Source organism: Astatotilapia calliptera, chromosome 22 (genome assembly GCF_964374335.1).
Source record: "Astatotilapia calliptera chromosome 22, fAstCal68.1, whole genome shotgun sequence".
Lineage (NCBI taxonomy): Eukaryota > Metazoa > Chordata > Actinopteri > Cichliformes > Cichlidae > Astatotilapia > Astatotilapia calliptera.
In genome coordinates this window covers 31,103,506-31,175,007 of record NC_137442.1, presented here as the reverse complement: position 1 = coordinate 31,175,007, position 71,502 = coordinate 31,103,506, and the positions used below count along the sequence as shown (strand labels likewise).

At 41.1% G+C, this 71,502-nt stretch overlaps 4 protein-coding genes across 4 annotated transcripts; 1 reads left to right on the top strand and 3 right to left on the bottom strand.

The window, feature by feature from the left end:
- The first annotated feature begins 1,806 nt into the window (after positions 1-1,806).
- Positions 1,807-9,339, top strand: hdac1 (histone deacetylase 1). Its single transcript, XM_026156708.2, has 12 exons — positions 1,807-2,089; positions 3,073-3,185; positions 4,780-4,897; positions 4,981-5,055; positions 5,315-5,453; positions 6,239-6,380; positions 6,471-6,563; positions 6,653-6,761; positions 6,848-7,228; positions 7,326-7,481; positions 7,565-7,610; positions 8,504-9,339. Exons 1-12 carry the CDS (start codon positions 2,041-2,043, stop codon positions 8,529-8,531), a joined length of 1,449 nt encoding a protein of 482 aa, XP_026012493.1. The 5' UTR covers positions 1,807-2,040; the 3' UTR covers positions 8,532-9,339.
- A 2,073-nt stretch (positions 9,340-11,412) lies between these two features.
- eif3i (eukaryotic translation initiation factor 3, subunit I) lies at positions 11,413-16,362 on the bottom strand. Its single transcript, XM_026156891.2, has 11 exons — positions 16,211-16,362; positions 15,735-15,827; positions 15,561-15,648; positions 15,211-15,276; positions 14,600-14,749; positions 13,194-13,321; positions 12,551-12,661; positions 12,341-12,430; positions 12,179-12,252; positions 11,987-12,079; positions 11,413-11,885 (listed from the first exon to the last, which is right to left on the bottom strand). Exons 1-11 carry the CDS (start codon positions 16,211-16,213, stop codon positions 11,804-11,806), a joined length of 978 nt encoding a protein of 325 aa, XP_026012676.1. The 5' UTR covers positions 16,214-16,362; the 3' UTR covers positions 11,413-11,803.
- A 3,635-nt stretch (positions 16,363-19,997) lies between these two features.
- On the bottom strand, positions 19,998-29,176 carry txlna (taxilin alpha). The gene is made up of 11 exons (XM_026156567.2): positions 29,054-29,176; positions 28,244-28,443; positions 26,228-26,485; positions 23,964-24,055; positions 23,481-23,651; positions 23,113-23,307; positions 22,892-23,011; positions 22,713-22,787; positions 22,533-22,625; positions 22,345-22,440; positions 19,998-20,953 (listed from the first exon to the last, which is right to left on the bottom strand). Exons 2-11 carry the CDS (start codon positions 28,431-28,433, stop codon positions 20,618-20,620), a joined length of 1,626 nt encoding a protein of 541 aa, XP_026012352.1. The 5' UTR covers positions 28,434-28,443; positions 29,054-29,176; the 3' UTR covers positions 19,998-20,617.
- A 12,137-nt stretch (positions 29,177-41,313) lies between these two features.
- On the bottom strand, positions 41,314-53,783 carry kpna6 (karyopherin alpha 6 (importin alpha 7)). Its single transcript, XM_026155810.2, has 14 exons — positions 53,629-53,783; positions 47,475-47,608; positions 47,253-47,345; positions 46,963-47,062; positions 46,752-46,846; positions 46,000-46,131; positions 45,820-45,908; positions 45,607-45,706; positions 44,632-44,795; positions 44,462-44,540; positions 44,113-44,238; positions 43,150-43,277; positions 42,527-42,711; positions 41,314-41,752 (listed from the first exon to the last, which is right to left on the bottom strand). Exons 1-14 carry the CDS (start codon positions 53,630-53,632, stop codon positions 41,565-41,567), a joined length of 1,617 nt encoding a protein of 538 aa, XP_026011595.1. The 5' UTR covers positions 53,633-53,783; the 3' UTR covers positions 41,314-41,564.
- Positions 53,784-71,502: the final 17,719 nt, after the last annotated feature.

The window sequence follows — 71,502 nt, the reverse complement described above, 5'->3', positions numbered from 1 at the left end:
GTTTATTCAAACACATCAAAACAACCACAAGTGTTTATTTTCTTCCTCTTGCTCCTCCTTGTCCTTGTCGTCCTCTTCATCCTACTTCTTCACCTCCACGTCCTCTTCCTCGGCCTCCTCTACTTCTCACTCTTTCTGCTCCCTCCATTGTACTCCGCACACACAGCTTACCTGTATTATAGTGCTTAGGCTGATTGCAAAGTGAACTAATTATCTAAAAAAGTTTTCACATGTGAAAGTGTGCCAGACAGTTGGCAAATTAGTGTTAATGATAGCCATACATGTGTATACTTTTGCTAGGAGTGTGTTGGAAATTTGGTAATTGAGTGTTGTGCAGTGAATTGTGCCTACAGTTTTGCAAAGTGTGTGTTACAAAATTGTTACTGCGTTTAAAACATAGACAAACATCAATAATCTCTGTCAAATTGAGTATATTCTCTGTATTATTGGAGGGTCCTGACCATACAACATAAAGCAACAGTTGTGGATTGGCGCCATATAAATGTTAAAAGGAGTCCAGGGATTTAGAAGTAAATGGGAAAATGATTCCCACTGCTCCCTTCACCTATGACCTCAGTAAACACATTCTTGATGACTTTATTGATGTATTTTCCATTTTTCCTGGTTTCAAGTCATATTGATTCCAACATTGTGTTCAGTTTGACTACAGTCACCGATTAGAGCCAAAAAGGATGGAAAAGGAGAGTTGTTTTTATTGTTGGCCTACCTAGCTATTGTTTCGCAGATTTCCACGCCTCACTTGTCACATCTGGTTTCACAACACCAAGATGGCAATGGCCAAAACACCCAGCTCAAGGCTTCAAGATTGGACTTCAAAAAGCAATGGGGTCCATGTACTTCATTTTATACAGTCTATGGTTTCACCCTGAAAGAAGTGGGTGATGACAAATTGATGTTGTTGAGTTTGTCTTTTGTCTTTCTTCTCTTTCCCCCTGACTCACAGGAAGGAAAGGAAAATGATGAAGGCCAATTTTATGATTATTGCCAATTATTTTGAAGACAGCTTGGTTTATGGTCATGGACCTCTGTAATACACATTTAATGTATTACAAAAAGTATTAAACAGAACCTTGCAACAACCTTGCAATAAGATAAAAGAGATTATTTAAAGAGATCAATAAAATGTTGGTGTAACTGGTGTGTTTATGTTAAAGGGTGGATCATACTGTGGAAAGTGAGAGCTGAGCACAGACACTACCGTTCCTATTCAGGTATTTCTTCCGTGAATATCAGAGGAGAGCCATCATCTCCTAGGAAATTTTAGGCATCACCTCATTTCCTGCCTTCACGTAGATTTTTATGTAACTATTTGTAGCTTTCTGTTTCAATTATTTATGCATAGAAAAGTACACAAATCAATGCAGTGAGGTTCCCATGCATTTGGCATTTTCCGTTTTTGGCTTTTCAAATAATTATTCTCAACTGAAACCATTTAATATCGTTCCCTGTGTATCAACACTCTTACATGTTTACTCATCTGCCTTCAGTATATTTTTTTCCTGTTTGTTCTGGTGACCTCATTTTGGCAGGCTAGGGGGATTGGGGGGAGTCCGTGGATTTTAAATATCGGGGGTTCATTTCAATCCCTTCTCGAATCTACAGTAAAGCTGTTTTTCCTTGGGCAAAACCTTGAAGTAAAAGGATTCTCGACACAGGGGAAGAAGAAAAGCTCATTCTTATTTTATCAGCTCACGGACTGGTTGTTGCTGGAGATTACAGTGACCAGTGACCACCCTCACATTGTAGAACTGACACGGGCTACTGTACGTGCAGAAACTTGCCTTCATTGCTTCTTGCAGCTTGAACCCAAATACCAAGTGCAACTGAAAACGAAAAGAAATCTTTGCCATAGAAAGCCCCGAAGGCAAACGGCCTACGGAGCGCACTAGGGCGCTCTTCGGTTTGTAATACCGGCGCCTCCCTGTAGGGCGGTTCAGCCTCTGTGATTGGTTGACAGGACCTCAACGAGTGCTCCCTGGAGCCACAGAGGAACCGGTGAGCACGGAACAGGGGGGTAAAATGGCGCTGTCTCAAGGAACAAAGAAGAAAGTTTGCTATTACTATGACGGTAAATATCGAACGTATGCATCTTGGTTTGCCTTGATATCGAAGTGGCATTGGAAGAGTAGGAAATATTACATGTATTTCATAAAGAATCGAAAAAGGTTGTTATACCATCAGGCTAGCTAGCCGGTGTGGTGAGCTAATGTTAGCTTGACTAACTAGCCTGCTTTAGCCACACGGAAAGCCTAGTTGGCTGTTAGCTTAAGCCTGCACGCAGCACACTGGGGGATCTTCATCGAACTTTCAAGTGCTTTAGTAAAGAGACCAGTTTCGTGAAATTGTTAAAGCATTTTAGTGGGTTTTAGATGCGTGTGGCTAATAAGGTCTTCCCTGCAGCGTGAAGGAGTCGTGAAGCGATCCGACGCTAATCACATCAGTGTTACTCGGGAATTGCTAACAACTTCCGAGAAGTGTGAACGATGTACCGGCTTCCTCTAGATTGGCGCTATCTAGCCCGGTGGTTTCATAGAAGTTAGAATGCGTTTGACTCCATTAAAAAAAAATGTGCAGAATCGCATACATAAGAAACTTCTATAACACTGAACTTATACATTCCCAGCCGAATGATTTGGATACATTAACGGGTGTATTGAGCGTGGTCCTTCTCTCAAGCCTTCTTGTGTGCTTTATAAAATGTTTGTCTGGCAAAATAATTCCGATAAAAACTCCCACAAGTCAGCCCAAGACGCCCACGGTGTATTCTGCAGTAGTCGTTTCGTGAATGTGTTACAAGTTTTAATTAAAAAAAAAAAGAGGTTTAGAGTTGGCCAAGTTCACAAAAAAGTCATCCTTACACGAAGCCTCGTAGGCTTTTTAACTTAAAGGTGTATTTGAAATGCAGATGAGCAGGTTTTGGGTTGAGCTGAGCTTGAATTTGGCATTTTTAGAAGAACTAAAATGCCTAAGGCAATGTGGCTTTTCTTTCTTTCTTTCTTTTTTTTTGCAATATCTAAAATAAACTTGTCTGGATGATGTTTTTGCCCACAGGTGATGTGGGGAATTACTACTATGGCCAGGGCCATCCCATGAAACCACACAGGATCCGTATGACGCACAACCTCCTCCTCAACTATGGACTGTACAGAAAAATGGAGATCTATGTGAGTCATACCACCAGACACATCAGACAGAGACACACACACACAGGGTTTCTGCCAGGACTGATAGTACTCAGAGGCAAACTGTTAATGCAACTGTACCTTGCAACAGTTTTTAAATGGTAAATGGCCTGTATTTGTATAGCGCTTTTTTACACACATAAAAATGGGTAGTTATTTGCTGTTTACTGCAGAACTGCGATGAAGTTTTATAAAAAAAAATTTAAAATAATGGTCATCGGTTGCTGTTTTAACTGTGTTAAGCTTTGAACGATGTCCATGTTGAGTAACATTTATAGAGCTTCATGCAGCTGTAATTGTGGTTTATGAGTCTGTGACTTGTTCCTGTGCAGCCACAGTGAGGGTTTGGTCTCCAGCAGTAAGTTAAACTCATTCCAAATTGGCATTGGACTTATCCAGGGATCCCCTTTGTTACTGAGTCCCTTTCTAACTTTTATGGACAGAATTTGTAGGCAGCAGGTTAAAATCTCTAGGTTTGGTGAGCTCAGCTTCACATCTTTGCTTTTTGCCAATGATGTGGTCCAGAGGGAAACACCTATCAGGTGAGACGAACCTTCTTGTTTGCAGTATTCCCAGAGTATTTGGTGTCCCTGTGTATCACCACCCAAAATATCATGACGCTGTGCTGAATCTTTTTTTTTCTGCCCCCTACCTCTACTGGTTTTAATTGAGTGATAGTGTCTGGCTCAAACTGGGGGAACTGGGCTGTCAAATGGGTTTTAGCTGGAAGTTCAGACTCATCAGGTTCTTGTTTGTGAGCATGAAGTCGTAAGGTTGTTTGTTTTTGTTCCTAATCTGATTTAAGGCCACAAACTTGGAGTAGTGACCAGAATCCTTTAATAATCCCTAAGGAAATTATGTAAAGAATATGGTCTTTGATACATTCAGTAGAGCTCAGAGCAGAGCTGCTACTCCTCAGCATCAAAACGAGCCAGTTGAGGTGGTACAGGTGTCTTACTGGGATGCCTCTTGGGTGCAACTTAGATGACATATTTGAGGTATGGTGAACCCAGAGGGGACTCGGAACATGCTGGAAAGATCGTGGCTCTCTGTTGCCGAATCCCTCAATATAATAATAATAATAATAATAATAATAATGGGTACTTTATTGATCCCCATGGGGAAATTACTTGTTTTTCTCTGCATTTGACCCATTCACTCAGTGAAGCAGTGGGCAGCCCACTAAGCAGGCGCCCGGGGAGCAGTGTGTACCTCAGGGTAGCCGTTAAGTGGATTCGAACCGCCGACCTTCCGATCATGGGGCGACCACTTTACCTACTGAGCTATCCCTTCTAGACTGGTCATGTGACTTTGACGTCAATAAGTGATAGACGATTGATAGATAAATGGATAGTTTGACTATGGAAGGTTTCCATATTTGTTTTATCTCAGAAAATTAAATAAAAATGATTTTTGAAATATATCTCAAGCTGCGTTACATAGGACTGTCAGTTATATAAGACAGGTAAATAGGGCTTGAATGATGGGTTAGCCCTGTCTGTATTCACACACTTGTACCAAACTGCACGAAATGTTAGTTACAACTAACAATTATTGACAATGTGTGTTATTTCAGAGACCACACAAAGCCAGTGGTGAAGAGATGACAAAGTACCACAGTGATGATTACATTAAGTTCCTGAGGTCCATCCGACCGGACAACATGTCTGAGTACAGCAAACAAATGCAGAGATGTGAGTGCGCTGTTTTCTTCTCATTAATCCTCGGCTTTTCCTTCTGTTCAGGCGTGTAAAAACTGGTTTTCTCTTTCTTACAGTCAATGTTGGAGAGGACTGTCCAGTCTTTGATGGTCTCTTCGAGTTTTGTCAGCTCTCAACAGGTGGCTCTGTGGGTATGTTTTCCAAACACACTTCACATAATCTCAGTCCTTTTGTTTACAAAGAGCAGCTAATCAGAAGAAATTTAAAAAGGAAGGTGGATGCTAAAATGACTTGTTTCAGACAGGGTGAACTGAGAGGCCCAGAATAACATACATGAGGAATATTTTGACTGTTCAAATGCAAACTTACAAGAATCAAAATACAGTTAAAACTCCCCTTAAAAGCTCCATCAGATTGTTTAATGTTGATTATTCTTTTTCATTCCTGTAGCTGGAGCAGTGAAGCTGAACAAGCAGCAGACAGACATCGCCATCAACTGGGCTGGTGGGCTCCATCACGCCAAGAAGTCAGAGGCCTCTGGTTTCTGCTATGTCAATGACATCGTGCTGGCGATCCTGGAGCTGCTTAAGTAAGCAGCACAGCTGTGCTCTGTTTTTACATGACTGTATATCCTTGTCCTCTGTCAAAGTCAAAGTCAACTTTATTGTCAATTCTGCCACATGTACAGGACATACAGAGAATAGAAACTACGTTACTCTCAATCCCTAGATAAAAAAGCAAATGAACATTTAAATATAAGAGTGATTAAAAAAATGCAGGTAAAATAATTAAAAAGTAAAAATTTAAATAAATAAATACAATACAATTTTACATATAACAAGAAAGCTATACAATATACAATATAATGGGTAAATGACATTGGGTGTAAACCAGGCAGAGTAGTGCAAATAGGCAAATAGTGCAAATGGAGATTTAGTAATGTACGGTAAGAGATAGTGTAACAACAAAGTCTTATGAGGTAATGGCAGTCCAATGCTCCACAAAGTGACTGGTAACTGGTGCAGGCCAGTGAGTGAGTCAGAGTGTGTGTGTGTGACAGAGTTCAGTGAGACCGTGGAGGAGAGAGGGGAGAGGGGGCAGAATCGGGAGGGAGTTAAGCTTCCTGACAGCCTGATGGATGAAGCTGTCCTTCAGTCTGCAGAGCGCATTTATGAAAGCATTCAGAAATGCTCTGTTAGGCTCCCTGTCTTTGTCCTGTGTCTTTCTGAGTGGTTGATTTTCATCAGCATTTATTTGCTTTTAAGTAGAAACACACACTGGGTGCACTTTTGGAGTGTTTTTTGTTTTGTTTATGTTATTATACAGTAGTAGAACTGTATAAGTTTATTAACTGAGTTCTATGCCATGTTTCAGATACCATCAGAGGGTGTTATACATTGACATTGACATCCACCACGGTGATGGAGTAGAGGAGGCCTTCTACACCACAGACAGGGTCATGACCGTGTCTTTCCACAAGTATGGGGAATACTTTCCTGGCACTGGAGACCTGAGGGTTAGTTTTCTTACTCTTACGTCTGACACGTGACCAGTGAAACTTGAACATGTGTGACCATGAATTCAACAATATTCCCAATGTGTGCAGGACATTGGAGCAGGAAAGGGCAAGTACTATGCAGTGAACTACCCCCTCAGAGATGGTATTGATGATGAGTCCTATGAAGCCATCTTCAAGCCTGTAAGTTTTCTTTGATAATGTTTCTGTAGCCAGCAGAGAGCATGTTCACTGTTCATGTTCTGACTTTATTATTACTGTGTATGTGTTAGGTCATGGCTAAAGTCATGGAGATGTACCAGCCCAGTGCTGTGGTGCTGCAGTGTGGAGCTGATTCTCTGTCTGGAGACAGACTGGGCTGCTTTAACCTCACCATCAAAGGTATAACCACACAGTCCAAAAGATAATGCTCAGATCTGCCTTTGTACCATCAGGAATTTCACGCCAATATGTGCTGACTCCTACAGGTCATGCCAAGTGTGTCGAGTACATCAAAACTTTCAACCTTCCTCTGCTGATGCTGGGCGGCGGAGGCTACACCATCCGCAATGTGGCCCGTTGCTGGACCTACGAAACCGCTGTCGCCTTGGACTGCTCCATCCCCAATGAGCTGCCGTACAATGATTACTTTGAGTATTTTGGGCCTGATTTTAAGCTGCACATCAGCCCCTCCAACATGACCAACCAGAACACCAACGAGTACCTGGAGAAGATCAAACAGCGCCTGTTTGAGAACCTGCGTATGCTGCCTCACGCCCCCGGTGTCCAGATGCAAGCGATCCCAGAGGATGCCCCTCACCCAGACAGCGGAGACGAGGAGGAGGAAGACCCAGACAAACGCATCTCTAGTAAGAGACTTCAGGAGGAATTATTTTTTTTAGGATTAAAGAAACAGTGGCATGAGGATTTGTACTGATGCCTTTTTGTGTGTGTTCTGTTTTTCAGTCCGAGCCCACGACAAGAGGATAGCCTGCGAGGAGGAGTTTTCTGATTCTGAAGATGAGGCGGAGGGGCAAGGCGGGGGACGCCGGAACGCAGCTAACCACAAGAAGGCTAAACGAGTGAAGAAGGAGGATGAGAAGGGAGGAGAGGAAAAGAAAGGTGAGGCTAGTGAGACAAACCTATCGTAGAACATGATTAAAGATAACAGGAACAGTATTTACCCATGTGTCTTTGCTTCCTAGAAGTCAAAGAGGAAGAGAAGGAGGAGGAGAAAATGGACACATCAGGGTAAGAAACATTCAGACTGGGACAGAGTGGTTCACTTTTACTTGTCTCGGTTGTTCACTGGATATGGAGTAGAGAATTTTGACACCAGGTTCCCAGCTTGAAGCAATTTCAGATTCATGACATTGTGGTTTGTAACTGGTTGGTGTAGTGGTTTCTTGCATTTATCATTTAGGGTTTTCAGTTAAGGCCATGTGTGTAGTAAGGCAATGCTGTCTACCTCTCTGCATACTGTGTGGCTCACACACAACAACAAAGCAGCTAATGAGACAACAAGAGGCATATAGTGGAGTTGCATTGCATGATTTGACCTACTTTTTAGTTGTTCTTTAGACTTGTAGTTGAAGTCGTTCAGTCGGTTTTTAAGTGTTTAAAAAAATGGCTTCATGCATACAGACAGGTGTATTAAGCTCCAATCAGAGGAGCTGCATACCACACACATTCATTTATAGAAAGAGGTGTGAGGCATGAACAAGCAAATGATCACCGTCCATCACCTCCCTAATCTGTTCTGCAGCTGGTAATGTTGCTGTATGAAAGTACTAATGATTATTCAGTGCTGTTGGTAACTTGCTATGGTTAGTAAAAGCACGAGGTTATTGGTGTGTCCTGGCACACTGCTGGCTAATCAGTTAATTAGTGATATGACCAAAGCTTCATCTGATTGGACAGTTGTTTTGATAAAGAGATACAGGAGTACAGTGTGGGTGTAATATGGTGCTTCACTACATGACGTTCATAGTTAGTGTTTGAGAAAAGGGCTGGTAACAGCAGATAAGTTACTGAAACTGCTAAAAGAAAGGGAACCCTCTTTGTCTTTGTGTTAGCTGTTTAGATGATGTTTTCTGAGTAAACTCAGTGTAACTGTAACTGTAGCAACTTCTAACCTGTTTCAGACCAAAAGAAGAGGTGAAGACGACCTGAAGACCGGCACACAGAGGAATGGATGGTTTTATTGTTATCCTCAAGCCCCTCTTGATTCCTGTATTCTCCCGCTCCAGTGATAGGGCCTTTTTCTATTCCTGTTTTTATTATGTGCTCTTAGAGGCAAGCCTGATTTACACTGTCACCTGTTTACAAGCCCAGTAATGCGCCGGTATAAACCGCACCCGCCTGGTGCTCCATGTAGAATAAAATCAATCCCTGTGAGCTGGTGTGTAAACCAGGTTTGCTCTAATAATATTTGAAAGCCACCCAGAGTGTTACTGTTCCTATCCTGGTATTTCACTCGGAAGTCCCTGCAGAGATGTAGATGATTTCCAAGTGCTCACATGCAAAAAGGCTTCGTTAGTTTTCAGACATCTATTTATGATACTGTGATACTGAATAACCAGCATGAGGCACTGTTTGCCTCTGTGTTGCTTCACTAGTGAATGCATGTTTAGATTGGTCTCGCCTTTAGCATGTACGTATTACTGCCTTTGCCCAAACAGTCCCCGATCTCTGCTCAGTAACTTATTTAAAATCACGAGTACAGTCCCCTCAGCCCATTTTCCTATGAATATCTGCTCTGTTTTTTTATTTTCTTCCTCCATTGTGTGTTTATGTAAGTATGAGTGTGAACCTCTTCTGGGGTTACTGTTGGGGTATGAGTGACTTATTTTAGATATTTTGTACCATTATACATGAAGGTGGAGTGAGCCTCTACACGTGCTTGTTTGGAGTTCTATCCTTGTGAAATGTGCATTATCAGAACTTTGTTATAAAAAAATAAATAAAAGATAAAACAGAATCTTATATTGTCCTGACTTGTTATTCGTACTGACACTGTAAATTAAAGATACAAAGGCAAGCCAGAATTTACAGTACAGTGCCACCTAACTTGTCATCAAGAGCAGCGGTCTCCAACCTTTTTTGCGCCACGGACCGGTTTATGCCCGACAATATTTTCACGGACCGGCCTTTAAGGTGTCGCGGATAAATACAACAAAATAAAACTAGTACTGGCACTGTAAAAAAGAAGATTTATTCATAACACACGTGAAAAGACCCAGGAAAACAGAGTTAACGATAAAAACGATAACAAAATAACGCTGGAAACTGATAAAAACCCTGAAAACTATACATTTCACACCTGAGCCTCAACTCTCGCGGCCCGGTACCGGTCTGAGGCCCGGGGGTTGGGGACCGCTGATCAAGAGTGTTTTAAGAAGACCCAGCTCCCCAAGTTTGCTCGATCACACTTCCACATGCAGTGTACTGAACCCCAAATTGTCCATGCACGTGGCTTTGAATGCTCAGAGAAAAAAATGGCTACAAGTACATTCGGTTCTGATGACGTTATTAGAGACAATTTCCTTACCACACCCAGACAGTCTTGGTGCCTGTGGAGGTTAAGGGCTCAGAGTAGGGAGTTGTTTGGTGTCAGCCAGCTTCTTGCAGAGCGTGAGATGAGGTTTTCTATTGTATAATCACAGGACGGTCTGAACTATCAACTTTTTCTGGTCCAGCCCACTTAAGATCAAAGTTTGACATCCCCGTCCTACAGTATTGGTCAACTGCTTGTAACCACTTGAAAATTTCACACCTCGTGGATATCGTGCAATTGTACAAAAATAAATCTTTCAAACTAAAAACTGCAACTTACTAATAAAAGTTCCCATTTTTTCTCACCCAATATGTGAATCAAGCATTAATGCAAAAACACTGAGTACACAGGCCAACAGGCATTTCATTAAATATGCAGATGACACAGTCATTGTAAGCCTCCTTCATGGTGAAGAGGATTCCCATGGGCCTGTTGTGGATGAGTTTGTTTCGTGGTGTGATCAGTCCTCCTTAATGATTAACACCTTGAAAACCAAGGACATGGTTATTGACTTCAGGAAGACATCCCCCCATCCTGCGCTAACAGTGGTAAATGGTGCAGCCATTGAACTGGTGGACAGTTACAAGTATTTGGGGGTTGTTCTTGATAAGACTCTGTCCTTTGAGTAACATCTTGCTGCTACAGTGAAAAAGGTTCAACAAAGACTGTACATTTTAAGGAGGTTGAGAGGTTTCAATGTTTCATCTGAAATGACTTTTTTTTTTATAAAAGTTTTATTGAATCTGTTTTAACTTTCTGTATCATTGCTGTACGGTAATATGTCCCTGAATAATAAGACCAGACTTAGCAACCTGGTTAAAGTGGCTGGTAAGATTTTAGGGAGGTCTCAGGTCCAGCTTGTGGACTTTTATAACAGGCAGGTGCTGAGGAAGGCCACCTCTGTCCTGTTGTGTTCAGATCATCTTCTCTTTAATGATTTTCAACTGCTTCCATCAGGTCACCGTTATAAAGTGCCTGCAGTGAAGACAGAGACATAGATTGTTTTTTGTACCTGCTGCTATTATTAAAGTTAATAACACTAAACCATAAGTGTTGTTGCCATTGCACATTGTACTTTTTTGATGAAAAATCTAGGTTGTTTTGTCAGGCTTATATTAGATTATTTTGGAGTGTGTATGTGATGTGTTGGTTGTCTGTACGGACATACTGCAAATCAATTTCCCGTTAGGGACAATAAAGGTACCAATACCAACACACTGTACTTCGATGTGTAAACGTTTTCTCACCCTGCTCTCCTCCTTGGATCAAGTGTCAGAGCTGCAAACCATGTCTGACTTGGTAAAAACTGTTTAAGGTTTTACAAAGAGCGATCGATTCGTTAGCAGATCACTGAGCTTAGTAGAGAGAATGGAAGAGGTATGTCCCACATGAGAGTATAAGAAACACAATCACCACTATAAACTTGTATCACTCCACACTGTTCAGGCTTATTTTTACTATCAAGTGCTATCAAAATGAGAGATGACAAACTGGAACAACTTTTTAAGGTATTTTATAGCGATTTTTGGCAGAATGGCTTCACAACAGAAAAATGATTGATAAGTCAAATTCTTGTCAAATTAAATACACTTCAGGAGAATGGGTTAAAGTCCAGTCACAAAATATGTAGAGATCCAGACGCCCCTGGAGTGTCAAAAGTGATGTTAGATAAAAAGCCTTACAATAAACACCACACTCTCGTCGGCTCTATTCCTTTATTGTGAAGTAATCTGGGAGAAGTGTACAGCGTAGACCTTTGTTGTACCCTGACTCCAGATCAGTTCAGATGAAGGGGAGGAGACAAAGTGCCGACTGTCCGTTATTCCTCTTTCCTGACTGGACTGAGTCTGATGTCAGCTGAAGCTGTGGGGTCAGACGGGCTGGCAGTTTACGCCTCCAATTCAAAGTCAAAGTACTGTGGGTCAAAGTAATGAATCCTTACGTATCCGTCTTCTCCTCCACTGCTGTAACTGCACAAAACGACAACAGCAGGAGAAAAGTGTTAACAACTGCTTCAACCACGCTGTCTGCATATTTGAAGATGATGGTCAGGAAGACGGTCGTCTTTTACCTCTTGCCGTCAGGGTGGAATGCCACACAGTTGATTGGGCCGAAGTGACCTTTGACCCTGCCAAACTCCTCTTCATAGGCAGCATGGAAGAACCTGAGTACAGCAAAGAAGGTGGTTACCACCACAACAGGTTCCTGAAAGGACTAAAATCAAGCATTAAAAGGGGAATCCACATCTGTCACGTTAGCTTACCTGGCCTCAAACTTCCCGATCCTGGTGGAGGTCGTAGTGACCTCCATGGCCTCCTGTCCACCTCCCATCACCACCTGAGTGACACAGCATTGAGTAAATATTAAATGTCAGACTGATTCTCTGTGCAAAGGACATGCAGCACCTGTGAGGGGCTTCTCTTACATGGTCCATTATCGGGGAGATGGCAGCAGAGTTAACAGGTCTCTCTGTCTTAAATGTCTTGATGTGATCCAGAGAAGTCGAGTCAAACAACTACAAGAACATGAGGAACATGACCAACACTCAGTAACAGCATCAGAGACATCTGCATGTGACGTTTAAAGCGAACGTACATCAGTGACCTGATCTCAGAGGTTGTGTTTAAAGGCTTACCTTAGCAGTGTTGTCCTTGGAGGCAGAGATGAACATCGTCAGATCCACAGATGTCTGGATGTCATTGATCTGCTTGGTGTGCTCCTTGGCCTTCTTCAGGATCTCTCCAGACTGTCCAAAACATGAAGCATGTTTCAACATGACGCTTTGAAGCGGGATTCATTTTTTTTCTTGTTTCAAGCTCCGCATTTTTATTCAGGCACTCAACAATTCAAAATAAGCCTTGTTCATTTCATGTTACAGTGGACCTCATCAGTTCATCCTGTCTGAAACAAGCCGTTTTGGCTCTGCTCCCTTTAAGCCATTTCTGTCCTGATAAGCTGCCTCTTGCATGTCTGAGATAACCATACAAGGACACCCTCTCTGACATCACACAGGGCCAGGGTAGGGAAAAAAAAAAGATGGTGTGAAACTGTTTTGAGCAGTCTGGCTTACAATGACTCCTTGTACATACTCTGGTGTCATATGAAATTCTGGTCATGTTTAATATGAGCAATCACCATGGTAACAGCATATACAGAAATCAAGGGAAAGGTGAAGAGGCTCCATTTTCGTAGCACTGTGGGCTGTGTGTAGATCGCACGTTGCTTTCTATGTTGCCTGTTTAATACATTCCCACATGTTCCCAGTGTGTGTGACAAACCTTGGCACTAAACTGGTTGATCTCTCCGTTCTCATGGCCGGCAATGACAAATTCTCCCAGAGGTCCCCACACAGCACTGGTGATCTTGTGGTCACTGCATGGTACGGTCAGGTAGGGCTGGTTGTCCTCTGCAGAGAGAAGAGAGAGAGAAATTACAACTTTATACCACTGACATGAGCCATAATCCGCATATACGGCAATAATTCCACCAATACAGTAAAAATCTCTAAATTAGAGCTGGGCGATATAAGATTTTTTCATATCACGATATGTTTTTTTCATTTCAGGCGATAACGATATATATCACGATATAAGCCAAATAACTATTTGTAAGATTTAAATGTGCCGTTGCTCACAAGTAAAATGTGAAATAATCAGCAGCTTGTTTTGATTTAAATATTTATTTCCCATAATAAATAAAATATTGCAAAATAAAATATAAGGCAAATATTGCAAACTACACAAAAGGCAGCCGCTAAAGCGTTTAAGTTTCAAAATAGAACAAACGAAACAGACTAAATCGTCAATTCCACTTAGAAACAAAATATTAATTCTAAAAATAAATGGTTTGTTTTACAGAAGAACAGACAAAATTGAGTAACTTTTGTCAATATCAAATAAACTGAGAACTAAAAGGAAATTCTCAATCGCTCCTTGTTGTATAGCTGAGCTTTTCAAACAGTTTTAACAGTTACTTTAGTCTGACAAAAGCCGAATGACGAATTAGCGCTTCCAGTCAGAGATTGAGCATGCACCGCTTCATTTCCAGACTTGCTTTTGGCACAATTTACAGTGCGCGCTACTCTGTTTTTTGTCAGAGTTGAAATAGCAGAAATACCTTCACACTACGGAACTTCTATGGCTCTTCCATTCAACAATCTCGCCGGCATTGGAACGGTCATCTGTTTTCTCTTCGGTAACCTTCGGTCACGCTCTCAGTTGATTTTTCTGTAGTCAGCACACTCATTTTCTCCATTACCCGGGCGGCACGGCGGCTGGCTGCTTCCCAAACAAATACACATGTGCGGCTTGGCACTTGTGCTGTACGTAACAAGTCACGTGACGTGACGCTGCGACTATGATTGGTTCGGCTCTGCGCTACTTAATTTGGATTGGCTGTTCTTTGTTTTCTTTTTTTTTTTTTAAGAGGACAAGAGTGGTGAGGCCTATCGCAATAGTTTAATTTTTCTATTGAGAAAAAGTTAGTTCGCAATATATATCGTTATATCGCCCAGCTCTACTCTAAATACATATAAAACTGAGACAAAGATGAGTTACTTCACACTGGTCTATGGAGGACAATGTGCCCAATGGTGGCTTCAAAGCACCTCTGATGTGTGACTCTTTAGTCTTGTAGCCCTTTTTCTTTAAAGATCAACATGACTGCTAACACTGTGTATATGCACCTATCTGCTGTGGATCCCGCAGGTCAAAGAAGTTCAGGAAACACTGGTAACCCATCTGCTTATCTGTGGAGAACATGATGATGTTGCCGCTGAAGTCGAAGCCGCACGTTCGAACAGCAGAGTTGGTGTTGAGCAGAGCCAGCTGTTTACCTGTGGACGACACACTGTGGGCTTTATGACACTGTAGAAGAAGCTACTTCCGGTTAGAGATTGTCTCATACCTGAGTGGTTCAGACGATGCTGCAAATATGGCATTAAAGTGGATACATTATGTTTTTCCCTTTTCTCTTATACACTGTTAAAATGGTCGATGCTTTTATTAAACTCAGACAAAATTTAAAATGACAAGTAATCCCCACAAAATCCTCAGTTTTTTTTTCTACCCATGGCTCTATATGTCATTGAAAACATAGGCTGTGAGCACAGAAGCCCCACCCACCAATCAGCCAATCAGAATATAGTTACACTTAACATGAAAGGAGCTAAAACAGCCAGACAGAGAGAAGATCAACTGAGGGAGCAGAGCAAAGCCCAGTATACCACACATGAAGATTAGTTTGAAATCATGCAAAGCTAGTGAAAGAAAAATGATTAACTTGTTTTCAACCTACCGGTCTCACAGTCCCACAACCGACAGCTGTTATCTGCTGATCCTGTTAGCACATTTTTAGTGTCCCCTGAGAGAAGACAAGTTAAGGATCCAAACATGCGTATCCTCAGCACAGACACTATCACAGGATTACAAACTCATCCCAGAAAGTTTGCTCTGTTCATCTCGATGTCACATATCTAAGACCACCTCAGCTCATGTTTTTACGATGAACATAATTACTTTAGTTGAATTTCCTTACCTGGATGATCGAGCATGCACGATCGATACATTACAATCTCAAACTACATCCGTTTGCTACAAAAAAAAAAAAAACTTTTCCAAGCATTTTTTCCAGAAAAATAAGGATACAGTCACAGTCCACACACCACACAGCTCCTGTGTGTCCGTTGTAGGTACCAAGCCTCTCGCCATTGACCGAGTACCATACGTTAGTTACCTGTAGAGAGAGATGATCAACGAGTTGGCCAGCTGCAAACAAACTAACAAACAATGGATGAGTGAGCTTGGCTATTATGAACCCACCGTGTCTTTAGCTACAGAGAACAACAAGTCTCCTTCTCTGTTGTACTTGATCTGAGTGATGGACCTCTCGTGGCCCTGGAGCAGGATCGGTTTCTGTGAACAACACAAACATTGATTTTAGATCAGCAGGTCGCCCTGTTTCAAAGGGGAAACAATGCGCAGGGCTCTACGATGACGAAACAACTATTAACGTTGAAATGCTTAGCAAAACAGCGAACGAGAGAAAATGGCAAAGAAGAAAACGGGAAAGCAGCTTTCCACTTGTAGCAACCACCACAGGCCGGCGAAACCTCTTTTAGCTACACCCAGCTAACACTAGCTCAAATATAAGCTGTCGCTGGCTAATTTTCGAGCTAAGCTAACGGTAGCGCCAGCAGTTACGCTAGCTAAGCTGGAGGCGATGCTGGTATCAACAAACCGCTTCATTCGAAAACAAATATTAGCATCAGGAACCATTTACCAAGGAGCACACTAACCATTTTTGTCAGCTAAGTGTCGGCGGCAAGTCCAGTATTGTCGCCGTTCCTCCCGTTGAAAGAGAAATGATGAACACTCGTGTTTCATGCACCGGAGCCGCGGCGGAAGAGGAAATGTTCTTCTTCTCTTGGCAGATGGGGAAATCGCATTCGAGCGCATTACCGCCACCTTCTGATTAGGAGAGTAGAGTAAGGCTTAATAGTTACTATAGTAGTTAAAAAGAAAATCCCCAAAATCTCTAGTCTTTTTATCTTTTTTGAACCCAATTATTCCAACATATTTGTTGAGGCTCCAGTCTGATTAAATTCGTTTTCACCAATAGTCAAAGGAGCTTGCAAAGAAAAGCGTCTGGACTTCTTTAAGTTGCTTGAAGACGTTTCACCTCTCATCCGAGAAGCTACGATGACCTGGATGACTGAGAACCTTCACAGACATATTTTCACCCATACTATAAACAGCGTATATATTGCTACAGATAATTGTAATTTATAACAGTATATCATTTTAACTTATTTCCACATGTATAATTTTCCCTTTGCCTTTTCCTCAATTTTACATTTATTTGAATGTAAAAACACATAAAACCAGTATCATATATATGTATCAGGTCACATTTCACTGCGTGTTATACCTGTATAACCATGCATGTGACAAATAAAGAATCTTGAATAATAATTCAATACCAAGTCCAATAATTTGTAGATGCAGGCGGGGGAAATGATCATTAGGTGAAAAATAATAAATTAATTAATTAATTAATAAACCTATCAGGGACTTATCAAAAAAGTGTAGGTGTGTTATTTTTTTGTAGTATCTACTATAGAAATTCATGTTATTGTTTTTTAACTTTGCAGCAAAAAACTCAGCAATTTTCTGAAAATAATATAAAAATCTCCTGTTTTATAATACAGGTCAGTCTCAGCAATGAGCTAACAGAACGTTTTTTTCTGCAGCGCGTTCATTTCTTACAGTTTAAACCCAAAGAGTTTTGTTGACAGATTACTTTACTACAGTAACATTTGTCTACCATGCAAGACCTGAGATGTACTATTTAGATTGCACATCATTTCCTTATAATTAGATAACTCTGGGATTAAACATTTAATTCAACCTCTTTTCCCGCTTATAGTATGGGGAGCTTTACTGGGCTGGCCCCTTAAAGCTCAAATTGGGCCATACATGGTCAATGACATAAAACATCTTTGACATCCCTGATCTTAAAGGTCTGAAAGTCCAGGGACTTCTGACACTCTAAAATTCGGCACAGTATCGAAAAATGTCTGGAATTCCTGAACAGTTAATGCGGCATTTTTGGAAAACCACCTCGACTTAAAATCCACCGTGGTGCTGTAACTGAGGCAAAATTACACACATACTCAAAACACAAGCATCACTGACCAAATATTTATAGAAGCATCAGATAAAAGCTTGAGTCTAGAAGGTCAAAGCTAAGTCAGTTCTTTTATTTAACAAGAAACAAAATATACAGAGCCAGAGAAAAGTACTGCAAAAGACCAAAAAAAACCAACAAAAACAGAAAGATCTTTGGTTCCTTCTTATGGTGAGTGAACCTCTCAGTCCACTGTGGGACAGGAATGAATCTGTCCTACGGGACAATGGAAGAGATTAGGTTTGTCATTGCGATATCAGATGAAAATGAGTCGTCACTCTGTTCCCAGTGCTACATATTATGTAGTACACAAGAATGTCAGAAGACACGTGTTCAATGGTCCATTAAGAGGCGGTCTAACTTTTCCATCTGTATTCACATCGGCTCAGTCGGTGCATCTTTCAAGAGATTCACAACATTACACTCAACATCGAAACAATCCGGTGTAGCTCAAGTGTGGGCCAAAAGGAAAAACAAATCTATATGTGTGTGTGTTCCTCTGTGAGATGTCATGTGTGGTACAGCACATCCATGCAGGACAGTGGATATAATAAAAATACATTCTCAGCTGAGTGCTTGTCAGATCAGACTGCCATAGAATAAAACCAAGACACGAGCGTTGCATAGAGGTCTTTGAACATTCAACTGGGAAAAACTGAAAGTACTTCTATCACACACACTCACCATACACACACCAGACAACCATGGAGTTTAAAGAGGTCATTACTGCAGAGTGACAAACCCGAACAAAATTAGCAAAAAGCAACTGACGTCATAAAACTAAAACTCTTTAGCAATGCTCTAAATTAATGGAGAGTATAGCGTGCGCTGCCAGATTTCCACATTTCAATGACAGATTCATCTTCCAACAATGCAGACGGACCAAAAGTTCAGGAATGCAAGATATCGGAATATTGACAAGTAAAATGATTGGTCGATCAGTGGCTGATATTTATCTGATGTCACATCAGTAATGTGCTGCCTTAATTTTCAAAAATAACATTCTTAAGTGCCATAAAATTGTCATTTTAAACATCAGTACGACGCTTTAATAAGTGGGACTCAAATTTCAGGACAGGCCTAAAAATGATTTTCTGTTTTTATGAATTGAACCTGCTAAAAATATTGTGCCTGATGCTGCTGTTAAGACTTCACTTGAAAGAAACACATAATGTGAGTTTTAGGATAAACACTGACAATCAGCGGGCAAACTGAAGCAGACTAACTGGACACACACACACACACACACACACACACACACACACACACACACACACACACACCCTCTGACTCTTTACACCATAAAGCAGGTTGGCTTCACCTTACAGCAGTGTTGCTGTTGTTGCCGGGCCGATTGGACCGGAGGTGTAGGAAAACAGCACAACACAGAGGCGGTCGGTGGAATTACATGCACACTAGTAATGAGGTTAATACGGACATATATTTTGGGATTGTCAGCTAATAAAATAATATTTATTAATTGTCAAAAAAACATGATGAGATCTGAAGATGATGCGACAAAAACCTCTGGGCCTGAAAAATGTGAACACACAAAGTGCCAGAAACTGCAATTCCTCCAGTGGCCACTTGAGGCCTGCTTCAAAAGTCCATCCCCAAAGCCTTAAACTTTAATAAAAACGTTTCCAGCCTGGGAAAACAAATCCCTTCATAACACCACCATGATAACCTGTTATCCATGTGAATCAATGCCTGCCCTGACCGACACAGGGAGCTAGAGTAGTTAATTGCTGTTTGCTAGGTCAGCTAATTCTGAGCTGGACAGCTCCACTATGTCTGTGCTGCTGGGACCTTCTGGAAGATTTTATTAAATGAAATTAGTTTGTAATCTAGCTTGAAATTCTACTATTTTATTCTGTTGCAGGCATGTGTGCCTTCGGTTCGCACCCCTACAATTTATGAATGCAACCAAGCTAATTAGCATTAGCTGTTAATTTAATATTTCCACATGCTTGTACAAAGATGAAAAGTCACTTCTGACTTTGAAAATCCAACACAGTCGTGGCAAAAACACTAAATTTGAGGCTTTTAAATGTGACTTAGAAACCAAAGGGTGATGCCACTGTGGCCACCGTTTACATACAGTCTAAGAGCAATATTAGGGCCCTGGAGGTTATTTCAAATACGTTATTATAATCAATATGTTAAATATGGATAATGCTTTTAAAAGAGATGTTTCTGGAACTCTCATGGTGTGATTTAAAGCAGGAAATAAATTTACTCAGAGTATTGAGTACAGGAGTACATGTGAGTTCAGAAACGGAAAGGAAGAATATGGCAAACTTCAAAACAAGGGGAACAAACTCGAGAGTTAGAAATGAAGAGTCAGAATAATAAACACTTGCTCTGGATCTTAGTAAATAGAATGAACAAAGTGATGTAGTTAATGTAAATTTATTCATACGAGCTTTATATATACTTTTACTTTGCTAAAAATGCTTTGATAATTTGTATATACACAAATTTAGATGTGTTAATATGACTACATGGCATAGTTTATGTTGTTATGGTGGTCCTTTATGTCATCCTTGGTTTCTGTTCTTTGATCATTTTTACACATGTTGACATTAATATGTAGATAATAACTTGTAAATATGATCACTATCCTTTCACTATAGTTATTTCTGAAAGTATTGTAATAATATTAACTTGCGTGGCTGATTAGTTGCTTCCTGTAGATGAACACACTCGATAGATGCTAATAAAAACCATGAAAACCAAATTATTGCAGAAAATTGCATTATACATTCACGGTAACTGTGTGATAGTGTGCATGTAATTACACCAGCAGACTGTTTTGCAGAAGATTCTGGGAGATTACAACTAAACCCTTCTGTCAAACGCTGATCTGGTATTCTGGTCTCGTACATAAAGGTGTGACTTTGCAGTTTGCTTCGGTCCCAGTGTTTAACATGGGCTCCATCCAGCAGAGGAGTAGTGGGTTGCAGGCTGGTGGCTTATCTGTGGGTGGTTTGAAGAACGTGTGAGCAGTGCTGCTTCATTCCTGTGCCTGGACAGGCTGAGTGTTTGCCTCTTCCAGCAGGGTGTCTGTGTCCAGCTGCGGCTCACAGGGGCAGGAGTGGGAGCAAGAAGAGGTGGAGGCGGTGGTGGTGTCAGGGGCAGGGCAGGTGCCAGGCTCCAGCAGAGAGTCTGTAGGTGGTGGAGAGGGGGAGTCAGTCCCTGGGTTGGAGGTGGGGGCTCCCTCTGTGCCGCCGCTGAGGCTCTGGACCTTCTTGTTCAGCTCATTCCGTTCGACTTTGAGCGCCCGCCGGAGCTTCTCCAGCCGCTGGACTTTTCCCTGAAGTGCCTCAAACTCACGATCCCGAACGGCTTTCTGTGAAAACACACACACACACACACACACACACACGCACACACACACACACACACACACACACACACACACACACACACACACAGTCAGCTTTTTAGCCATCTGTGCATTGAAAAACAGAAGATTCCACTTTCAGCTGTAAGGAAGCTGAAACATTGTCATGTTGTCACAGAAAAGATTCCCATTAGTGAGGTTTTTGGCTTCTTGTATCCATAAAACGAGTAAGCATGGATCTGTTTAACACCCTAAGAGAGACCCAAAGGCAGTGACATCGTTAGGACTCTGGACTGAGTCACCTGTGATGTCATAACCTTGCTGCAAAACAAGACTTGCAGGTTATTCTACTGTTCATGTGCAAAGTCACCAAACTTTTGGTTTGACTGGAGATTTGATGCATCCACTTCCTACACCCACACTTGCTTAAAAAAAAAAAATGAATAGAATCACAAATGAATATAAACACTGCAGCCATAATAAACTGTCTACGTAAGATTCTACTGTCTAGAACCGTGGCTTGAAAATTTAAGGTTAGGTTACAAATGTGATAGTCTGTGAACCAAATGTGATGTCAACGAAGCCTGTAACCATTTATACTGCAGCTTCATGCCAATTTCACTGCAGTCTTATCATAAAGTATGAAAAAAAACCCACTAGAATACAAATAAAGGAGGTAAATCGACAACAAAGCTAAGCTCAGCTATTGTAGCATCACTTTTAGCACACGCCTCTGTTCACAAGGGTAAACAGGTTGAGCATAGAAGGGCCAATAATCCTTGTTCTGCTCTGCAGCTCAAAATAGTGGCACATACTCCACTATTTATGTGGCATCCTAAAATAAACTAGCTGCAGGTTAATTTGGGGATTGCCCTTCATCTTGTTAGACAGTTAGCAGCGACTGCCCCTTCAAAATAAAAGCAAGGATGTTGTCCACTAGTATACTAGTGGGGCTGTTCTCTAAGACAGCTGAAAAGATATACAGATTTTTAAATAGCTACACCAGGGGTGTCAAACTCAAATACACAGTGGGCCAAAATTCAAAACTGGAACAAAGTCGCGGGCTAACATTAATATTTATTGAAAAAAAAAAAAAAAAATCTTCCTCCAGATTTAAGAATGAATCTCTTCTTATGAACTCAAAGAAGTTTTGCTGAAAAACTGAATATGGAACAAGCAAAGCTTAATACTAAACAATATATATATTAGCTGTATAATAACAGTAGGCCAGCTCTAATAATAATTTGGTATGGCTTCGCGGGCCAAATGTAATTAGGCTGCGGGCCAAATCTGGCCCGCGGGCCAGAGTTTGACACCTATGAGCTACACTATTCAAACACAGATCTTACAGCTTCTTAACAGCAGACGTGGACACAATAAGCTCAAACCAGCTTTACCTCCTCGGCCATCTCCAGCAAGGCCTTGTTGCTGCTCTCCCACCTGGAGCGATACATGGCCGTCTCCTTCTCGAGCTTTTTGATCTTTTTAGTCATCTGTAAGCACAAAGCGAACAAGACTGTCACCACAGCCAATAACCACGGAGACGTTTCATTCTTACACCTTCAAGTTAGTGGAGTCGCCTCACCTTCTCCATCTCCTGCTTGAAAGTGGTGAAGACCTCATTGCTCTTGGACAAGGTGGTCTGAAACTCTTCAAACTTCTCCGTGTACAGTGATAACTAGTGAGGGAAAACAACAACAACATTATTTAAATGTTAAAGTCATTCCCGAGTTCAGCTGGAAAATCTGAAAGGCTGATGGGAAACCTGCTGCTTGAGGTGAACTTCCTGCTGCTTCATGAGCTCACACATCCTCTGGGATTCTACTGCTTCTTTTAACAGCTGTGGAGGGAGAAAACAAAGCCGTTAGAGATTGATTGTTGCATGTGTAGATTCAGTCTTGTGCTTGGACTGTGTATTTATTTTAAAAAGAAAAGGATAATTACAAAGTCTTTCTCTCTGTCGTGGCGGTCCTCAGACTCCTTGAGCAGCTCCTGGGCCTGGTGCAGTTTTGCATCCACCAGCTGCTGCTGCAGGTCTTTGTGCTTCACCACTTTCTCTATGTGCTTTTGGGATTACAAAGTCAGACAGGCGAGAGTTTCAAATAACTGAGGACTCACTGGTGGCGCTTTAACCAAGCGGGTGAAGGAAAACACTGCCTACTCACTTCTTCGCGGAGTTTGTACTGTTCATACAGTTTCTTCAGCTTCTCGGCGAGCTCTGCGTTCTCCTGTCGAAGGCTGGCGTTCCTCTCGTCGTGCTGCTGCATCTGAGCCTGGATGTCGTTCAGCGTCACCTGGAAATGAGAAGTCACCTCCTTCCTTTTCTCCTCCTCCAGCCGGGTTCTTTGCATTCCTTCGTCCTGCGGAGACACGATGATGATAATGACAACGAGTGCTTTTTTTATGTGATCGTCAGCTTTACCCTCCAAACTGTTTTCGCTTCATCAGTAAAATAAGACTAAATTTAAGGAGTCTCTGTGCATGTGCGTTGTGTATACATGTAACAGATAGAGGACAGGGTCTGTTTTTGTACCTTGAGTGTGCGGTTGTGTCTCTGCAGTTCCCTGCACAGACTCTCCAGCTTGCTGCGAGCCAGGATGGCCTTGCTGTGTTCGTTCCTCAGGTTGTCTTTCTCCTGGACCAGCTGGTTCTGCTTCTTCTGCAGCGCCCTCATCTGCTTCTGGGTGTTTCGGTGCTCTTCCAACTGTAAAACACACACATGCTCTTTCAGGTGTGACACCGCCAAACTAACATTTATATCTTTTTATGCAGGACGCTGCCTTGCTTTCCTATAAGACACGACAGGACAAACTTGCCTTACACACTTTCAAATGTAAGAATAGTGCACGCAAACAATATGATGCTTGGGTTGTTTTTTTTTTGTCCTTAGAGGCAGACTGGAAATTTTACAGCAGTTAAAATGTTGCTGTTAATATGTTTTGAAGTATTTGTGATCGTTAACATAATAACAAAGACGTTTACAGCCAAAGCTACAAACTTCAGAAGAACTACTCACCAGTTCAGCATACTTCTTACAGAGGCCTGCGAGCTTCTCCTCGGGGGTGCTCAGTGTGTTTAGAGTCTGCATGAGAAGTGTGATCTCCTTCCCTGCTCACAACAAAGGCAAATAAAAACATCAGGATGGAACCTCGCCCACCTCACACAAATGTTAGCAGCTTTTTAAACTACTACAAACTGATGGATTTTGGATGGACATTTTTAAGAGATAGGCCAATTTACAGAAGGCAGTGTAAGATACTTATTTGTAGAGGTAGCAGTAGTGAGGCGGAATGCACATGTGCACACATGCATGAATGAAGAAGCAGCAGCAAATCCTGCATACGTTTGGTCTGCAGTAGGGGTGGGCGATAAACGATATACGATAGAAACGATATAAATTTGGCCAACGACAGAGATTTTGACTATACCGCTCTATCGCGATAGCGCATGTTGATGATGTCATCAAGCTGCGACTGTTTTGGTCGAAAGCATCGCAGCGGCTAAAACCATTATCATCTGCAAATTATGCCGGACGACAGTCATAGCAAAGAGATGAAGCACTTTTGAAATATGGGGAAATCCAAAAACTGCGCTTCCTCCACTTCCGTAACAATGATTCATTAATGTTGAATTCTCTCACAGCTGTTCTAGTCCCATGTTGTTGCAGTATATTAATAACTAACCTTGTATTGTGGATGAATGATCTCAGTTGTTCTCCTGACTGAAGTTTGGCCCGTGTATAGCATCCTGCTATGCGATTGCATTTGTCCCTGACCACCAGAATCCCTCACGTTAACTTTTATCGAGTGGAAAAAAAAAAGTTGGTGTTCATCCTCCAGCTTCACTGTGCTAATGTTATGCTAACATAGCTGTGTCGCTAGCAATCACATAGCACAACATTATATACCAGGTAGTCCAGTAATAACCCTGCAAACGCCACTGCTGTTTAGTTTTCTGTCTTCATTTATGTTGGAAGTGGTAGCAGAGCTGTACGTTTTAATTAGTTTAAATCTCTCGGTCAGAACTTGGTATGAAATGTTTAGGTGGAAACTAGCGAGCTAACTTCCTGTTAGCTTATAACTCTGTTAAATTTAATAAATTCTGTTTTCATGGATGTAAAACTTAATTGTTACACCCGATAAAGCAGCAACGTTGATGATTTAATTAAAGATGAAAGAATTTAGACCGTTTTTAACTCTTAGTGTTCGTTTGACTTTGGGACCTGAAGCGGACGGAGTTTTGGACCCAGATTACTCCGCGAAGCTCCTCACTACGGCAGCCGTAATGCTCTGACAATCCATCAAGCAGTGCGGCTTACCAAAGTTGTACTAAAACATATCGCCCAGCCCTAGTCTGCAGCACTGCTATTTTAAAAGAGTAGACAAGTAGGCCACAGATGTATTACAGGCAGCACTTTTACAGTGAGCCGAGCAGTTTGCGGTGTTTCATGGTTTTAGTCACATTTCAAAAAACTGCAGAGAGCACAAGCTCAGCAGTGAACACACACAGAGCTCTGTGCCACAAATCCACTTATTTTTCTAACTTTCCTTAGATATAGAATCTTTCACTTAACACACTGAAGCATCTTTAAAAATTAATCTTTTAATGTGACTCAGACAGACCTGACGCAAACGTGACAAACAAGAATGTCTGACTCCCACGTTATGTCGTTCAGGTACTACTAAGTGGAACTCGAGATTCTGCTACTCGCAGCTGTCTGAGAGTCACATTATTTTCTTTTATCTTTAATAAACACCTGCAGACACAAATGCAGGAAAAACAAGAGTCATGCACAAGTTTACACAAACATTAAGTCCAACAAGACATTAACAATATGGTATCTAATGTTTTGTGTCCTCCTTCTAAACATATCACATGAGCTGCCATATACAAACTTCAGGTTTGTCGAGCAGACAACAGCAGCCCTTCTCTGGATGAATACTGCTGCACTCCATTAGCGCTCTCAGAGAACAGCTGCCTCAGCCTGTAACATCTGTTACAGGCTGTATTTCAGATCATGTTGAGTCTGCTTCTCTTTGACCTGAAATGCTATGCCGTTATTGAAAAGATACACAAAATCTACTCGTTTTATATCGCCTGATTTGCATTTCTGGACTGTGCTGGTGATTACCGAAACAAAATGGTTTTGTGTGCAGTCATAAATTTGCATTTTCAGTAGATTACTCACAATCTTTCCACTTGTGCAGCGCGCTCACACTAATTTCTCCCACTTATTCCTATAAATCTGGCCAAAACACTGAACACACTTCCCCCTCTTACCTAGACCCTTCACTTTTTTCTTCTCGTGAGTTTTCTTCTGCTGCTTTCCCACACCGCTGTCACCACCGTTGACTTTGCTTTCCTCTGGCTTGTCATCTTCCCTCTCATTGGTCAGGCCATTGAGCTCTGGGCTGTGTGACTGGCCGTTAGCTAAGTCGCTGGCATCGTCTGAAATGCTTTCCCGACAGTAGGTGCTAAGGATGTCCTCCAGCTGCCGGCTCAGCTCCTCTGCCATGTCACACTGAGACAACGGAGCCTCTGCAATTACACAGAATGGAGGGGAAAAAATGACTAGCTGCTTTTCTTCTTCTGAAGTCAAATATGTTGCATTTTGGGTTTTCAGTTCATAATAATTAAAAAAACAAATAAATAATACAATGTAGAATTAAACAGTTACAGTGAGAGAAATATGAAGCTCACTTGCTACAAGACCGTGTTGGAAATGATACTCCTTAAAAAAAAACAAAAAACACCCAGATTATCAGATCAGCAACAGTTTAGAAGTTTTATTTACAATATCTTGAAAATAAATGAGAATCTTTAATTGATTTGTGACTTTGAGATGCTTTTAGGCACCGTCCTCAACCATGATGCACATCTGAAGGCCTGTGACTGGCGTTATCATCATCACAGATGATCACATGGTCAGCATTTCTACTTCCTAACTGTCACTTTGGCCGTGCTGGATCTCACTTAGCAAATTAAAGGCTTAAGAATAAGAAAAATGAAACAACAACAGAGAGCAAACTATTCTAAGCAGTGTAGAGTCAAACATTAGTGGTGCCAGCATTATAATATGGAGCTGGAACCTGCTATTAGTAAATTCTCCTAACACTGCTTATGATGCTTGCATGGCACTGAAACTGATGCAGACACTTCATAGCTGGAGTTTGACAACTGAGATGCAGAAAATGAAAGAGGCACTGAGCTTTTTGATTGTATACTTTATCATACTGCTGTTAAATGCTGAATGTTGTTGTTTTTCGCAGCAGTATTTTAATTTATCAGTGAGGGGATAACTTTCTCTCAGTATAAAAAATAATTATCCTAGCATCAATGTAAGGACAATATAAGACTGCTGAAACTATTGGAATGGACATGAAGGAATGTACAAAGAAGAGGGAAAACTTCCCTGAAAAAAAATTGACCACAGCAACAAGCGAGGACCCAGGAGGCACTGCATGTGAAACACTGGGACAAGGCCCTAATAATAATAATAATAATAATAATAATAATAATAATGTGTATGTGTTAGTCCCCATAGGGAAATAGTTCCTCTGCATTTAACCCATTCACCCAGTGAAGCAGTGGGCAGCCACCAATGCAGCGCCCGGGGGGCAGTGTGTAGGGACGGTACCTTGCTCAGGGGTACCTCAGGGTAGCCGTTCAATGGAGTTGAACCCCCGACCTTCCGATCATGGGGCCACCACTCTACCTACTGAGCTATCCCTGCCCTATGTTAATTAACAAATATTGCATCAGCACCAGCATAAATGCACTTACATAGGTTACATCTTGGGCTCTACAAAGTTTCCCCACAGAAGTCTACAGCAGGCTGTAGAGTACAACCCCCCCCACAGGTTGTAGTGGGAAGGACACACTAACTAAAGCACTGGATCACATGTTGCTATTAGCAAGCTTCCTTGCTTCAAATCAGAATAAGAACCATCACGACCAACTGCCAGGCCAATTAGGTAGACAGCAGATGAGTAATTTGCAAAAAAAGAAAGATTTTAGCGCAGGAATTTATAAACTATACCGGACAACTGAAAAAAATGTGTCCTCCTGCCTCCTCCTTTCACAGGGAATAAACAGGTACATGCACCCTTCGGGTTGGCAGGTTAATCAATGATATAGAGAAAAAAGCTCTACTCCTACATCTTGGTTGCTTGGTATACATACGCATGCACAACTGGGAAACAAGATGATAAACTTGAGTCACAATGACTGATGATAGGAAGGTTTTAGCCTACTATAATCTAGTAGCGCTGGGATTGACATGAATTCACAGTTTACCTCCCCCCGCCCCCTCCTCGCCCTGTGGAGGTGTATCCGTCTGTGGTGTCTGTGGTTCAGACTCTTTGGGGCTGTTGCTTTCCAAGCTGTCCTTTGCAGCTGCAGGTGACTCTGTCCCTGCTGCTGCTGCTGCGGGTGGAGCATTCTCCGCAGCCTGAGTGGTGGACTCTTCGGTATCTTGTTTTTTCATCTCTCGTTACCTGTTACAAGGAGAAAAACCTGCCATGGTTAGCTCAGAGGGATGGAAATAATAACAGCAAGTAGACTTATTTATTGAGCAACACTTAACCGTCAGCGCAAATGAGTCACAGAACATTAAACGTAATAAAGTTTATCTTTTCTAGCCTAATAAAGCCTCGGCTGTATGGGGACACAAACAAAGTGGCAGCAGCTGAACCACAAGCGAAATAAACCTATAGTTACTCCTGCTAAGCTATGCTCCTTCGCAGTGCAGTAACGTTTCCTGATGAACTTGTTTTTAAGTTTTGGTTTTAAGACAGGCTCCGCACGATTGGTTTGGTGAAACCTGAACTTTAGCCTGGAAATTCATATACATTTCTATCCTCCAAACATTAAAGAGTAACTTTTTCTAGCTGCTTTCTTTTCTATCGTGCCCTGTCCCCATTAGCTTTCACTTTGCGTTAGCTAGCACAAGCCGCCAGAAGCAGCTAAACTAGCTTACACAACTGCCAGGTAGCCGCTGTGAGCTCGTATATATCAGGCACAAACTACTGAAACAAAAAGACACACTACACGGCTACCTGCTTATAAATGATACATGTTGTTTGTAGGTAGTATACAACTGTTTACCTTTAGAGTCAAGGAGGAAATTGCTAATGTGTCTGTAGGTTTCCTTAACAGCGTGAGACAGAAAAAAAAAAAACTCACTTCCGGTAATAACTTTGGGGTCTTCTTCTTCTTTGAGGTTTATTGACGCTTGGCAAACAACTGGTTGGTGCTTTACCGCCACACGCTGATCGGGAGGTGGATTACAACGTTACAAAGCAGCCCGTCAGTCAAATTAACTAATGCTGAAATTAATGCTTTATATGTGGCGTGATAAAACACTTACTGATAACTTTTTAATTGTATCTTTTTGAGCTTTTCAATAAATTGAGTTATTTCTTCCTATTACTTATTGTTTTCTCCTATCCACAGTTGTAACTCTTGCCTGTTTTATGTTTCCCTATTTTAAAACGTGCACGTCAGGGGTGTCAAACATAAGGTGCAGGATTAGCCAGACAAAGACCCACTGGGTGCATTTGGAAAATGTGACAAAAGACGTGAATTTTTGGACTTATAAATATAAATTAAGATGTTTCGCAGCTTTACTTACTGATAAAGATCTTCCCCATGGCTATTCCAACTACAGCAAATGAGTTAAATAACAGGTAAACAATTACATAACAGAAAAGTTCGTTGTTGTTCTCACTATTGACTATAGAATTTTTTTTTTTTTTTACAAAGGGTCCACAAAAAGGGAAATATTCTGTGAATTACCAACTTTCTGGACCATCTGAGCTACAACTGATGTTTTTGTAATTTTATACATTTACCTGTTATAATTTAAGCCCAAAGAGTCATACTGAAAGATTGGTTACAGTAGCATCTCTTTATTGCGGAAAAACTAAATAGTAAACACTACACACTAAATAGTAGTTTTATATATAAAATAAAGAAATGAACTGTTTTAAAAGTATCTTTAAATTCATTATAACCAATCCAGACTTTTTTGGTCCCAGTGTTTGCCACTCTCTTTGGAAAATACATTTTAATGTATGAAGAGAAAATCTCCGTCCCGGTTTCCCTCCAAGGCGTGAGCACCGATAAGCAGAGTTTTGTCCTTTCCTTATAAGATTCCTAATTATTCAAAGTAACGCTCAAGTATGCCGTTCAGCTGGGTTAGTTACAGCGCCGGGAGTAGCTTGGGAGAACAAGGAAACACAGACTGCTTCAGGTTGCCTTCCCAAACCAACTCAAAGGTTTATTCAGTACAAAACAGCTTATATAGAGGAAAAAAAGGTTCGTGTGTCAGCAGGTTCTCAGTTCAAAACCGGTACAGACCAAATAAGGAAACGTCTTCCTGCCTTCTGAGCAAAGAAGTATCCTTTGTGTAGTTTATCAGTTCAGCTACAATTTATGATCATCCCAGCAAAATACACTCCTAGGCATAGAATACAGAGTTCTTTCATTAGTGAATTCTGAAACAAACCACCTGGCTTTTAACAAGCTCTTTTCTAAAAGATAAGGAAGGGAGGATGGGAGTAAGGAAGTGGTCTCGTCTCTGTGGTATTTTCGACCTTGGGGTACCAGCCAATTCTTGGGTCAGAGAGAAAGAGAAAAACAACTAGCAAATGGGCCTTATTGAGTAACTCTTTTCTGTATAATATCACTACAAAACAATATCCTGTAAATGCTACCATGGTATCAAAATATCACAACAATGTAACTTTGCCAAAAACTAATTGCAGCTTCTACCTGCCAATAGGAATGTCCTATCGGGCTCAAAATGACTTGATGTCATAAGCCAGCATATCATTGTAAACCAACTTTATTGAAAGTTGCTTGGGGATCAAACACCACTGTGTACTATTTGTGAGTAACAGACAGACTGAACTTAGATCAAAATTCACCATATATTAATAGATTTGTTTAATCATTTCCCACCCAGTTTTTATAATAAAACCCCAGCAGCTGGGGTCGACAACCTGCGGCTCCGGAGCGCACGCGGCTCTTTAGTCCGTATAGTGCGGCTCTGCGTGGTTTGGGAAAATAAATTATAAGTATTTAGCTGAAGTGTATTTTATTTATGTTAGTTCTTTTTTAACTTGTAGTTCTAAATTGGAAGATTATTGTGATATTGAAATATAAAAATAAAATTATATTCTATTATTTTTGTCATCGCTCAAAATAAGCATCACACTCGCGGAAGCTGGTGTACCCGCCGAACGCTGTAACAAACCTTTTGGGTTATAGCACCACTAGGGGGGGAGTCTCCTAGGGGGTGTGTGAGTATAGCGTGGCAGCCATTACATGCTGCTCGTGTTCTGTTCTCAGGATAGACCTCACCGTTGTAACGGCCTGGCACCGGCGACTACCGATCCCCGCACATGTATGTACGGACAATATAGAGCCGTGGAGACCTGGCTTGTATGGTCTTATGTTGCTGACAAGGAATAAAGGTCTGTTGTTTAATTTAACTGACTGGCTCCGTGTTATCCGGCTAACCTCCACACCACATGCCCGCTGGACCGGCTAGCCGCTCCTTCCTCGCCAGACTGCTGTTACAACGCTGTGCATTCGGATCCACATTATGTCAGCAGCTCCATCGTGAACTATGTTAAAAACAAACACCGCTCACGCCTCACAGCCAGTAGCGGTTTTAGATACGGGCGACACGGGCGGTTGCCCGGGGCAGCATCGTGGTGGTGGGCGGCATCATGGGCATCGGCAAAAAAAAATTAAATAAAATGCTCGTACTCATGCTGCCCCGACGTCAGCCAGCGCATATTGGGAATGGCATAGGCACCGATCGGTTTTCTATCGCCCATTTGCTGGGAGTAAGGGTGCCCTTCGTTTGCGAGGTGCGCCTGCTGCTTGCGGCGCAGAGAGGAGAGGGCGGGGCGGCGGGGGATTCTCTGACCGGCTGGAGCGGCATCTAAAAACCAACTCGCAAAATAAAACAAAATAAAAACAAACCAACAAACACGAAAACACCAGACATTATAATACAGACTTATAATTTGCACCGATGTTTGCCAGAGGGAGTGTTCGCCCAGGGCGCCAAACAGGCTAGGGCCGCCACTGCTCACAGATGACAGCTTACAGTCCTGCCTAAAGATGAAAGTGACTTCGTACAACCCCGATTTGCAGACGCTGTGCGCTGAGGTTCAGGAGCAGAAGTCCCATTGTAAACATACCACGGCAGACCCACTGCTTTTTAGCATCTCTTTATTGACCACTTTTTACACACAGTTGCTGTATGCATACAGTCGGCTGTAGCTTTTCAGCTCACAGCCCGACACATACCAACAACAGCATAGGCTGTATCCCAATTCAGGGTCGGCAGCCTTAAAGTACGCATTTCAAGGCCGATTACGTCACAGCGGCGCGCCGAAGGCTGTCCCAATTCAAAGGCTGCTCGAAATGCGGCCCTGAAATGCGTCCTTCATTATCCTGAATTTTAAGGCGGTGGCAGTGTAGACTTCGTGGTCCCATATATCCCACAATTCATAGCGCGGCAGTCGGTGTGGAGAATTCTGCCGCAGACGGCAGAAGCGGAGCGGCCGAAGAGTAAACTGTGAAAAGTAAGTACTGAATATTATGTCACGTATTTATGTGCAAATGTTTAATAATGAAGAACGTTAAACATTCCTGTTGGCCACATGTCGGCAAAGTTATGTGACATTAGTGACGTTTGTACTAACTTGGTTTTAAAGCCTTTACTTTAAAATATACGCCGTTCAATAGCTGAGCTTAATCTTACAGAGAATGATCAAAGCTCATGTAGAAACAAACAAACAAATGAACAAAAGATTTTCTCCTTCATTTCTATCAAACAAAGCTGTATGACACCTGTCCAGTGGTTAGTATCATGGTTGCTAGGCAACCTGGGCAGTGCAACGGAGGCTTTTTTTTTTTATTTTTTAAACTTTATTGACAAACAACAGTATCAGCGCAACGGAGGCTAGACCGTCCCATTACACAAGCCTCGCACTTCCGGCCTTAGCGGTCTTTGAGTACGCGGCCCTTGAGGATCGTTGAGGCTGCGTACTTTAAGGCTGCAGACCCTGAATTGGGATACAGCCATAGACAGCACAGACGTTAAGGCCGCGAGGCGTGATTGCGGGTGCCGCTCAGGTGCGTCCGCCTCCCCTGCAGCGGCGCTGCAGACCACGCCCCGCCGCACGCATTAACCAGGTAAAATACATATTTAGGCAGAATTTTGCAAATATCTATTTTTGTTTTTTAAGAAGCATAGTGCTTTTTTTCCCCACTTGAAGGTCAAGGCTCCAAAAGCCCAAAGGTGATATATAACTGCGGTAAAAGTATGTTAATGCCCATGCTGTGTTCAAATCCTTTTAATGCTAATGATGCGTTTGATCTGTTTCCATTTCTGCTGCTTTCTGTTACACTGCCCTATCAATCTTGTTCATTTTCATTCTCTTTTCTCCTTCCTCCATCAGCATGTGTGGCGTTGATACAGTAGCTTCTTCCTGAAATTCCTACTTCATGAGTTGTTGGGATCTACAGGATTCCAAATATTTTTTTATTCAAATAAAAAGACTGCATGCGCATATCTAGAGATCTATCTAGAGATCTCTCTCTCTCATACATATTCACATATATACACACATATTCACATATATACACATATTCACATATATACACATATTCACATATATACACATATTCACATATATACACATATTCACATATATATATATACATATACATACACATATATATACAGCGGGGAAAATAAGTATTTGACACATCAGCATTTTTATCAGTAAGGGGATTTCCAAGTGGACTATTGACACAACATTTCCACCAGATGTTGCCATCAAGCCAAATATTGAAGTCATACAATCAAATCAGAACATATAAGTATACAAGTTAAACCATAATAAATAAAGTGAAATGACACAGGGAATAAGTATTGAACACACTTTATTCAATACTTTGTAGAAAAGCCTTTGTTGGTGATTACAGCTTCTAGACGCCTCTTGTATGGATAGACCAGTCGTCTGCATTGCTCAGGAGTGATTCTGGCCCATTCTTCCACACAAACGGTCTTTAAATCTTGAAGGTTCCTTGGGCCTCTTTTATGAACTTTAATCTTCAGTTCTCTCCATAGATTTTCTATGGGATTTAGGTCAGGTGATTGACTGGGCCATTCAAGCAACTTGATTTTCTTTCTTTGAAACCACTTCATTGTTTCCTTGGCCTTGTGTTTGGGATCATTGTCTTGCTGAAATGTCCACCCTCTTTTCATTTTTAGCTTCCTGGTAGATGGCAGCAGATTTTTATCCAGAATGTCCCGGTACATCTCTCCATTCATCCTGCCTTCAATAATATGAAGTCTGCCAGTACCCCTTGCTGAAAAGCAGCCCCAAACCATGATGCTTCCACCCCCAAACTTGACTGTTGGTATGGTGTTCTTGGGGTGGTGAGCAGTGCCATTTCTTCTCCAAACATGGTGTGTAGAATGACTGCCAAAAAGTTCAATTTTGCTTTCATCTGACCATACTATAGTCGTCCAATAATCCACAGGCTTCTCCAAATGCTGTTGCGCAAATTTTAACCGAGCCTTGACATGCTTTTTGTTCAGCAATGGAGTCTTGCGTGGTGAGCGTGCATGGATGCCATGGCGGTTCAGTGCATTGCTTATAGTTTTCTTTGAAACAACAGTACCTGCTGATGCAAGGTCTTCCTGAAGTTCTGTCCGAGTGGTTCTTGGCTCTTGGAGAACCCTCCTGATTATTCTTTGGACTCCTCGGACAGGGATCTTGCGTGGAGCACCTGATCGTGGCAGGTTTATGGTGAACTGATGCACTTTCCATTTCCGGATAATGGCCCCCACAGTGCTCACAGGAACATTTAGCATTCTGGAAATGCACCTATAACCATTCCCATCAAAATGCTTTTCAACGATAAGATTACGAAGATCTTGAGAGAGTTCTTTGCTTTTACCCATCATGAAGTCTTTCCTGTGTGCCTTCTGGGTAATGAGGAGCCTTTATAGGCCATCAATTAGGACTAAAGCAGCTGATATCAATTAGTACTGATAGGGGACAGGATTTCTCTATCAATACTGACAGATTTCAGGTGATCTCCTGGCTTTCTATGTCATTTTGCCCCTTGTTATCTCCATGTATTCAATACTTATTCCCTGTGTCATTTCACTTTATTTATTGTGGTTTAACTTGTATACTTATATGTTCTGATTTGTTTGTATGACTTCAATATTTGGCTTGATGGCAACATCTGGTGGAAATGTTGTGTCAATGGTCCACTTGGAAATCCCCTTACTGATAAAAATGCTGATGTGTCAAATACTTATTTTCCCCGCTGTATCTATAAATAAAAATTCATATTTGGATCCTTAGTATATGATCTTGTTAGCCACTTTTGTGTCCAAACCGAGTTCAACAGAGTTTGAAGTTAGCTCGCTACTTTCCATCTAAAGATGTTGTACCATGCTCTGACTTTAGGATTTCTAAAAACCTAAAACATACAGCTCTGCTTTCACTTTAGATGAAAAACTAAACAGCTGCAATGTTTGCATGAAAGCTGGACTACCTGGTGGCTACTACAGAGCTCTAGTCCCACTGCCATGGTTAACAGAGCAATATAAACAGCACATTTAATGGTTGAGAGTCCCTGATGGGCAGACAAATGTAACGGCAGGAAAAGGATGATGAAAATGGACCAAATGTTAATAAAGAACAGCCTCGGAGTGAGTCTTTCCTGAAGACTTAAAATATTTAGTATTTGATAAACTGTCAACCCATGGGTTGTAGCATCTTAAGGCCTAAAAAAACCACCTACAATAAGTGAAGAGTGTCTGAAAGTCATGTATACCTTACACAGGATCGGAGGAATCCATCTGCTGGATGGCTTCCAAAAGGCCAGTCTTAAGGAGGCTGAGATATGCCAAATTACACAAGAACTAGACTGTAAAGTCAGTGGCAACAGGTGTGCTGGTGCGATTAATCCAAATTTTAATTTATGTCATATTAAGAGAGCACAACAGTAAGTGCCTACAGCCATTTATAAAACATGGTTGAGGAGGAAAAACTAGTGAAATTCTAAATGCCGAAAATATGATTTATCCACCGTGCAGTCTCCATCTGGAAAGTGTCTGACTGGCAACAGCTTTATTTCTCAGCATGAGAATAATGCCAAACACACCACCAATGCAGTAAAGGCATACGAGCATAGCAGAGAGGAAAAGAGTCAAAACACTTTGAACACCAACAGTCATGACTGGCCTGTCATTGTGCGATCAGCTTTACAGGTAATAGAACAATAGCTTTGAATGTCCATCAGTAAGTCTGGAGAACTTAAAAAAAAAAAAAAATTTCCTTAGAGACATTAAAAGAAAGTTTGCCTACGAGAGTTCAGACTGTGTTTAATAAAACTGGTCATACCAAATACTGAATATCAGGCTTGTAAGAATTATACCAACTGTTTTTGCCTTCTAGAACATATTTACATTAATGTTTCCACATTTCAATAAATCGTTATAAATCTAAACAAATGATGTTGGCTCAAGACTTTTAAACAGTACTGTTTGTTGTCTTCTTTCACATTAAATATCACCATCAACACCCCAACATGAAAGAACATTGAGGAAGAAAAACTCATTAAAGGGGTTGCAACATAACTTTATTTGATTTGCACAATATTTCCACTGAACAGTTTTTTTCTTAAATCTCAATATGCTTTCTTTACACTTATATTGTTGCCGTTTCCTGTATGCATCTTTTTCTTCATGTTCATGTTTGTGTGTCATGTTCAGTTTTGAAGTGTACTAGTTTTTCATCGCTCATTCATACCGTCGGTAAAAGTCAAGTCGAGTCACAGTTTAAAGATGGGTCGTTTGGAGCAAATGAAAAACCATAAACAAGAATAGAGAAAATAAATACGTGTAAAAGAAATGAGAGGACCAGAGCAGAAGATACGTCACGACTGGTCAGTGATGGCATATGAAAAGTATTTTTACAAACACGTAGCATTGTAAACATTTGTTGCGTAGACGTTACTTTAGATTTGGATAAAGACACCAATAGCTCCTAGGACGGAAGACACGTCGGATTTGTGATTTTTAGTGATTTCTGTTCAATCCCCGATAGATTACAAGATTCCTGATCATGCAGCCTGACGAGAAACTTTAAACACATTTATCCAAAAATATAGCCCAGAATATCCTGATCAGGAAAAAGATCAAGAAAAGCAAAAACAAAAAAGAGAAGCTTGCATCCTCACCACCTATTTTTTTTTTGTTTTTTTTCGTGTGACATGTTCTAATGAGGCTTTTTCTCCACTTCTTAGAAGTGATTAGAATTACATCTGAATCCCTGTCAATGTATCAGAACATACATATAGTTTAAATTATAATACTTTTAATGTAAATCATTGTACTATTTCTGAATCCCAGATTTATTTAAACTTCTTTTGTTTTTATCTTAGAAAAATGTCAAGTAGTAGCCTGTGTTCGCTCCACCCAGTGGAAGGAGTGTCACCTGTGAGAGCTGCTCTTCCTGTAGGTGGGCCTTTGCCTCTCGGGGTGTGGCTGATTTTATTTCTTTCTTTTGGACAATGTTTTATTGCAGTCTTCTGGATTCATCTGCACATTTTTCCAACTCCTTAAACAGCGCCTGAATTTAAGAGAAAAGAAAACTCAGGAGTGAGCGTGCCATCTAGTGCGGCTTCTAATGAAGAGAAGCAAGGTTTAAACAGCCTGAAGGGATCTGTCAGTCATTCTGACCGGGTCGACACAAGCCAATCACATAAAAGTCATACAAACTAACCATCAAGGAAATTTTTCAGCCTTCAAGAGGACAAAACTTTGGTAAACTAACGTGGACAGTTAGGTCAGTACCTGCATCTGTCTGCCCTGACAGCTGCTTAGGTTTCCATTATTTGCATTATGTGCCACATCATTACAAAGTTTGTATCAGTGCAGACGTTTTTTTTTTTTTGTTGTTTTTTTGCAGAGGGTTGGCTGCAGGTCGTGACATCATGAACATGAACCCACTGCTCATCTATGCACAGTGAAAACTATTAGAAGACTGTTACAGAGGGGACCATCACACCAATGGACAGCAGCTGGAAAAGACCAGTTTGATTCGTTTGTTGAGTCCTTTACGCCCCCCCGCCCGACACAGGACAATTGGCTTTCTTTAATGAAATTCCTTTTTCCCCCTCCCTTTTTATAGGCGCCCACAGTAAAGAATGCCACTTATCCACAGAAACCATGGCAAATCGTGTAACTTTAAAGATAAGAAAAATAGAGCAGCAATGTTTTTGCACAAAAAAAACGTGTGCAACATTCAAGTAAATAAAAGATATAAAGAAAAACAAATCTTTAAGTCAAAGACAGATACATAAGAACCTCAAGTCTTTGTTGGTCGGATTGGCACTTTTGTGAATAGGAGTGCATTTTTATTTTACACTTTATTCCCCCCCTGGTTGATTCACTGATTTATTTATGAATATTTTTAAAAACTGCAAATTCTGTTATCATCTGTTGGCCAAGCACAGACTTGGCCATCAAATCAGAGACTTCAGTCATAAATGCTGCCCCTACACATGAGGAGTGTAGAGGCAAGTTCTTGATCCTCATATAACTCTTGATTCAGCCTTTTACATCTACTGGGAGGACACGCGTTCAGTGGACAACATCGCAAACCCAACGTGAAAACACAAAAATCTTGTCACCATCACGTGCTCTACTGCTGATCTACGCTGGAAGTAAGAGTGGAACAATCCTGAACGTGAAATCGCCGATCTACCTCTGCAGCAACACCCAGTTAAAATGTGCTGGTCTGGTGAAAGGTTGTGCATCACAACAACAGATTTTATTTGTTCAGAATCCAATCATGATAAGTCATGAAGAATTTTTTGTGTGTGTGTGGCATTTTTTGCCTTGAAAAACTCTCTCTCATGATTTTCTCTGTTACCAGAGTTCAGTCTGTAGTCGTGCGTGAGGGTGAAGGTCTGGAGTACAAAATGTAGCACAGTAGCAAGAAAGATAACAGTGCAGGTGGAGTCGATTACAGCTCGTCAGCCTGCAACAAAAATTTTCCAACAAGGATTAATTCCCCTAAAAGTAATGACCGACTGCAAATGTCTGTCTCATAGGAGGACAGGTTTTAACTCTCACTGCACTTCACAACACCCAACAGTGCCTAACACCCCATCCCAAGCTATGAACCAATAGAAGTCTCCCATGACGGTGTCATCCACTGAGACAGAAGATTAACACGCACGTCAAAATGGAAAAATATGCCTGTGAATTTAGTGTTTTTTACCAAATAAGAAAGAACTGCCTTTGTCAAAAAATATTTGCTATTAAGCAGACTGATCCATTCCTAATCTCGGTGATAAAGACTTAATGTAGAGGTTCATGGTCTTAAGTTGGAGATGCTTCAGTAATCCACAGAACAGAGGGCTCCCAGACTCTGATTAGGACCTAGTCACTGAGTCAATCGATCCCTCCCTCACAGAGTGCCCCCGTAAGTCGAACATCACACAACCACAGTTCAGCTCCATCCACAAAACCTGAGCGCTGACCTGAGAACAGCTTCTGTTAGAGGTCAAACTGCCCTCAGGTCAGAGTTTACAGGACTCACTTTAACCATCAAAAGTCACGAGGCTAGAAACAACTAAAACAGTTTCAAAGCAATCCTTAGGATTTTGGGAAATAATCCTTCATCTGCTCCAGAAAGCAGGATTTTTTTAAATATAAAATAATAAGTAAAAAACAAAAAACATCCAATATGTTCACATTGAGGAGAATCAAAACTTCAAAACAAACCCTTTTAAATTTAGTTCTTTTTAAATCCAAAGATTATGGAAACCTTTTTAGTTACTACTAGCCACTCATCTGTGTGAGGTGTGTGTACAGTGTGTCTGCTGGTGTATGCAAGTGTGCATGAAGTGTGCGCAAATATATTTATATATATATTTATATAATGAAAATACACCAAAATTCAAATATACACTTATACTTGAATTTCTGTTGCAGTTAGGCTTGTTATTTCTCTGAGCTCCATCCCCGGCTAAACACCATTTGTCGTTAGACACACGAGGAAGCGGTGCAGACCGTCCCTGCCAGGCAGAGAACAGGCAATTTACATCGACACATATTACAATGAACCCATGCAAAATCATTATGTCACTGCCATTCCTCAAAAATATATAGTGATATAGAATGCCATATATTATAGATAAACTCTACCACTATACACGACACCACCACCGTCAATACACAATCACTGTTAACATCACCGAATCCGGCCCGGTTCCTGCTTTCGACTCCAAATGCTGTTTACAAAGAAGCAACGACTCCTCGTAGTGTTTGGCCAGGGATGCTCAGGGCTGTAGGCAGGGTAATATAACACCATGCAAAAACCCTACCACATACACCAGGGGAAGTGGAGGGGGCTTGCAGGCCAGCAGCAACCAGTTAACAATGGGTTTCAAGACATCGTCCCCAGGCTCTTAATTCTTGCTGCTTTTGCTGCCAACAGCTCTTCTCCTCCTAAATCCCCAACTATGCCTTTTTTAATAGTTAGATCACTTCATAATTCAAATGTTATTAATAACACGGCACACTACGAACATTGGGTCTCTAACTATTTAACCCTCAAAACCTGGATATTTTTTCTAGACGTTTTAACATAACCTTTTCGAAAACAAAACAAAACAAAAAAAAAACATTCACAGCCCTTCTGTTTGATAAAGTTTCACCCTTCTTGCCACCCGCTTAAAAAAAACAAACAAAAAACCCCCCAAAACAAATCATGCTTCCTAGCTTGGGCATCCAACTCAGGGCGACAAACTTTGGGGTTGACATCTGTGGCTCTAAACCCCATAAAGACTATTTTTTCTTCTCACCTTGAGTAGATATGCAGAGAGCAGGCCTAAGCCTACTGACTGGGAGCAGGCAAAGCAAAAGAAAATATCACAAGCACTAAAAATAAAACAAAAAAATTAAATAATTTAAAAATAAAAAGGGGTGGGGGCAGATAAAGGGTGAGGAGGAAAAAAAAAAAAAAAAAAAAGGGATCATGTTAAGTATTTTTTGAATTGCACTGAGTCATAGTGACACGAAGAGTTGGGCAGATTCTGCTCATGCACCCCAGTTTGCACGCTCTGTATGGATAATCCTGAAAACAAAAGATTTCCGTTTGGAAAAGAAATGAAAGTGTATATTAAAGACACTAACAAATCACTACTGCTGCCAATGAGAGAATCTAAGCGCTGTCAAATGACAGGAAGATGTCTGGGTGTGCGTTTTGATGATTACTGGTGATTACTTCCTCTTCTAGCTGTAATGGGAGTTTGTGTGGCACCCTCCCCTCAGCCAGGAAACATGAGAGTCTGCCCTGCAGGAGGTCAGTACACTGGTTGGAAACGATGAAAGGGGGCGAGGCATTTTCAGGCTGGAGAGCGAACAATTTTAGCATTCCTCCAAAGGGTAGGGGGCGTGGCCTCATGGTGATTTAGTGGAGGTTCAGGGAGGATGGCACGGTGGTAAAAAGGAGCCATCTATGAGAGGAGGTATGAAGAGGAAAGGGTGGCTGACTTATAGCTGAAAACCTTCCATGGGGGCCTCCTGCTGAGGGAAGAGAAACTGCTGGTTGGCCTGGTCCACCTGAGGGGCAAGACTGCTGTCCTCGTCCTCCACACCAAAGTAGTGCTCAATTAGGTCAAAGGCCTTCTGGTAGATCTCCTGGTTGTCGTGACTCTGGAGGAACTCTATTTTGTCAAGACCTGGAGAAACAAGGAATGGAATATCAGAATGGCTGTTAAACTAAAAAACAAACAAACAAACAAACAAACAAACAAAAAAACCCAAACTGATTTTTTTAAATTCAGCTGTCCTACGTTCTGCCTCTGGTGGTGTAGTATGTATGGCAGCCTTAGAAAAAAGCAGAAGCTTGACATTTTATTTGCCCTAATGGAGGAATTTAAGTAGCTGCCTCTCCAGAGAGTCTAATGTGGTAAAAATCAAACTCTGGGCTGGACTGCAGCTCACCACAGTAATCAGTACTCGGTCTTGCATGTGAACCAATTTCAGGTTGTGTGGTTTGTTGCCCTCCAGCTCACAGGCGATCTCCAGAACAAAAGAATGAGTACTACTACCAGCTACAGATCATATACAGAAGACAGATGTAGCGTCCGTGGCTGCAGCTAATCCAGGCCTTAAACATGCATTCTTTCAAATGGCCAGCAGAGGGCAACTAGTATGGCGTCAAAAAGACTGGTAGCTTTCGTACTTTGTGACCTCAAGAAACTTTCCTGTTAACTTTATGGCCTCAATCATTAGTTTTATGCCTTTATGTCTTTTATGCCTATGAGGTTCATTTAGGGAAATATGGCCTCAGTGTCTGCCAAAGTGATAAAGCTACGAGCCTATCAGCACTGATCATCTCTGTCTGTGACACTGAAAGGGTTCCAATAATGCTGTATTATATGTAAACTGCATCAAATCCAAATCAAATGTTTTTTCAGCATGCATGTTTGTGTGCATTTCCTGCAGCATACCATAGGCTTCTTCGATGAGGCTGCAGTAAGGATTAACTCCGGTGCCGTTGTTCTCCTGTTTGGCTTCCTGTTCGCCCAGTCTCAAGATGTTTTCTAGTCCATTAAGAGCAACCTGAACAATCTTTGAGTCCATCACAGTGAGCAGGTCACACAGGGGCTTAATACAGCCCAGGTTCACCAGATATCTTTATGCAAACAGACATGGATAAGGCAGATGAATGCAGGTGATTCATTTATTTACTTTACAATTTAGTCCGAGTTATTCTTCACAGCTCTTTCACATTATCGCCTCACTTTCATGCAATTATACCTCCTTATTTTTCCAATCACCCAAATTCTGCATGGGGATTTTCATTTCTAACAAGCTGTTAATTGATTTTCTCCTCAAACAGAAAACTCCATTGGACTCATCAACCAGCTGAAACCTTTTTTGTTCCTTGAGAAAACATTTTGCTGCAGAATGCGTTTTGAATCAATACAGTACTACTGAAATCCTACTTTAAATCATCTCTAAAAGTCTTATCATTAAAACCAGCAATTGACTTAAGCTACTCATCTGATCTGCTGATGTGATTAAATGACAATGGAGGGACTGTCAACTAAATGAATCTTGCGAAGCTAACCTGATCTGCTCTGGTGTTCCTCCAGACGTGGCATTGGTGATGGCCCAGGCTGCCTCTTTCCTGGTCCTGAATTCAGCTTTCTGCAGAATGTCAATCAGTACTGGAAAGATGTTTGCATCGATTACCGTCTGTGGAGGAGGATGAGAGATCAGTACAGGAGAAATGCAAAAGACATTCAAAACTGATTTGAAATCATCAACTTGATACACTAGATAAAACTAACAAAAACTAATGTTATTTGACAGGGCGTTAGAGTTTTAGGAATCTTTAATATGAATGTTACAATATGACCAAAATACAGAAACTGACCAACATAAAAATAATTCTTAAATTTAATCCAATCTTTGCACCTTGAATACAGTTACTGGCTAAGGTTGCAGTCAGTACAAGTTTAGTTAAAATACGTTTGAATTACAAATAAGGCACAGCATCTCCACTAAACAGCCACCCAGTGCAGCCAAACACACAGATTAAAACGGAGCTGAAAAGCTGTGACACACAAGACACTTGTTTTCTGGCCCCACACAAAAGAAGAAACCACTAAATATATAAAACACAGTTGACACTGTATTACAGCTGTGATTACATAAAATTAATCAACACTGTGTAATGCTGACAATTAAATCCTACAACATTCAAGCAGCAGGAGAACTAAATTTGCACCAGAATAATGTGACAGTCATGATCACAGTGTCTGAGTCTAACAACACCAACTTATATGATTTAAGTAGACTAATATTAGCTGAACTACTGACAGTAAACAAGTGCTTTTTAAAAATCAGTTTCAGTTTTGACTCTTGCAGATTGTTTAATTTGTTTAATTTGGATTAATAGTTGTAGTTTGTGTCTAAAAAAAATAAAAAGTTTCAAAATACAAACTTCACAGATAGTTTGGCAAACACTAAAGTACTTCCACAGAGGTTTTCCTCAGGTAAACTGAGAAATGAACTCAGGGTGTGATACCTGTATTTGTGCTCTGTTTCCTGCTGTAATGTTTGAGATGGTCCAGCATGCCTCTTTGCGAATGGACTCTTTAGCACTGCTGAGGAGGTGAAGCAGACAGGGCAGGGCTGAGCAGTTCAACACCACCTAAAAACAGCAAAGCAGAGGGTAAAACTTCACACGCTCTTTATAACATACCTCAGATCTTTGAACTGCATCACTTTGCAGCTGTAGCAGCAATTATTAACAAAGCAAATAGCATTTAAAACATTTGGTAAGCTGAGAGAAATATTAAGATGACACAAACGCCTCTTCAACATGCAACAAGCTTTGGAGTCATCAAACCAACTTCAGTCTATTATAGTCTCACCTGTGTTTGGATATCATCTCCTGTGACAATGTTTCCTACAGCTCTCAAGGCGGGTGAAGCCACCTTATAGTCAGTGTGCCTGCAGAAAGATGGGGTTGGGAAATATTTTAATAAATGTACAGGTCAAATTTACAGGTTCAGAAATGACGCACAGTAAAGCCTGATCTTACATGAGTAGTTCTACAAGGCGCCTGCAGACACCAGAGTCAATGACGGCTTGGATCTTATCATTGGGGCCGTCTGAGAGGTAGGACAGAGCCCAGCAGGCATCTGCCAGCAAGTCTGGGTCACTGCTAAATAATAGCCTGGACAACACTGGCAGGCAGGGTGACACCTAGACAACACAAACATAATGCATATGTATCATGACAAACAATGTGAATTCAGCATCAAACATAAATCACCGAGAGACAACATGTCAAAATTTTCCCACAAAATGTCAGCTAGTACACAGAGCTGCAGAAACCAATGGTGCCACCTGAGAAATGTTATTGTAGAAGGATTCAAGAGCAAAACCATTCACATCCTGCAGCTGTGACCTGGGACAATCCAGCATCTAGTGTTGATCTGAATTGGTAAATACAGGCAACCTGACTGGTTGTGGGACACAGCCATGTGTTCCTCACACAGGCTGGCTTTTACAGACTTCTGTTTACTTTAGAATGTGTTTAACTTTTATCACAAGTAAATATTAGCAGCAACTTCCTGTCATATTCAACAGAAATGTTGCTTTTCTGAAGTCCAAATCTCTGAAACTTTTGAACTTATTAGAAGTTAAATGCATCTTTCATATAGTGACCATAGGAAGACAATGCATAATGGAAAATTCTCTTCCCACTCAACATTCGATTTAATCTGATATACATTTCACTGGTATTAAATTAACTTCTTGTAGATACGTTTTTTTATGGTTTAGCCAGAAAACTCGTAATAGTACAGAGTGATCGGCTGATATAACAAAGAGCCTTTATCCGTACTTGAATGTTCAGCTTTGTCTGCATAGAAAAAGCAGCTAATTGAAACTATATTGACATGAATGACCCTAAGGCCACGAGAGTCTCCTGGGAAAACCCCTATAGGCACTCAGAGGGGTTCCTAGAACTTTGACCCTAAAGCATCCTTTGTGTTGACTCGATGAGTGGTACCTTGTCAAAAGCAGGTGGTGGGTTTTTTCCTCTGCACAGATTAGACAGAGCCCATACTGCATTCCTAGTCATAGTCAGTCTAGTGGACTTTGTCAGAAGCCTGAAATACCAAAGAAAATCAAAAGCCCATTACAGGAAGTCATATTAGAAATTTGTCGCAGGGAGAAAAGCTGTAGGAAGGTTTGACTCAAAAGCAGAAATAAAAGAACTTACATTAATAGTGGTGGAAGGATGTTGCAGTTCAGCACATAGTCCCTGCACACTGCACTGTCCCCTGCAATATTACCGAGGGCCCACACAGCCTGAAGAAACAGTGAGACATAAAAATCTTGGGTATCGCAGAGTATGGAAAGATATTTATTACAGTGAACAATCTATGAACCGGTGCATTACTTGTTCTTGAACATCCTCAAAATCAGAGTTCAGCAGTTCTATGAAGATGGGCACTGCTCCAGCCTCAATCACCGTCTTTGTCTGCAAGGATGTTCCTGACGCAATGTTGGTCAGCGCCCAGGCGGCTTCAAACTGCAGCAACACGACAAAGCAGAGAAACAAGCATAGTGAGACTCATGAACTGTAGATAACAGCACTTACTATGTGCAAGAATGATGGCAATTCAAAACACTTTTCAAGTTTCTACTTTCTTACAGCTGGCTGGCTGCATCAACATAATCTAACACAGTGTCATGTAGGACTGATGAACTGCTCTTGATATTGTTTGAAAATTTTGAACCGGGTACGTTGTACTGCTGCAGCTGGGTTGAAGACATGAGCATACAATTGTGTCTGTTTTTACAGTCATTCCAATGATAGAGACTCACAGATTATACAGAGGGAAATATTTCCACAGTTTGAAAAGATAAGACTAAGGAAGTTTTGACTTCTTCTCCTCCTATATCAGCACTGATGAGGCGATATTGTCTGAGTGGTGACACCTATCATTTAGGAGAACACTGCAATGGCTACCTCTGCAGTAAGGTCGAGCATAACAAGCACTATTTTCTGTTAAAGGCATCCTAAAAAGCAAAGTAGCATGGTTGCTACCAAAGACATGGTAAAAATCACATTTTTGCACTCAATTCAGAAGTCTCTGCGTGTTCTGGAGGTTTAACACTGTATATTTAACAAATAAATAAATAACTGACCTGTAGTGTGCAGTTGCTGCTCTTCTTTAGGAACTCCACAAACCTCTCCACTACTCCAAGAGTGTTTATAACTTCATCAATTGGTGGGTTAGGCTCTGGAATAACAAAGAGGCAAAACTATATGTAGGCTTTTTTGTGGTCTATGGGGAACAGCACGAATGGTTTCACTCTTATGTAGAAGTACTCTCAGTACACTACAATGACTGGGTACCTTTGGAAAGTAATTTTCTGAACTTCTGTGTTGTAGCAAGCTGAAGCTCTGGGTCCTCTGAGAAAAGCATCTCTACCATGTCCCTGGTAATAACTCCTTCCTGCAAGAGGCCATATACAAGCACTTTAAACACTTCACCCACTCACCACAGATTCCCTTGTTTACAATCCACAAGCTGGACAACAGGCTAAAAACTGCTTTACACAAACGTGATGTAAAAATGCATCTAGTCTGTGATCATCTTTTTGTCTATGCAAGACTTGTTAAAAAAATAATGATCATTTACTCACAGTTACTGGAGAGCTGAGGTAAGAGTCCACCAGTGGGCTCTCTAACATGACCTCTTCTTCATTGAGAATGTCCACATTCCTCCGTTTGAAAAGCTGGGATTATAAAAAGCTGTTAAGAGACCTAAACACTCACATGCTGAACACAGACTACACAGTGACATAATCTCATCCAGGAGACAAACAACCTGATGAACTGGGAGTTTGTCACATTTGGTCTCATACCTGTTGTTCTCGTTTCTGTTTCCTGAGCTGGATGCCCTCCTCCTCTCTCCTGCGCCTCATCTCATCTGCATTGAGTGCTTTGTTCTTGTATCGGTTCATCCTGTAGTTATCCTTGGCCGGACTGGCTGACGGCTCTGGTTGGTCAAAGACACATCATGATTAAATCAAAAACCAACGTTTGCACTTAGAGGCTTTTTCTTTTTTTCCATCCCTGAGAAACCAACAACTTTTAGTTATATGTCTACAACATGTTTTAGTTTAACCAGAAACAAGAAAGCTGAACGCTTTCCCTTCTCACTGACTCTTGTCACATTCGGTGTATCACTTGTTGGGAACCTTTTATTGCCCTTAAAAAGCAACACGACTACTATTATTTCATTTCACCTGTCTAACACCAGCTCTGCTCCACATGAGACCTCTGTGTGTGTGTGTGAGAACGTCTATGACGCTAAGAGCAGGAAAAGAAGGCGCCAGGTGACCATTCATGATCACAGCATGCAGTAAAGAATCTCACACTGAGGTGAAATGAGATGTTAAATGTCAGATGTTAAAATTGTATTATTTTATTCATAAGTACCATTTCAATAGACATAAATTGCATTCTTGAAAATATTTAATTTTATTTTACAAAGTTGGGCCAAACCTGATGTTGCCTTACACAGACTGATTTCACAGGTCTTTAGATGGCTTATAAATTCTACTGGCTTGGATCAGTACTTTGTATCATCAGATACCTGAAGGCAGTGTATTGACATAGCATCTGAACTGGAAGGTATGGATCCGTTCATTCCTACTAATAATAAGCTATGATGATGATGAAACAGCTGTCACACATGCCTCAATATAAAAAGACCTTGCATAAACAAGCTCATGAAAACCGGACAACACAGCCTAAAAATACACATGCACGGACGCAAAACCCCCCACACAGCCAACCTATTCATGTACCAGTCAGCCAGCCCAGAACAAACCTATTTATTCAGTTAAATCGCAGAGTTAGCGTAAATTGGTGCCCACACAGGCCAAACTGCCCATTCTCAGCATTTGTGCAGTCATGCCACCAGAACGGGACACCAGGCAAACCCCAGAGTCACATGTGAGCCTATTGGGGAGTGAAAGAGAGGTGGGGGACAGCACCGAAACCTGTCGACACCACAGAACGATGCCAACCTTGTGTGCCAAAAGCCCTCCACTGTAACAGTGGGGAGGTTCTGAGGTTAAATATCAGAACAAATGTCGGAAATTGAGGTCATGTTATGGTTTCAGGGGATTAGCACAAACCCCTGAAATGCTTCAGCACGTGTGTGCAGATGGCAAAGCCACAGGGATGGATGGCACACATGAACAGGTTGCAGCTGGATGCACTCATTTCTGCAATGTGTTTGTTTAGATTAACTGTGGCACAACAGTGCCAGAAGTCAAACGCAGTTTAGTTCAGCTCGAACGAAGATGTCGCAAAGTGAGCCTTTGGTGTGAGAGACGCAGCTATAGCAGAGGTCAGCAACCCACCTGTGGTTCGTGAGTCAGGGGTTAAAATTAGGGGTAACCGTAACACTATTAATAAATATACTATATATATTAATTTGTCATCTCCCAATTACAACCATCACCTGTCTGTCTGCCCCCCTCATCACCCACATGTGCTGCTCTTTTTTCTCCTGTTATTTGGTAGGAGCTAAAAAGGCTCTTTTGATGTTGAAGGTTGCAGATCTGATTGACTGTTTAACCAACATTAAACAATGGTTGAACAATAACTGCTTATAGCTAAACCCAGCCAAAACAGAAACTTTGATTATTGCACCAGACAGTGCAATATCTGATATTTAACAGCGACTGGGTGACTTAGGTTCCTCACAGAAACATAACCTTAGAAACCTGGGTGTTATTTTTGATGAAGCTTTTTCTTTGGAGGGACATTTAAATCAAATAGTAAGAACCTGCTTTTTTTCACTTGAGGAACATTTCAAAACTTAGATCCACCGTGTCAACAAGTGAACTCGAGATGATAATACATGCTTTTGTCTCTACAAGACTCGACTACTGTAACAGCCTGTTTACTTGTCTAAACAAGAAAGGGCTAGCTCGTCTACAGGTTAGGGCTGCCACGATTAGTCGACTAGTCACGATTATGTCGACTATAAAAATCGTTAACGACTAATTTAATAGTCGACGCGTCGTTTGAAGCTTTGTAAGATCCCAAAAGAAGCAGGAATAAGTAGTAGGATTTAAGAGTGTAATAACGAACTGAAACAGAAGATGGCAGCACTGCATGTACGAGGATGCCAGGTGCCGTTAAACTCCGAAGAAGAAGCAGTGTCCAAATTTAGGAACCGCATTCTCCTGTGCCCGCATTTGTAGGCCGATTACGTTACAGCAACACAACGAAGACTGTCCAAATTTGAAGACACCGACAAATGCGCCCTTCATTTCCCCAGATTTGAAGGATGGATCGGGTGTATACTTCGTGGCCCAACCTATCCCAGAATTCATAGCGTGTCCCTGCTCAGTTTCCAACAATGGTGGCAGCTAGTTAGTTTTAATATTACTCTTATTATTCTTTCTGGGTCACAAAATAAATGTTTAACATATTTTCAGGCGAGAATGTAACTGTGTAAACTTCAAATATCTGCTCAGTTTATCAAGACACCACATATTTTCAAAAGCGCTCCTACATTTTCGGAGACATCTGTTACTCACCAGCTCGATAGCTAGCCGGGGTTCAAGGCTCACTAGAGCCGGTGGGGAAATCATTTTCAAACCCACCGCCGGCTTTTGCTACTCAGGTTAAACATGATAAATAAGTCACTTAGATAACTTAAAAATGTTATTGTTCAGCTTTTTGCAGTATTTTATTTGTTCCTGAGTAAATCGGTTTGGCTGAGATTAAAGTTATAGTTTTTACACAGCTGAACAAACGTCAAGCAGACAACTGATTATCAGAAGTGTGAGATGCTCGAGAATATACTCCAGTGTCCTGTTATATTTTAGATAGCAAGGAGCAAATGTCTGAGTTTATTAAACTCTACCGAAACAATCAGCAAGTTTCATTAAAATTTAATAAACTATCATCTTGTCTTTATTTTTAGTTAGCACATACCTTAAACACTTAAAGCTGTAAGCTAATGATAGATATATAAGAGCAGATGCATGCTGGTGCAATAAGCTGTACGTTTTACGTCCAATGAATGCATGATCTGATTAGTCGACTAATTGCAAAAATAATCGGTGACTAGTCGACTATCAAAATAATCCTTTGTGGCAGCTAGAGCAGGGTGATATGACCAAAAATATTTATCACGATATACATTTGAAAATTTGCGATAACAATATAACTGACGATATAATTGACACTAGTCAAAATACTTTACAACTCCACAACTTTATTAGTGCAAAAAACCCATCAATATATTTTCACTTAAACAAGCAGCTGTTTTTTTATGTGCATTAAAGTTATATAAAAACGTAACAGTGCAAACTCCTTGCTGACAATTTAACCAAAAGGCATTTCCAGTGGAAACTGGCCGACATATCCTCAGCATAACCATGTATAATATCTACAAAACTTAAAAAGAGGTGTTACACACACAATACGGTAATATTATGTTGAAGCACAGTACGTATCACTCCGCGAGGCTCCTGACTACGACAGCTGTAATGCTCCGACAATCCATCAAGCGGTGCGGCTTCGTAGCTTAGCAAAGTCGTACTAAAACATTTGACAGATTGTCGAGCGCCGTGTACATAAAATTGTTTCGAGGTCAGTAAACACAACCAGAATTCATTCATAAGGCACATGGGATTATAAGGGGCACTGTCGATTTTCAGAAAAATCAAAGGATTGATATTAAGTGTGCCATATTTTCCAAAGAACACGGTAATAACGACGGCCCGCTAGCATGCTCTACCAAAAATAGTGCTTTGTTGTGTATCTGACGGACGAAAGCCAAACCAGTTCCACACCACTGAAGTTGCAGCATTTTTACAAACCAATTCTGGTTCATCCGTTTCATTTAACGATTCGCTTTCACCCTTCTCATTCTGCATCGCCGCCATGTGCGTATGCAAACAAAGGCACTGCGCATGCGCGTTTTACCCATATTCTATCGCGATATTTCATTTTCCTATCGTTGCCCAAAATTACACTGGTATTGCCATGAACGGTATGATATAGCCCAGCCCTAGTGGCAGCCCTACTACAGGTTGTTCAAAACTCTGCAGCAAGGCTACTAACCGGCTCGAACAAGGGAGCTCATGTGACCCCTGTGTTAAAGTCGCTGCACTGGCTACCAATCAGATTTAGGTTCCATTTTAAAAGTCTAGTTTTAACTTTTAGAGCATTACATGGACCCCCCACCACACACACACACACACCACCTTGCCAATTTGATTCATACACATGCCTCCACTCATAACCTCAGGTCATCAAACCAAAACCTTTTATTGGTCCCCCATACTCGTTTTAAAACTCGAGGAGACCGATCTTTCCAAGCTGTTGCACCCAGACTGTGGAATGCACTTCCCCTATTTCTACGGTGTTTGGATTCGGTGGAGACCTTCAAAAAGCAGCTAAAGACATTTTTATATCAAAGAGCTTTTAATTAGACCAGGGTATTTATTACTATTGTGTTTTTACCTTGTAAAGCACTTTGTGACATGTCTGTGAAAGGTGCTATATAAATAAACTTTACTTACTTACACCCCACGTGACAGGCTTAATAGCTGCTGCTTGGACCGTTCTACAAGATCACCCTATAGAAACTCTTTTGCCTGATAGCTGCCATTTTGTGGGAATTAGAGCTTAAACAGATGAATGTTTCTCCAATCAGACTGTAGCCACCAGCTTCACCCTGTCATTCCAATACGTTCACTTTCAGGATTAACTCTAATAGGACCCAAAATTTACATGTTTAATTCAATAAGCACTGAAACAACTCAATGAAATGATAAGCTCATCAGCAAGGTGTTTGCTGAGATCACAGACAAAGAATGCCTTGCGGACAGGTTTTAAGGAACTTCCCCACCAGTTTTGCTTTTCATACCTAGAACTTACATTCACCTTTTAATATACAGTTTATATGCGCAGGCACAGTAACTGTACTTCTTACCCCTTTTAGATATAGCTTTTTGAACACGACATACTCCAGTAACATTCACTGCAAAGTGTATTTATCACAGGACTGTATAAGAACAGTCTGGAAAACATGTTGTCACATGAGCGCTCTGTCTCATGAGCTCACAGTCGGCTGTGATGATAGCAGTCTGTCATCTACTTGCCGCATGGAATCAGTTAGCTCACATTTCCACTTCACTGCCGACTGACTGAACACAGGAATTAAATTATTATAAATATTTTTTACCTTATTATATAATTCACCGAGTTTGAAGAGCAAGGGTGAAATTACGCAGCTTCACTTGCTAATGAAGGCGCCAGCTACTGGAAAAAGTCAAATCACTGCCTCTCGAACACCACTATTAAATGTGTCACCCCAGAGGCTTTGATTTAAAACTTTTTTTTACGACGCTGGAAGTCTCTCACCAAGTTACAGTCGCCATATCCGCCAAACAGTAGCGACCAGACAGATAGAAAACGTTCATAATATAAAATAAACAGCAGTAGCGCTTTAAAGCGCCTATGTAATGTGATAACTGTAAAGCTACAGGCAGTTGCAAAACAAAACAAATAGAGAAAATTGACAACTCTAAAGTCGTATTTTATTCGATAACGCCGTTATATTGCCATGACTAATACTAACTTAAGCTCTAAGCTATACGTGCGTCTTCTCTGAAATAGTACAACGCGGCGCTAACGTGGTTAGCTGTTAGCCAAGTTTCCTCAAGTTGGCTAAAAACGGCACTAGCTGTTATCTCTGGTAAAAATTGCCTTAATGTGTCTAACATGATATACTGTAAAAAGGGAAACACTGTCCAAAGACCTTATAATTTGGAGACATAGCAAATGACTTAACGTAAAATAGCAACTCATCTTTCCTTACTACGTAGCAACGCCGACTAGCCACCTAGCTAACGCGTTAGCGTACTGGCTAAACAACAGTAACAGAATGAAGATTTCATAACCGTCAAGTCCGACGACAAAAGTGAATCTTAAAATCACTTTGAATACATGCCTATAGTAGGAACTTGCCAAACAGCTTACCCATTGTGTCCTATGCGGGTTTATTGTGCTAAGTTGTGAAGACGTGATTCAATTTTAAATCCTTTCCCACTTCTAGCTTTCCAGAATTTGCTCCGGTAAGCAATATGTCTGCCGGAGACGGAAACGTCAAACTATAACGTCGACTTCCTGCCACTAGAGGACGCCCCAGACCCACAAAACACGTCACACTCACGCACCTTCATTAACGAATGCCTTATAGCCAAAATATATTCAAAATGTTAAAAAAAATTTTACTACAGGATTAATTTCATTCTTAAAAATTTCAAAACAGAGAACCATCTGTTTATTCGTAGATTTGCCAGTCATTAAAGCACCACCGTGGTTGGTAGGGAAGGACATGATTTAGGGTTACAGTGCATCCTCCTTCCCAGCCAGCTGTTACTCACGTCTGTATCTATTTTACATACCCACTGGCATGTTTCAGGTAGCTCAATTTCTCTTGGATCTGCATATCCCTCTCTAGTTTTGAAATGCTATTTGACCCGCCGTGCTTCCCCAGTGTTTTCCCTAAATTGAATGTGACAGAGTAATACAGGTGAGGTTCATCCATGGTCAATTTGCTGGGAGCAAGTGGTGGTAAATTACTGCACTATATTGTGATGCAGTGTCCTCCTGACACGGCCCCCGAGGGGGCCTGCGGAGATACACCAGAAAAAGACTTTAGGGGGCAATGTTGTACAAATAAAGAAGTAATTGCTGCTGCCAGGCTTGCTCTTTTCCCCTATTAGAAAGGGCGGGGGAGGTCAAGTCAGCTGTAGCACAACTGAGATACTTTCCCATGATTACAATTTCTTAGCAGCTGTGAGCAAATATTGTTCATAGATTCCATGCTTTCTCAGTGTATCCACGGGCTCCGGATTGAGCTCCGCTTGGCCGAACCATAAGGGCTGAGAATTCACAGCCTTCAGCAGGTGTGCTGGCGCAGAGATGAAACAACTGCCGGCTGGATAGCTGCTCTCAACTGGTATCAAATAACACAAACACACAGGACCAATTTGTGCTACAGAGTCAGCAGTGAAATGCTCTCAGATCCAGTCCGCGGGGCTGTAGCCAGGGCTCATCGAGTCTGATTTTACAGGGTCTCTTTTATGAGTTCTTTACCTTTCTCATTTCTAGACCTGCTGAAGCACATCATACAGCAGCCTACACTTCACACAGAAGCAAAGGCTATCCATTAGTCAATGCCACAGCGTAAGGAGAGCTTCTGTAATGGAATCATGAGAGCAAAGCAAGGCGTATAACTGAAGGATTTTAAACGGCGGTACATGGGGAACGGTGACATTTTGCTGGAGTCTTCCACTCACTATCACTTCCTAATGGAGACATAATAAGCACTGTAATCAATACACAATTTTTTTCCCATCCAAATTCAAAATGTTCTAAATTAAAGTGAGGCGGGGGACATCTAAATGAACAAACAGAAGGACCCGTCCTTCAAGCCTCATTATTGGTCGTTATCTATCCAGACTGAGTCAGCAATATTGAGAAAATGCACAAGGAAAATTAGGAATGTGGGCAACAGCTCAATGAGTACGACAATAAGATGTTGATTAAGTGTAGATTTAATTAAAATGGGGTTTTTTTTCTCCTGTTTGTATCTGCAAAGAAGCTGCAGAATGTACTGTGTTGCATTTCATCTACTGAGGCTGTTTTGGTGACAGTTAAAAGACCTCTGTGTACAGATCTTCACCTCTTTGTATGCTGAATGCTGACAGAAATCCTTTTCATTTGCGAGCGGATTGTACTTTATCCAGTGGAGAGGTTTCATAGGCAAAAACAAAATGTCTGCTCTGTTCTGCATCATGCTCCTGGCAGTCTATCCATGATAAAACACCAAGCAGGACTCAGATCTCTGCAGGTGGATACTGCAACAAAAGACACGCAGAAAAAAAATGCCTTTGTGCATTTAGTCCGCTCAGACAAAAATAATATGTCTCACACAAATAGGCTAATAACATCAAGGAGCATGTTGGCAGAGCAAAAACTCAATTATGAGGCGTCAAAAGCAGTTTAGTTTTGATTGTGCTTATTTGATTGTGCAAATACGGCCAATTTAACTGCTCCTTAATTCAATTATGGCAAATATGATAATAAGGCTAGTTTGCTGAAATGTGAGAATGTGGTCGGGCCGCCTGCGGAAGAGAGCATCTGCAAGGCTCGGTGCTGAACGCTTTGTGCGAGAGTAATAAAGGCTGAGAGAGATAACGCTGTGGGGAGGATAGTGTGCGGAGAGAGCGGTGTGTCAGTGCATGTGGGCTCTGAATGGAAAAGAGGAGATATATCTTCATAATATAGTGTTGAAAATCCATTCAGCGCCGTCCATTCCATACTTTTTTTTTAATCTGACGACTAAGGGCCCCTCTCCCTCGCTCTCTCCGTCCTCCTGTCTTCTGCTCACTCTCTGACATCTACCAGGTGGGGGGGCCGATAAGTAAGTTGCTGACTATATGATTTTTGAATGTTCTTGTGGATTATTCGATCGCTCCCCGTGTGTCTGAGAGGAAGATTTGTGTGAAATATTTCAAAACTGATATATAATTTTTACCTCGCTGGATAAAAGAGTCACACATCTGAAGCTAACAATGGCATTTTTCATTTAAGAGAAATAGATTAGGTGGGAAATCACGTTGCATCTAAGTCACTACCTGAGATGTCCTGCTGCTCTAATCTAATTGTTTTACGCTACAATCCAATGAGACCTGTCAACATATCATATGGGGAGGTTTTTCTGTGGGTTTCTGTATGCTGGATTGCATAATAAGGGACACGGACATTATATGCCAGTGGTGGTTTAATTCAAGTCAATTCAGTTTTATTTATGTAACGCCAAATCTCAACAACAGTCATCTCTAAGTGCTTTATATTGTAAGGTAAAGACCCTACAATAATACAGAGAAAATCTCAACAATCACAGTACCCTCCTTTGAACAAGCACTTGGTAACAGTGGGAAGGAAAAACGTCCTTTTAACAGGAAGGAACCTTTGGCAGAACCAGGATCAGGTTGTGGCACCAACCTGCTCTGAGCAGTTGGGGATGAGAGGAGGAATACGGGACAAGAGACACACTGTGGAGCAAAGCCAGAGATTAATAATAACCAATGATTAAATGCAGAGAGGTGTATAGAGAGTGAAAAGAGGTGAGTGAAGAAAAAACTGCCTATTGGAGCGTAACTAAGGGAGGTTTCAGGGTCACCAGATTCAGCTCTAACTATAAGCTTGGTCAAAAAGTAAAGTTTTAAGCATAATCCTAAAAGTATGGACATTGTCTGTACCTCGAATTCAAACTAGGAAACTAGTTAAACACAAGATGGGCTCAGGAAAAAAAAAGGCCACAAAACATACAAAGAACCAGGTTTAAGGCACTTCCACATTGGCTTGACTTTTGCGACTCAACGTTCATCTTTAATATACAGTATATGTTGCAGTCACTACGTAACTAGAGCATAATTTCCGAATTACACACAGTTTTTGAAGTTAGCGATGTAGTGTCAGTGAAGGTAACTGATAAAAAAGTGACAAATGACACTGACTAAGAACTGAGAACTTCATCTAAACGGCAATAGGCCACATCAACTCCAGCTTCCTAGTTAACTTAATAAGGTTCTTACTGACATTAATACTGATCTTAAATACCAGTCAAATATTAGTTTGCATCCCTAATGTGCACCCCAACAAATGTTCTTCAGGGACCCAAAATCCCTCACTGCATCCTTCCTCATTTGCATCCCAGTCACTGTGTTGCGCTTGGTTGCTGGATGGCTCATCATCGGAGATAAATGATGCTGTGAAATGGCGCAGCAATGTCACAGCGTGGGCTGAGGTGGCTGCATGTAATACAAGCTTGATGCCAAAGAGTGAGTGAGAGAGAGAGAGAGAGACACAGACAGAGGCGGGTGGTGGGGCGGGGTGGGCCGAGATAGTGTTGCATCAGGACAAAACTTAGGGATGCCAGCGGAGTAGATGAAAGAACGAGATCAATATGGCACAATTATTGTACACTCACTCTAACTGATGAACACGTGGCTTGGAAGGACTTCCTTTCTACTCTTTAAACCTTACAAGCCAATTTTAGCCCAATCGAATTGGCTCAATAAGGTCTATTAAGTCAAAGTGCTTTTATTTACCTTGCCATTGGTATCGGAGGACTTATCTTTATTTTTAGGTCTTCTGCTGCGAGGTGCTGTAAACTATCCAGGGAAATTCCACTGCGTCAATGCAACACTTTCAGTACTTTAAATTTATAATCCCTGAAATGCAAACTCTTCCAACGTACCTTCCTGTTGTACACCCTCTACAGGAAATGTAACAGATTTATAATAAAGCGACTAAGGGACTAATTATTCCACTGTAACTAAATAGAATTTCACTACATTGTATTTGAAATTACAATGTAATTATAGTTACCTACAAATGCTTAAAGTAAAATGCTTACATTAGAATGAAAAGGTAACAGGTCAGGTAAAATAAAAGCACAACTGAATAATAGAACATCCATCATTTACATCTACATAATGAATATTAAATAAAGATTTAAAAAGGCAAAATTAATCTACTTAGTCCATTAATTCAATTGTACTTACAATTTAAGATTGGAAAATATTTGTTACTCTGAAAAATTAACATGAAATTATGCAGTACTACTTACAGTATAATTGTTTATTGTGTCCTGTAAAAACCTGACTTGTTACCTCTTATTCTGGTCTGCCTAGTATTTGTAGGTAAATATAAATACAGATCAAATAATTTCATTAAATTATGGGGGAATTACGCCCTGAGTCGTATTTTAAAATGTTACTGCAATCAGTTCTGAAAATATTCAGTCTCCAGTCCTGCTTGGATGCTTTAATTGAGCATTTCGACTCCCACTATGGCTGGCTCTACAAGTAGGGAAGGGAAGGACTGACCATAAAGTTGATGTGTATGGCCGTGGATGTGCCGGAGTGCCTATCTACAGGGATTCACAGCCTCCCTGCGGCGGCCATAAATTCACCCCGTGATTGGAGAGAGGAGGTAATGAGGGGGCCTGGCGCACTACTTGGCCACACTGCCAGACTTGTGAGCGCACACACATTTCTTCGTAAATAACACCACCACTGACCCTGACAGCAGTCTGATCATCTCGGTCTGCCACAATCACCTTCCTGCAATAAATCTATCTAATTAACTCTGCAGCTGAAGCCCAAGAGTCTCTCCTCCAGTCAATCAGAGGTTTCTGTGGCATAACAGTTTCTGACAGGACACAAAATTAACTGAATAAAATTAAAAGTCTTTTGACTGTGGCGTTCTCGCTTTCTTCCACAATATTAATTGTTGTTTTCAAAAGTGCTGGACGTGTGGAATTGATGGCCGCAGAATACAATTTAGTTCAAGGCGGACAAATGGCTTTTAAGTTAATGTCAAAAAACAAGGGCTGAATTTTCTTTGACAGCGTGTCACTTAACTAGATGTATTCCTGTACTGTGCATAACGGCGCGCTGCCTCGGCTTGTTTTTCAAGCGGTCTATTATTGATATAACACTCAGATTGAGTGGAAAATGGGAAAAACAGCACAGAGTGATGATAAGTGGATTAGAAAATTGCCTCCGTGCCCTTTCAGAGGCTTGAAAAGTTCCTTTCTTCTTCTTTACTTTTGACTCCAACCAAACCAAACCCAACCTTTGCTGACCTTTTGAGTGTTGCATCTGAGTAATTGAATGAAAAACCTGGATAGAGTTAATTGGCTGTTTCCATATACTCTGAAAGCTGCTGATAATTAATCAGAGAGAACAAAAGCCACTACATCACCACCTAATTATGGGTGAACACTTGGCAGGCTCGACACACAGGATCCTCATCGGTGCGCTATTTCTTTTATCCGCGGCACGTCTGTGTGTGTGTGTGTGTGTTACCTGCAGTTTTGCCTCATTACATTCCCAACAATAGGTTTTGATTACAGCGAGGGAAAACATTCTTGTAACATATTTCAGATGTTTGGAATCGTTTGTCAAAATCTAATTACCTAATAATTATAGAACGTCAGAGAAATGTGTGAGCAGGCTTTTCTTTCGAGACTTTCGAGTTGTGGAAATGTAGATGAGCTTAAGGATAAGATTCATCGCCTCACACATCCAAGTCCCATTTGTCCCGGGGTTTTAAGTTATTACAAATAAATGTATTTAAAGTATAAAAGGTCATCGCTGAGTATGATTAAACACTGTGGGCGAATGCATGAAAAAAGGAAGCTCAGCCTTGTGTTTTCAGGGCACACAGACAAAACTAGACAGAGGTTGTTTTTAAATGAACGAGGTGCTGCAAAGAAGGTGGCAAATTTTGACTGAAAGTTAGCCGTGTAGCCACCATGATCTGACCCACTGGTTTGTGAACTGCTGTTCAAACCCTCAACTTTGGCTGTTGCTGTGTTGATTCTATTGAGCCAGGTGATGCAAGCATGGTGTGGATCTGACTGCAACACCAAGGGATGTTGCACCTCGTACCTTAGTGACGTGTCAATCACAAAGTAGACCGATCATAAATAGGGCTCATTATGTAAACAAAAGAGCGGTCATGGCACCAAAAGTCCAAAACAAGACTCAATAGGTAGAGAAGACACTAGTAAACGTTAGCATTGGTAGCAAAGATTTGCTCTTTAAAGTTCTTAAGTTCTTTATGGGAGCAGCCTGAATGCTCAGCTTTGCTGCTCAACCCACAAATATATGTTCTTTACAAATTTGGCTCCATTTAGGAGAAAACAAACAGGCTTTCCAATTGTATAAGATTTACTGCCAATAAGTATTATTACAAATAAGAAATAATTGACCAAACACAAATTTCATTACATTTTGTGCCAAGTTTAGAAAATGAACATCGTGTTATGCTAAACAAGGCCTCAAAATAGTGACTGAACGCATAAATTTAGAGGAAAGTGCTCACTGAGGTCATAGTTGGAGGAAGCCAAATGTCATTTCCCCACAGACTTTCAGAACCAAAAGCTATGTCCACTCTTTAAACTGTGTAGTTTCTAGAAATGACAACAGTAGGCCAGGTTTTCAGTCTCCAGGGGTTGAGGTTAAAGTGATATTTTACCTTGACTTAGTATTGGTAGAAGTAGCAAGCTAGTGTTGATGAATGTAAATAGGAGCAAAAACACTGAATTTCAAATTACACTGTTATTCAGCTGTCAGCTTAATGGCAATAGATCATGTCATGGCAACTAACCAGTTCACTTAATAAGGTCAGTATTGACACCAGTCTCTGGAGTCGAGTGCTGTTTTCCTGCAGACTTTTCCACTATTGGACTTGTTTTTGTAGTCAGAGTCACTCCTGATGGCCATTAAAAAGAATGCATGTTTAAAGCAACACCACTGGCTTCACTCAGATCTAGAAACTCTGTGCATCTTTTTTTTAATAGTCTTTTCAAAGCTGTTGAAAAATGCTGCACAGACACCAATACCTGCCAACAATGGCACAAAGACCTCTTGGACTTTCTGTTTGTCACATAATTATATACATATAGACTTTTTTTGTCTAACAGTTGGGCTTTGTAACAGAAAACCAACATGAAACGGGGTTTGTGCTTATTAGCATTGTATGGTTCCATTAATCTGTAAAGATATGTGAGTGATGACCAGCATACTGCACTGTTAGTTAAAGGTACAGTGTGTAGTCGAAGGAGCTTGCAAAGAAAAGCGTCTGGACTTCTTTAAGTCACTTGAAGACGTTTCACCTCTCATCCGAGAAGCTTCTTCAGTTCTAAGGTCAAATGGTGGAGAGTCCCAGATATAAACCTAGTGGGAGTATCCCCCCACAGAGGGACAAAAGGACCCCCTGATGATCCTCTAATCGCCTGAGCCAAGGTGTGAAACTGGGTGTGGGTCCCAATCAGCCAGAGTTTCGGGTGAGTTCATTGTGAAACCTGGCCCCACCTTATCATGCGAATTCCTGAGATCAGATGGCCCAGGATGTGAGTGGGCGTTAAGGCGTCTGGGAAGGGATCTCAAAACTGTGTGGTACAGTGTGTAAAATCTCACCACTAGATGTCAGTAAATTGCTGATCGTGGTTAACTGAATTCTATTTTCTTATCCCTCCAAATTCAAGTGCATAATCATAGCTTTGGTGGCTGCTTTAGTCAGCAAAGAGAGATCAAATCATTAAATTCTGACTGTGCAATTGCAGCCGGGCAGCATTTTTTTTAGTACTCCTAATGTTGTTCAAATATGTTAAATATATTTTAACATATTTGAACAATATAAACAAAGAGCAATAAATAAGAAATAAAAAATGAATGAAATATTTTATGTTAAAACTCTGGTTTTCATCTTTACTGAGCGTACCCAGATAACAAAGTGACTCCAGACTGGAATCACTTTTCTATCTGGGTACACTGTCAGTCCGCTGTTTAACTCAGCTGTTAATAAGCCGGGTGAGAAGCGCCCATGCTTATTTACTCTGGAAGAGGCTGTCAAACTTTGTGAATGGAGTCTGATAAGACTTGATGAAGCTTACGTCTGATAATACAGATGCTGAGGTGAGTTGTTGTGGAATTGCTGAACTTTTCTGTTGATAAGCGCTGCTGTTTTTGACACTGTTAGCTGGTGTTGGTGTGTCGTCCACACTAGTGGATCTAACATTATTGAACTTAGCAAATAAACTCTCATACAGAAAACTGTTCATCAGAGGCAAAGTGGGAATTTCAGGGCACTCAAGATTAGCTGTCATAATGTTAGCTTATAACCAGCTAATGTTGTTGCTTAGCTGACTCGTTTTCAGCTGTCTGGAGATGAGAGGGTTGCATGTTTAATCTGGTGACCATAAATAATTGCGACAATATCAGGAATAAATAGTTATATCTATGCATGATTTCATGTGTTAGAGCCCTGGCTTCAGTTCAGGAGATGAGGCTTGCAGAGAGGAGGAAGAGGATGACGTTTGATCCAGATGCGGTTGAATTGTCCCTGTCCTTCACGTTTTCACTTCATTGGTGAAGGAGACCCCTTCTCAGATGACAAAACAAGGGTATCATCCTTCATATCTTGAGTCTAAAGATGCAGGCACAGCAAATCTCTTCTCCTCCGCCTTTGACGTAGCAAATATGTGGTCAGCCTCTAGCCACATGCATAAAGCAGGATTAGGTGAAGCAGTGATGCTCATTTCAGCCACTATATGCAAAATGACAGGCAACATGGCGGCTTTCACAAACCAGCCCACTCCCAAGTGTTTTTAATTTTTAACTCTTAAGTTTATGACAATGCATCCATTTGATGGAAGATGTAATTACACTGTAATTAATTTAAAAAAACTATAACTGCTTCACATGACCGACTTTCACTGACAGTGCCTCTGTGAACATAGCACTGCAAACAGTGGTTCGTTGAGATAAATACCTTCAGCATGCTAACATGCCCAGGCGATGTTTAACATGTGTCCGCAACTTAATTAACCACGTGGTTGAGCTAACAATGTGCAAATCAGCTAATTAAGAGGCAACACCTGATGCTGGTTTCATTATTAGTTTCAGGTCTGCTGATGGTGCTAGAGGAAACATTAAGAGTTGTCTTAACTAGAAAAACATGAAAATCTGTCGACCAGTGCTTAAAGCATTCAGTTAAAGACAAAACTGATCATAAAGTGATCTAAATCTCGAGCTAAATGTAGCTGCATAGTAATGTAATACAGGAGTCATTAAAAATATCGACTTGCTCGGTTTGATGACTGATTGAGCCATAGATGTTTTTGCTTGTGCACTCCTTCTAGAGACAATTATGAGCACTGAATGTAAGAAGATAATCAAACACGCATTGATCGTATACTGCAACTTCTTTTTAACACTCCTGTGACTTTTCCAGCTAAACTAACCCTACAAAAAATAAACAAATAAAACAACCTGCGCTGTCTCATTGTTTAAAGTGAAAAACAGATGTGAAACATTTGATTCGAAAAACTGATCAGACTTCTGTAACACCAGCTTCGAAGAGGTTTTTTGCTCCTCTAAAATTGAAAAGCGTCACATCCCAACATAAAAACATTTTGCCTTTCCTGTGCCCCGGTTTATAAAAGGACCCCATCACTTGGTCCAAAGTTTGCAGTAAGTAGGTGCAGGCATTATTTATTTTGCAAAATCGCTGAATGCATTATCTTCATTTCTCAGTCCCTGTCATGATTCTGAAGATGAAAATTATCTTTGAGATGCCCCTTGTGTGATAAATAACTGCATTCCTTTTCATTAGACACTGACTTTCCTTTGCAGCAGTTTACTCTGTAATCAATTAATTAATCATTCCACCATCAGAGACTTTAGTTCAGTGTCTGATGCTGGCACCAGATTATATTTAATTATTTTATTAGACTTTTTTATCTTCAAGATGATAGGAGACGGTCATCTTAAAAAAAAAAAGAAGGATATTTTTTTCTTTCTCCTTCTGTTTCCTCTCCCTCCATTTCTTCTGCCCAGTCCTTGTGTGCCTTTGGCATCAGCCTTTTATTAAGGGATTTAATATCCACCATACCATAGGGCCAATTTTCCTCAGGGCTCCTCTTTCCCCATCTTCTTCTTTCTCTTTTTTCCACACTCACATACCCACACACGAGCAGCATGGCAGGAGTTCCATCTTAAAGAAATGAGGGGAGCTGGGGAGCAATTAGATTCAGCTGGAGACATTTTAATGTGAATTTCTCTCAAATGCAGCGCTGCTTTCCTCTGGAGAAATCTCAAAGTCAAATATAGGATCTTTGATCATTCACAGCCATATGGCATTGTGAGGCTTGGATCAAGATGATGATGATGTGCGTGTGTGTGTATGTATATGCATGTGCTCTGATGATGTCTTCAAGGTCAAATCATGCAAAACTAATTCAAATGGCATACATCCCATGGTACAAATGAATAATAATTTTAAAAAAAATACATGGCAGGGCAGTAGCTTTCGAGATTATTTGCAAAATTAGTTGGAAATGTGTGGTTTTAAAATAGTGAGGAAGTCAACACTGGTTTGACCTTGGAGTCAGCAATTATTATATCTGCATGAGACTGCACAGATTGCATCACACGCGTATGGAGAGTGTGTGTAATCAAAGCCTGTAGATAAAGAGTTTGAGTGGTGGAACACTCTGACACTGGGATTAGCCGAAGCCGGCCTGGTTACGGATTGACCTCTGCAGGATAGTGGATGTGAACGGGGATCTTACCAAATGCCAGAAAATACCAGAGATCTCATACCTCATTCTATAGCCCTGCCAAACCCTTAGATGGTGTACCACCAACACATTTTGACATTTAATTCTTGCATAGCTGATTAATATATGGAGAAAATATAACATTTTTCATTTGCTTTCCACTCAGTGTCACATGTCACCTCACAGTGATTATGGCATTCTGTTTTTTTTAATATGATAACAGAAAAAGACTGTAATGGCTTGAAACACTACACGCAAAGTGCTAAGAGCTTTTGCTGCCCAACCGTAACTACAGTTATCGACTGCAATCAAAGCCCTTTGCTTTGCATTCCCACAGTCTCTGAAATAAGAGTACAGAAAAAACCTGTTTCTGTCTCAACAATTATTATAACTATAACTATTATAATTATAACTTTCTCAAGCACCACAAAGGTACATATATGTCCCCAAGGAGCAGGGTTTTCAGCTGGTATAAAAAAGAACATAAAAAATCCATTCATCCATCCATCTTCATCCGCTTTCTCCGAGGCCGGGTCGCGAGGGCAGCAGCCTAAGCAGAGAGGCCCAGACCTCCCTCTCCCCAGCCACCTCCTCCAGCTTATCCGGGGGAACACCAAGGCATTCCCAGGCCAGCCGAGAGATATAATCTCTCCAGCGTGTCCTGGGTCTGCCCCAGGGCCTCCTCCCGGTGGGACATGCCCGGAACACCTCACCCAGGAGGCGCCCAGGAGGCATCCTTGTCAGATGCCCGAACCACCTCAGCTGGCTCCTTTCGATGTGGAGCAGCAGCGGCTCTACTCTGAGCCCCTCCCGAATGGCTGAACTTCTCACCTTATCTCGAACATAAAAAATGAATGTGCATAATTTATAAAGCTATGGTCAAATTAGTAGTTTATTAATTCCCTATTTGGGGTGACTGTCAGTGGCGGTCCTAGCCTGTTTGATCTAACACACCTACACCTTAGTTCACAGATTCACTTTGTCTATTGTGCATTTCTGAGATTTCACACAACCCAGGATTCAAATCATGAATACATAATGAGCTTGGATTTACAACATTATAAATGAAATGTGCTCTATTTGGAAGCAGCGGCCCCCCTCCCCTTTCAACGGGTTGTGTGTGAGACTTTAAATCATCAAACTGTAAATTTTAAATTGTTATTGATCCCTTTATCCCTAGTCCTAAAGTGTATATTTATTTTCTTACTCTTCTTATATATATTGTTTGTTTACTTGCCTCATTGTCTCGTGTCTCTATATACTGGACTGTATGTAGCGGAGATGACAATAAAGTTTACTTTGACTACAGCAGCGAGCAGGTGCACCGAGGGCTCTCGCGCTCACTTTTCGTGTATAGAATTTCAAAAAAACATTGGTGCAAATTATAAGTCTGTATCATAATGTCTGGTGTTTTCGTGTTTGTTGTTTTGTTTTTATTTTGTTTTATTTTGCGAGTTGGTTTTTAGATGCCGCTCCAGCCGGTCAGAGAATCCCCCGCCGCCCCGCCCTCTCCTCTCTGCAAACGAAGGGCACCCTTACTCCCAGGAAATGGGCGATAGAAAACCGATCGGTGCCTATGCCATTCCCAATATGCGCTGGCTGACATCGGGGCAGCATGAGTACGAGCATTTTATTAAATTTTTTTTGCCGATGCCCGTGATGCCGCCCATCACCACGATGCTGCCCCGGGCAACCGCTACTGGTGACTGTGGTATCCTTGGGCAAGATACTGAACGCTGAGTTGCTCCAGATGTGTGTGGATGTTAGAAAGAAAGCACTTAAACATAGACAAAAGTGCTCTTATGAATATGAGTGTGAATGGGTGAGCTAGGCATGTTGTATAAAGCACTTTAAGTGCTCAAGTAGAGTAGATAAACGTGCAGCGTTAGCACTATCTCCTCATGGCAATGTTCTCAGCTTGAATATTTGTTTTCTCTGTACATAGTGAGTTTTCTCTGTGTTTTTACTGCTAAGGTACAAAGATTTTAATTGTATATTTACATCAATTACTTAATTACTTTAGTTTCTATGAGTGTAGCATCTTACATGTCATGATCCTTGCAGGCTCCAGGGCTTATGTTTACTTTTTGTTCCTCTCTTAATTTAGAAAAAGCATCTTTGATGACTTTTATTGTTGGAATAGGGGGCTCTGTGGGTCCACCTATGGGCGGAGATGCTCTGCTTGGATTGTCCTTTGCACACCTGAGAATTTCGGTGGTGTAGCAGGTCTCCTCCAGCCTATTTGCTGTGATTGTGGTAATCAGACCCTTTTTATTTGCTACTTATCCTTCTGCTAATCATTTACTATCACTGTTACTCTGTCCACTAATGGAGTTGCCAGCCTCATCCAAGCCACATTAACCTGTTCTGTTCTGCTCCTCCACCACTCATCTCTGGAATTTTGGAAGAAGGACTTACCTGAAACCTGAAACTTGACTCAGTCACTCAAACCTCCAAAGCTCCTCGTTGTGTTGCCGCTGTCACAACAAAGTCTCAAGACTCACACTTGCTCCTTTTAATAACTCTTTTAAAATCATCAACAGTGTCTTGAGTCTGAATCCAGAGTTGTTAGGTTGTTAAATATGACAACCTAACAACCTCTATGCAACCAACAATCCTCAAAGTTAAATTATATAGAAACACAAAGCTTGTCTAGATTATATTAAGATTTTATAGTCAGTGTAATCACAGCCATAACTTTGTTTCATTTTGGCTGGGCAGCTCAAACATACCACAGTATCCATGAGGTTCAGTAAGTGAGTGGTAGAAAATTCATATTGCTTTGTATTTAATGCACTAGCAATAACATCACAGGAGCTGAATTAATCAAGGACTGACCCAGAATTTAAGAGTTTGAAGCTTGGGGATAGGATGCTTCTCAAGGAAATACAGGGGGGATTTGGGCAGATTTTACCTTGAAGTTTTTACACAAACTTACTTTCTATTTAGGAATCAGAGGTTTTCTGATGGATTTGTTAATGTTTTTTATAGTGCAAATTTAACCCACTTCCCACCAAGACCTGACTTGAGAGCTGAAGGCGATGGACGGATGGGACACACTTTAAGGAAGGTGCTTTCTGCTGCTCCTTTACTTTCCGGGGTTTACCACAGAAGATGGCAAACAATGCCAACCCCTGCACCAGAGAGCTGCCACATCCTTTAAGGTACTTTTTGTAACTACTACTTCAAGTATAGTTTTTGTGCGGACCCAAATACAGACAAACGAGAGGTGGGTCTGACCTTAACAGAAAGCGAGGTGTGGCTTGTGACAAACAAAACTAACAAGACGAAAACTAAGATAAAACCTTAACTATGCAGAACTAAATACATGAAACCTGAAAAACACGAGAAGGTGACACTCACACAATAAATACACATGTCAGGTGTCGCTACTCAGACAATACCGCCACATAAGCGTTGATTTAGAAGAAGTCAAAAGTGGAAGCAAAGATATATCCAAGCTTCTGTAGCGGATGATGATTAAAATGGCGGTAAAAACACTCTTGTCTTCAAGCAAGAGCGGCCACATCGTAATGCACCAGGTTACAAAAACTGAGAGGTGCAGGAACGAAGCCACAAAATTAGAAGCAACACCAGGGGGCGACAGCGAACAAAAAAACCCTGTGAGGGTTACATTGACTCTCTTCACCATCTTGTGGTACAAATCGGTACTACATGAAATGTTAGTCTTGGTCCACCAGCGACACTGAAGCTAATAACTGAAAAACAAAACAAAAAAACGGCTGGATGGATGTTCGTGCATAAACAAAGTACTATTAATCAGTCCATTTGAGAGTCAACAGTCAGACTATGAATAGGTTTGTCCATGAACATCAATATACATCTATTATAAAAACAACTGAACATTCACTAATAAAATAATTGTTGATTAATTAGGATGAATTTTAGGTTAATTAAATAATTAGAACAATAGGATAAAGAAAGTATTTCTCTTCTTCTTCTTATTTGCTACTATATATTGCTTCGGCTAACACAGTGATAACACTGTCACCTAAGAGGATGTACTGGTGCAGTGTGTTATCAGGACACTCAGGGAAAAACAAAGAAAATGCAAGATCTATTGTCCTTTTCCTCCTGAACTTGCCTGGGGATAAATGAAAAAGGCTTTATATCTGCCCCAGGAAAAAAAGAAACGAAATCCTCCACAAACCATCTCAGTTCAATGTGAACATAATCAGTAAGGCAATCTTTGACTTATTTGCTCCTGCAGGTGTCAGGGACTTCAAACAAAGTGTGTTAAAGGAAAGAAAATGAGATATGATTTCATAAAAATGCCCGAAATAATGTCTGCTTTGTTTCACAAGATGTATCCATAGCTGAACAAAAAAAAAAGCTTGTCAGTTAAAATTTCAGCGTAAATAAGAGAACTATGAAAGTAATTCCTGACAGCCAAAAGACACATTTACAACAGAAGAATATGGATATTTAAAATATGCATTCTTTATAAAATCACTTTCAAACATCTCTTTAAAAAAATGACTCCCTGTCTACCTGTCACTGTCAGAACAATGAAGTAACTCAACAGACGCCAATTTTACATGGTCTATTTTTTATGAAGTGCTGGGAAGAGGAAATTCAAAAAACAATATTTTACTTATTGCAGGAAAGAGACAAGACATGTTTACATGTTTCACTGTCAGCAGAGACGAAAATAACAAATAGCAATTACTGTCATTCTGTGTGAACATTTTTTTTCCTGCCACAAGTATTTTCTTAAAAGAGCAAGTCTGTTTTTCTTAAAGCTATTCTCCTTTTGTTTACAGGAATACCTCAGCGTTTTTTCATTCCATTTGAAGGTTGGAAAACTTCTGACCAGGTTTTCAAAACATCTTGGCCCCAATTTCTAATGCAGGATTTCCAGTGTAATGTGTTATTGTCCTCCAATAACAGATCTCCCAGGACCACAAAATAAATCTGGTTTTAAAGGCATTGATCTGTTAAAAGAAAGTTTTTTCTTCCCACTGTCACTAAGTGCTTTTCATAATTGGTCATGTGATTGTTGGGATTTTCTCTCTGTTACTATAGGGTCTTAATAAAAAGCCTTGAACTGTTTCTTGTTGTGATTTGGTGTTATACAAAAAAAAAAAAACTAAACTGAATTAATGTATTCCAATTAGTCAGTTAACACAGTGAGCGATTTGCAAATTGCACATCTCTTTGAACATGACGGTTAGTCACCACAGGCACTATCCAGTCTTCAGACAAAAATGAAAACAGAAAACCAAACAGCACTGACGTTTGTAGGGTACTGAAGTTGGGCTAGCTGGTGGCTGTAGCTCAGGTGGCAGAGCAGGTCAGCCACTAATCAGAAGGTCGGTGGTTCGATCCCAGGCTGCCTCCTGGCTGCATACCAAATATCCTTGGGCAAGATACTAACCCCACGTTTGCCTACTGGTGGTGGTCAGAGTGGCGCCAGTGTCCGGCAGCCTCGCCTCTGTCAGTGCGCCCCAGGGCAGCTGTGGCTACAATGTAGCTTGCCATCGCCAGTGTGTGAATGGATGGGTGAATGACTGAATGTAGTGTGAAGTGCTTTGGGGTCCTTAGGGACTAGAAAAGCGCTATACAAATGCAGGCCATTTACCATTTATATTAGGATGTGCTACGTGGTGGCTAACTACCACTGGTGGTAGCTAGCCACCATTGGTGGCGCTGTCACTTGGTGTTCGCTCGCTCTGCGGTAGAGTATCACTTCCTGTTCCTGCTCAAACACAGTGGTGTTTCTGAGTAGCTTATTTGCTTAGCAATTTAATTAACAACTTTTAAATACATTCTTTTTCATAGTATAATCTTCACGTGCTTCATTCGAAGCACACTTTCTGTGTACTCACTACCTAATTTATAGCCAAAGTATTCACTCACTGTCTCTGTACTGTTTCGCTAGCTTAGCTTAGCTCGTAGCCGACTTGTTAGCACCATGGCTACTTCACCTGTCCCTCCTGCACTTTCTTGCTCATTGTGTCAGATGTTTAGTTACTCCTCGGCCTCCTTTAGCAGTAATGATATCTGTAACAAATGTAGCATATTTGCAGCTCTGGAGGCCAGGATTACTGAATTGGAGACTTGGCTTCGCACCCTTCATTCACCCATAGCTAGCCAGGCCCCTGTAGCTGGTGCAGCTGAAGATAGCGTAGGCCCCGCTAGCTGTTCCCCGGCAGACCCCAAGCAGCTGGGGAAAGAGGGCGGCTGGGTCACGGTGAGGAGGAAGCATAGTCCTAAACAGAAGCCCCAGGTACACCACCAACCCGTTCATGTGTCTAACCGTTTTTCCCCACTCGGCGACACACCCGCCGGGGGTCAAACTCTGGTAATTGGTGATTCTGTTCTCAGACATGTGAAGCTAGAGACACCGGCAACCATAGTCAATTGTCTTCCAGGGGCCAGAGCAGGTGACATTGAAGGAAACTTAAAACTGCTGGCTAAGGGTAAACGTAAATTCAGTAAGATCATAATTCACGTCGGCAGTAATGACACCCGGTTACGCCAATCGGAGGTCACTAAAATCAATATTGAATCGGTGTGCAACTTTGCCAAAACAATGTCGGACTCTGTAGTTTTCTCTGGTCCCCTCCCCAATCAGACTAGGAGTGACATGTTTAGCCACATGTTCTCCTTAAATTGCTGGCTGTCTGAGTGATGTCCCAGAAACGATGTGGGCTTCATAGATAATTGGCAAACCTTCTGGA

Excerpts from the sequence above, each read along its gene's own strand:
- txlna (XM_026156567.2), bottom strand. The coding sequence starts at position 28,433 with ATGAAAAAACAAGATACCGAAGAGTCCACCACTCAGGCTGCGGAGAAT. Across the intron at positions 24,056-26,227 it reads GAAAAAAGTGAAGGGTCTAG|GGAAGGAGATCACACTTCTC; the intron begins GTAAGAGGGGGA and ends TGTTGTGAGCAG. Across the intron at positions 23,652-23,963 it reads GTAAGAAGTATGCTGAACTG|TTGGAAGAGCACCGAAACAC; the intron begins GTGAGTAGTTCT and ends TGTGTTTTACAG.
- kpna6 (XM_026155810.2), bottom strand. Across the intron at positions 44,796-45,606 it reads CACCACCTGCTTTTGACAAG|GTGTCACCCTGCCTGCCAGT; the intron begins GTACCACTCATC and ends TGTGTTGTCTAG. Across the intron at positions 42,712-43,149 it reads GGAACACCAGAGCAGATCAG|ATATCTGGTGAACCTGGGCT; the intron begins GTTAGCTTCGCA and ends GTTTGCATAAAG.
- hdac1 (XM_026156708.2), top strand. The coding sequence starts at position 2,041 with ATGGCGCTGTCTCAAGGAACAAAGAAGAAAGTTTGCTATTACTATGAC. Across the intron at positions 6,564-6,652 it reads ATGAAGCCATCTTCAAGCCT|GTCATGGCTAAAGTCATGGA; the intron begins GTAAGTTTTCTT and ends TGTATGTGTTAG. Across the intron at positions 7,482-7,564 it reads GGGAGGAGAGGAAAAGAAAG|AAGTCAAAGAGGAAGAGAAG; the intron begins GTGAGGCTAGTG and ends TTTGCTTCCTAG.
- eif3i (XM_026156891.2), bottom strand. Across the intron at positions 14,750-15,210 it reads GTTGTGGGACTGTGAGACCG|GTAAACAGCTGGCTCTGCTC; the intron begins GTAGGTTGAAAA and ends TGTCGTCCACAG. Across the intron at positions 13,322-14,599 it reads GCGGGATCCACAGCAGATAG|AGGACAACCAGCCCTACCTG; the intron begins GTGCATATACAC and ends TTCTCTCTGCAG.